This window comes from Apium graveolens, chromosome 8 (assembly GCF_009905375.1).
Source record: "Apium graveolens cultivar Ventura chromosome 8, ASM990537v1, whole genome shotgun sequence".
NCBI classification, from domain to species: Eukaryota; Viridiplantae; Streptophyta; class Magnoliopsida; order Apiales; family Apiaceae; genus Apium; species Apium graveolens.
The window spans coordinates 202,910,035-202,976,204 of record NC_133654.1 but is presented as its reverse complement, the minus strand read 5'-3'; the positions used below and the strand labels follow the sequence as shown (position 1 = coordinate 202,976,204).

The following is a 66,170-nucleotide window of genomic DNA, read 5'->3' as shown; positions in this document are numbered from 1 at the left end:
CTATATATATAATAAAATAATGATAAACATATATAAATGATTTTTATATTATAATAGTATATAATATATACATGTACACACCTACTTATCAATTAGTTGTACTTTATGACCAGAATTTTGTAGACATGACAACTAGAAGGCTTGACGACAACCTTCTAAGACGTAATGACGTGACGACATATAGGCAAGACGAGAAGATTTAGACAGGAACAAGCTGGGAAGTAGTCAACACAGCAGAGATGAGGATAAGGATTAAGAAAGGGTCAAACAACAAACACACTTGAAGAAGGAGCCTAACCCGAAGAAGTAGGAGAGCATGCAGTTGGAGTTTGAACGTGGAGCATAGAGTAAAAATAGGGATTTTAGTTGTGGATATGTATTATAAATACAAGTTAGCTGATGGATATAACACACAGAGTCCTTTTTGAATAAGATAGAAAAAACATTCTTGTACTCATAATTATTACATAGTAAAAGCTCTACATTTGGTTGGTGAAAGTCCCACCCGCGGTTTTTACTTCTTAACGGAGGTTTTCCGTGTCAACAATTCTCGTGTCTTTGCTCTTTTATTTTTGCACCATATTGTTAATCAAATAATTTTTTCTTAGAATTAAAACCCACTACTTTCTACCAAAACAGTTTAGCGCCGTCTGTGGGAATCTTTCTAAGAATTAACCCGATTAGCAGGTATGGACGACGACACCCCGCAATAGCAGAGAACAGGATCTCAACAAGGCGACAATGGTGACCTACTAGCAGCTATAAAGAAGTTACAGGCAGACATGGAGATTCTATGGTCTGAGAACGACAGTTTAAAGAAAGAGATGACTACGATCAAGTCCAACAACAAGGGCAAAACTAAACAGGCATCAAAGGTCGTTGCACGGCGATTATTCGACGATGACGGAAAGGAGAAAGAACAGCTGCACGAAAACGAGATCATTATAACGGACAAAGATGGACACGTCATAGAGACTCATGCCAACAAAGACCAACAGGGAGAAAGCACACACGATGGAACAATAGAGAAGAGTACCAGAAAGAGAAGTCACAAACACAGAAAATCCAAGTCACGTTCAAAAATTCCTGAGTCAGTAAGAAAAGAGTTACAGGAGGTAAAAGATATGATTCAACGTATCCCTGGTGTTCCAAAGCCATTGGAAAAGGCAAATCCCACAAGCTATGTTGATTCGCCCATCACTGATGACATTGCTCTAGTCGAAATCCCAAAAAGATTCTGTTGTGAATATGTTGTGCACTTGATGATTACCTAAACAAAACATCTAAGTAGATTTTACTTAGTGAAATAATGTAGCACTCGACGGATAAGAATTATAGTCCCGACGGATAACTCAGTTTGAGTACCGACGGATGAGTAATTTATTATCCATCGAGTGAGTAGCTTATATAATGATAAGTTTGTAGCACAGTATTGTATGCACCTTTGTATAGAATCTGTAGTAGCATATAAGTCATGTTGACTTTAACTAGATATGCAGAATAGGTTGATTAACTGTACATAAGCAATGTCTTGTAATTCTGTATAAGTGAAATGAAGTCAAGTGCCAAAATAGCTATCAACGGATGCTTAACAAAGCTTCGACGGATGATCAAATGACTTTCAACGGATGTTCAAAATAGCAGTCGACGGATGATCAAGTAAGTCATCGACGGATGATCTGAAAGTCGACGGATGATAATATCAAGATTCAAACATCAGTTGAACAGTGAAAGCTGACACACAGCCGTCGAGATTGGATACAAACACTGTGGAAGCCCATTAACTGGGTAATAAAGGACGAAAAGCAGCAAAGATCAAGACTGTTAGATTTTATATTTATTCAGTTCTTTTGACTTTGTAATCTTGGTAATATATATAAACCAAGAGAGTAGCAAATATAAAATAACTAAGAAAACTAAGTGAGCTTAGAAACAAACACAGAGAAATCTTTGTAAGCACTATCTTTAGCATTTCCTGTGTTCTTAGTTGTTCTATCTTGTAAAAGCAGCTGTGAGCATTTCTGCACACAGAGTTCTCTCGATATATTAATATATATCTCTGGTGGAATTGTTTAAATCCACCAGAAAGTTTTTAAAGACTCTTGTTTTTAATTACTCTTGTTTTGATTCATTAAAGTTTATATTCCGCATTCTGCTAATCAAAACAGATATATCTATAATCGAGTTGAACATTTTTATTTCAAGAAAAAGATAAAGAATTCCATTCAACCCCCCCTTCTGTAATTCTTGCTATATTGTTAAGGGACTAACAATTGGTATCAGAGCAAGCTCTTAATCTACAAAGAGTTTAAAGATCAAAACAATTCAGCAAGATGAACAAGAAAGATGTTGGAATCAAGATTCCTTTTCTGGATAAAGATAATTACCATCATTGGAAGGTAAAGATACATCTTCATATGCTTTCTCAAGATGAGGCCTATGTGAACTGCATAGAAAGAGGCCCTCATGTTCCAATGAGAGCTGCAACAGGAAATGAACCATCAGTTCCAAAGCCAAGGCATGAATGGCCTGATCCTGATCTTGAACAAGTCAGGAAAGAAAAAAAGGCCATGAACATTTTGTTCAATGGTGTTGATGCAGATATGTTTGATAACATCATCAACTACAAGACTGCCAAGGAAGTTTGGGACACAATACAGATAATCTGTGATGGTACTGAGCAAGTAAGAGAAAATAAAATGCAGCTCCTGATTCAGCAATATGAGCATTTTCACAATGAAGAAAGTGAGTCACTCACTGACATTTTTAGTAGATTCCAAAAGCTACTAAATGCTCTTAAATTGCATGGAAGAGTCTATCAGACTAAAGACTCCAATCTGAAATTTCTCAAATCTCTTCCAAAGGAATGGAAACCAATGACAGTCTCATTGAAAAACTCACAAGATTATAAGGAGTTTACTTTGGAGAGACTGTATGGCATTCTGAAGACCTATGAGCTTGAAATAGAGCAGGATGAAAGAATGGAGAGAGGAAAGAAGAAGGGAGGATCCATTGCACTAGTTGCTGAACTGGAAAAGGAGAAGGAAGTGAAGATGGAAGCTGTGGAATCAACTTCAAAGGCCTGTGAAAGCAAGGGTAAAGGGCTAGCTGCAGAAAGTGAAGATTCTTTGAGTCAAGATGACATGGAGGACATTGATGAGCACCTAGCATTCCTTTCAAGAAGATTTGCCAAGCTCAAGTTCAAGAAGAACTTTGGAGCTGCCAAACCAAATAGAAACATGGTGGATAAGTCAAAATTCAAGTGTTTCAAATATGGCTTGGCAGGGCATTTTGCAAATGAGTGTAGAAAGTCAGATTCTAGTAAGAAGAGATTTGAGTCTGTGGATTATAAGCAAAAATACTTTGATCTACTCAAACAGAAGGAAAGGGCTTTTATTACACAAGAGAATGACTGGGCAGCTGATGGTTTGGATGAAGATGAGGAGATCAGCTATGTCAATCTAGCCCTTATCGCCAAGTCTGATGAAACAGAGACAAGTTCCTCAAGCAATCAGGTAATTACTACAAACCTTGCACATTTATCTAAAGCTGAGTGTAATGATGCAATAAATGACATGTCTACAGAATTGTATCATTTGCGTGTTACACTTAAGTCTCTCACTAAAGAAAATGCTAAAATCAAAGAAAACAACTTGTTTTTGAGTGAGAGGAATAATGTGCTTGACTCTTAGTTTGTTGAGTTTGAGAAACTAAAAATTGAGTGTAGAATTGCTAAGGAGGAATTAACTGAGTCCTTGAAAAAGGAAGAAATTTTAAAGAAGCAGCTCGATCGTGAACAGGAGGTGATTAAAGTATGGAAAACATCCAGAGATGTTCATGCTCAAATCACCAAGGTTCAAGGAATTGAGTCCTTTTGTGATGAAGCCTGGAAAAAAATAAGGAGAAACTAGAACCTATTTTGGTAGATGGATTGCTGACAGATGTAGACTCGACGGATGATGAGGACTATCCGTCGGATAACAAAATGTGTTATCCGTCGAATGATAAAAATCCTCATCCGTCGGCTGTGAACAAACCCATTAGTAAAGCCAAATTAACCAAGCTAAATGAAAAGTATGGGTCTGTTTCCCAAGAACTTTGTTTCAGGGGAGTCAAGTCAAGCTAAGAAAGAGAAAAAGGCTAATGTTGGTCACATGACTGTCAAACAGTTGAGTGACAGACTTGAGAAGATAGAGGTAAAAACAGAAACTAAAAGGAAAAATAATAGGAATGGTAAAGTAGAGATTAACAAACATAACAACTACACACCTGACAAATATGCTCCTAGAAAAATATGTGTCAAATGTGGTAGTGTAAATCATTTGTCTGTTAATTGCAAATCTGCCATGCCTACTCCCATGTATGTTCAGCCTCAATTCTCTAACATGAATGCCATGCCTCCTATGCCTGTTAATGCTATGTCTACACAGAACATGAATGCACAGTTTGCTAATATGCCATTTGCACCTAATCCATATTATGCTGCATACAATATGCCTCAAATGCCATTTAGCATGCCTTACTGGAATAACATGTTTGCACCAAGCATGCCATTTCCTGTTAGCCATAACATGCATAATAATTCTGTAGCATCCAGTGGTTTCAAAGGCCCAACCCAAATGACTAAGGAAGAATCTGAAATTCCTAAGTCAAATGAGTTAAAACCTAAGAAACAGAAGAAGAAAGCTAACAAGGCAGGACCCAAGGAAACTTGGGTACCAAAATCAACTTGATTTGATTTTGATATGTGCAGGGAAACAGAAGGAATCTTTGGTACTTGGATAGTGGTTGTTCAAGACACATGACTGGTGATCCTACCCTGCTCACAGAGTTTGAAGAGAGAGCTGGCCCAAGTATCACTTTTGGAGATGACAGCAAAGGTTATACTGTGGGATATGGCTTGATTTCAAAGGACAATGTCATCATTGAAGAGGTTGCCTTAGTGGATGGTCTCAAACACAATCTGTTGAGTATCAGCCAGCTTTGTGATAAAGGCAACTCAGTAACCTTCAATAAAGAAACCTGTGTTGTGATTAATAATCAAAACAACAAAGTGGTTCTCACTGGTGTGAGAAGAGGAAATGTGTATCTAACTGACTTCAACTCAAATAAAGCAGAATCTGTAACTTGTCTTCTCAGTAAAGCAAGTCAAGATGAAAGTTGGCTATGGCACAAAAAGCTATCCCATTTGAACTTCAAGACCATGAATGAGCTGGTAAAGAAAGAGCTAGTTAGAGGCATTCCTCTGGTGGAGTTTACAAAGGATGGACTGTGTGATGCCTGCCAAAAAGGGAAGCAAATTAAAGCATCATTCAGGAAGAAACTTGATTCAGCAATTGAAGAACCTCTGCAACTGCTTCACATGGATTTGTTTGGACCAGTCAATGTTTTGTCAATCTCAAAGAAAAGATTTTGCCTAGTAATTGTAGATGATTTCTCAAAGTTCTTTTGGACCTATTTCCTAAAGTCTAAAGATGAAGCTAGTGAAATCATCATCAATCACATAAGGCAAGTTAACAATCATCCTGATTTCAAAGTTAGAAGAATCAGGAGTGACAATAGAACTGAGTTCAAGAACTATGTCATGAGAGCATTCTGTGAGGAAAATGGGATCTTATATGAGTTTTCAGCAGCAAGGACTCCACAACAGAATGGAGTAGTGGAAAGAAAGAATAGATCTCTTATTGAAGCTGCAAGGACAATTCTTGAAGAATCAAAATTACCAACATATTTCTGGGCTGAAGCTGTCAACACTGCATGCTACACTCAGAACATCTCTCTGATTAATCAAGCAAAATGCAAGACACCTTATCAATTGTTCAAGAACAAGAAGCCAACTCTGAACTTTCTTCATGTCTTTGGCTGTAAATGCTATATTCTGAGAAATCAAACTGATCAATATGGGAAGTTTGATGCTAAAGCAGATGAAGGAATTTTTGTTGGATATGCTGTTGGTAAAGCATATAGAGTCTACAATCTAAGAACCAACATTGTTGTTGAATCTATACATGTTGTGTTTGATGATAAAAAGATTGAAGGACTAAAAGATGGAGATTACCATGAGAGCCTCAAATTCGACAATGTTGAGATGGTCAGTGAAGAAAGTGATGATGAAAGTGATCAAGAAACAGTGTCTAAGGATAATGCAGATAAATTTACTACAAATGAAGCACAAAACTCAACATCCGTCGAGTTACATAATGCTTCATCCGTCGGAAGGCAATCTGTATTATCCGTCGGAAGACAACCTGCCTCATTCGTCGGTACTCAAAATTCACCATCCGTGGGGTTATCAAAAGGAGCAGGAAGTCAAGGCAGATCACCCATGGAAAGCACCCCAATTTCAAAGCAAAGATCCACAAACTCAGGGGGACTTTCTAGCAATCAAAACTCAATCACACATCAAGACAACATTGAGGTCTCTTCATCTAGGGCTAATCTACCTCAACCAAGAAAATGGACAAAAGATCACCCCTTTGAACTAATTATTGGTGATGTTTCTTCCAGAGTTCAAACCAGGAGAGCAACTCAAGAAGAATGTCTATACAGCAGCTTCCTGTCTAAGGAAGAACCAAAGAAGGTAGAAGAAGACTTATTAGATCCTGATTGGATTTTAGCTATGCAGGAGGAGCTAAACCAATTTGAAAGGAATAAAGTATGGAAGCTGGTACCCAAGCCTAAAGGAAAGAATCCAATAGACACCAAATGGGTATTCAGAAACAAGATGGATGAAAATGGCATAGTAGTAAGGAATAAAGCAAGATTGGTTGCTAAAGGCTATTGTCAGCAAGAAGGGATAGATTTTGATGAAACATTTGCTCCTGTTGCAAGACTTGAAGCCATCAGAATCTTCTTAGCCTATGCAGCCCATGCCAATTTCAAGGTCTATCAAATGGATGTCAAAAGTGCCTCTCTGAATGGAGATTTGGAGGAAGAAGTGTATGTAAGTCAACCTCCTGGCTTTGAAGATCCAAATTTCCCAGAGTATGTCTACTATCTATTGAAAGCACTTTATGGACTGAAGCAAGCACCTAGAGCCTGGTATGACACTTTATCAAAGTTCCTTTTGGAAAATCATTTCACAAGAGGTACTGTAGATAAAACTTTATTTTTCAGAAATGTGAATGGCTCTAGCATACTTGTTCAAATTTATGTAGATGATATTATTTTTGGCTCTACAGATGAAAAACTTTGTAAAAAGTTTGCCAAACTGATGCAAAGCAAGTATGAAATGAGTATGATGGGAGAACTAACTTACTTTCTTGGTTTACAAGTTAAGCAAGTTAGTGATGGAATATTCATTAGTCAAACTAAATATATTTTTGATCTTTTAAAGAAGTTTGATATGATGGATTGCACATCTGCAAAAACTCCCATGGCCACTGCAACTAAGCTTGAACTAAACACTACTGAAAAGTCTATGGATATTTCAAGTTATAGAGGCATGGTTGACTCACTTCTGTACTTAACAGCCAGTAGGCCATATATAATGTTTGCTACATGTTTGTGTGCTAGATTTCAGGCTGATCCTAGAGAGTCTCATTTGATAGCTATTAAAAGAATTTTCAGATATCTCAAAGGAACACCAAACCTTGGCATTTGGTATCCTAGAGATTCTGGTTTTGATCTAACTGGTTATTCAGATGCAGATTATGCAGGTTGCAGAATTGATAGAAAAAGCACAACAGGAACCTGTCAATTTTTAGGAAACAAGCTTGTGTCCTGGTTCAGTAAAAAGCAAAATTCAGTTTCTACTTCTACAGCTGAAGCTGAATATATTGCTGCTGGCAGTTGCTGTGCACAGATTTTATGGATGAAAAATCAATTGCTAGACTATGGTTTGCAAGTTGAAAGGATTCCTATTTTCTGTGACAACACAAGTGCAATTGCCATCACTAAAAATCCAGTGCAACATTCAAGGACAAAGCATATAGACATCAAGTACCATTTCATAAGGGAACATGTAATGAATGATACTGTAGAGTTACATTTTGTTCCAAGTGAGAAGCAACTTGCAGATATTTTTACCAAGCCACTGGATGAATCCACCTTTTCTAGGTTGGTAAGTGAGTTAGGTATGCTTAATTACTCTTGAATTTATCTGAATTATTCTTGTAAGTTGAAAAGAAGCCAGAAATTTAGTTGATTTTTAGTCTTGGATGAAATTTTGGCTGAGTCAAAATTTGTCTCTCGACGGATGACCATTATCCATCGGGTTGAGTCATCCGTCGATATACAAATTGTAAATAAAAAATCAATTACTTTTCTGGAATATTTTAAAGCTCAACGGATAACATTTTATCCTCATCCGTCGAAGTGTCTAAATCTTAACCGTTAATTCCCTGAACATTATCCATCGAGTATACTTACAGTTTATAAGCATTACACGACGGATAATGGGTGGAATTTTTAAAGTTTATTTTAAAACGGTAATTTTAGGCAGTTTCTATTGGGTAATTTATTTCTCTTTATTATTTTTATCCGTTGAGTTTGAGCAAAGTATAAAAGCCTATTTCATTCTAATCATTTTCTTTTATCATTCTCAAATTCAACTGTCTTATTTCATTCTCTCTCAAGCAAAAATCCTCTTTCTCTTCAAGCTTTTCTTCCCTAACAATGGCACCCGTAGTAAAGATCATGTCACAGACTGGGTTCATCTATGAGAAGAACAACTTCACTGCCTTGGTCAATAAGGGGATTCAGCAATCTGAAGACTATCATAAGATGATGGACTTCGTGAAGAACTACAAGTTAAGTTTTGCTATGCTGAAATCACCCACAATTTATTGTGAAGTTGTTGAGGAGATGTGGACAACAACAATCTACAACTCTACTGACAAAACCATCACTCTGACCAACAAAGGTAATGTTTTCTGTATCAATAGTGATGTCATAAAAGCATGTTTCAAGATTCCTGATAACAATGTTACTGCACCACACACTGACACTGATATTGTCAATATGCTAAATTCCATTCATTATGCACTTCCTACTGCAAAACTAAGTGAAATTAGAAGACTAGGTTTTAGGAAGGAATGAAGTTACTTGTGTGATGTAGTAACTAAGGTCTTTTCTGGAAAAATCAGTAATTTTGATTCTGTGAACATTTCCATGCTTAACATGCTATACATGCTAGTTACAGACAAATATTACAACTTAAGTGATCTGGTTGTGTATGAGTTAGGTTATAAACTAGGTGACTCAGCCAAAAGAGGAAAGAATATTTACTATGCTAGATTTCTTATGCTTTTGGCTAACCATCTTTGTGAAGATATTGTACTTGAGAACCCAACCAACAAATTAGCGTGTTGGGTTCAAGAGAGAAGAATCATTGCAGATCTGAACAGAGCCAACCATCACAAGGATGTGCCAATGTTCTATTTTCCTGTAATGCTGGCACCTCAGGTAAGTGAGGTAAGTTCATCTACACTCTCAACTATTCCAAACCCTTCTATTTCTTTGACTTCAGGCATAGCTATGGCAACTGTGACAATGACCAAACAGTTGCCTACCAAAGCTGCCAAAACAACTGCAATTCTTAAATCCAAATCAAAGAAAACCCCCTCTGGTATCTCTCAAAAGGTACCAGTTGAAAATTCTACCAAACACAAAGATGGGAGTGTGAAGGAGGGTAAGATAGGTGAGGGAAGGGGTGAACATCAAAGAAACCCCAAAGATAAGGTTGGAGAGATAAGTGAATCCCAGCCTAGCCACACTGCAGTTTCCCAATAAACTGCAGTGCTTAAAAAGGACAGAAGCTCACTTCTAGCTGCATCCTCCCAAAAGGATGTGGCTATTGAACAAAGCTCTCATCCAAGAGCACAGGCCAAGAGGGTTAGGGACACAAGCCTACACCAAACTTACACTAGAAAGAAGAAATCCAAAACAACTGGGGATGCACAGGACACACACTTAGTGCAAACTGGTGCTAAAGACACAGTCCCTGCACCTTCTCAAATTCAGATTGATGTGGCTCCAATAAATGTGGAGTCACAACCAAAATCTCTCTTGATAGAAGCCACTGAAACACAATACTCACCAACCAACTCACTGGAAGTGGACATGATAAACACTTCAATTCCTGATTCCCCTTCTTTAACTCTGTTGGGGAAGCCAAAATCTAGTGCAAGTAAGCATCATCTTTTAGATGATTTGTTGGCTCACTTGCCAATTCTTTCTGATTCTATTGTGACATCTGTGCCTCAAATAACTTCAATCAACACAGAGTCAACAATAGTTTCTCTTCCCACCTCATTCATTTCTACTCTCTCGATGGATATTGCTCATCCGTCGAGTAGTGATTGTATCCCAACGGATAAGCTTAACAGCAGTTATCCGTCGGATAGCTTTACCACTCACCCGACGGATATCATTTATCCGTCGAGTGTCTCTGCACAACTTCAAACTTCAATAATTTCAAGTGCAGAAGATTTGGTGGTAATACAATCACTCTTAGGACTGAGAGAGGAGAGTGTATTGAGTGAGAGGCTGGGTTGCTCCCAGGAAAAAGGAGAGGAAAAAAGTGAATCTCAGCAATCCATTCATTCAGGATTGGCAAAAGTGAGTGAGAGGAGTCCCACCTTAGTAGGTGAAGGTGAGGGTGTGAGGGTGGGGAGCCAGGGTGAGACCCTGATGTAACAAAAGAGAGAACATGAGAGAAAAGCAGGTACTGGAGCAATAAGGATGGAGCCAGCCATTGCTAGTGAGTCAATGATTATGGATGATGCTGAAAAGGAAAGACAATTTCAGCAACATTACAAAGCTGTAATTGATAACATTTCCTTGGATGCTGACACTTTTACTCACCCTGTTTCAGCCTATCAACTGTTGGCTGCTCAGGGCAATGTGGAGGCAGAGCAGACTTTACACTTAGTGCACACCACAGAATCTCTTCAGAGAGATAAAGCTGCTGTCAACAGGATGCCTCCTCAAGCTGGAGAGCCATCTGAAGAATTTGGAGTAAATTCTGATGATGATGACTCTAGTTCTTTGAATGGAAGCATGAACTTAGGGGGAGCTGAAGGCCAAAGTTCTGCTTTAAGTTTACCTGAATGGGCATGGGCAAAGGACTTTACACCAGGACAATTTGAGGTGTCTTTGGTAAGACAAGTAACAGCTATTCAGCAAGCCCTTCAGGAAGTTTCAGATGCTGGTACCAAGGCTGTTCTTAAAGCTCATCTAGACTCCTTGCACTTAATGAAGATCCAACACTCCAGACAGAATATCAGTTTGGATGAATTGAAAAAGGAGATAGCTGACTTAAAGACATACAACTCTGAGAAACTGGATTCACTAATGCCATATGGTACCATGCATGATTTATTACAAAGGTTGAGAAGAGAATCAGATTCTGAAAAGAAGATAGCCAAGCTGGAGACCAGAGTTCAAGTTATTGAGAATTCAGTGGTCCTACTTCTTCAAAATCAACAGACTCAGACAAATCTTCTCATGCAACTGGCTAAAGCACAAGGCCTAACTCCTTCACATGATGATAACAAAAAGGGGGAGAGAGAATCAAGTAAGGGGGAGAAAGGACCAACTATGGGGGAGAACATTGTAGTTCAAATCAGTAAAGTAATTGTACCTTCAGTTACTATCTCCAAGCCACCAGTTGCAGATGGTATAGATCTTATAAATGCAGCAGCAGCAAGTTTGAAAGATGCTGATAAAGAAGAGTTGACTCTGATCAACTGGAAAAAGATTGATGAGGAAATACATAGATAGTTTCAATTAGTCAAGGAACCAGATCAGTCAGCAATCCATCACTCTCATGTCAAGCCAATCAATGTGAATGAGATGAGCATGAACTATCTGGAGAAAGGACAATCTTCCTGCATCAAGACTACAAAGGCTGAGATGATTATTAAACCAAGGGCAAACTATCCAAAGTCATCTTTGAAGAACCCTATGGATACTGTGTATGAGACACCCAAGCCTGATGAAAAGAAGCTTCTGTCAAGATCTATTCTTCTCTACAAAGATCCAGCTGATTCAGCCTCAAGAGAGAGAATTGCAAAGATATTCAGAAATGGGAAGGAAATTTGTGTGGTAGCTGGATATCCACAATTTGCTCAAGCAAAGGAAGAAGAAAAAGCCAGATTGAAGCAGGAAAAGAGGCAAGCTGCTCTAGATGCAAAGAAGTCTAAACAGAAGAAAGAACAGTTTGCTATCTTGACCAAGCTACAGGCTGTGAACTCTTCTCAATAAATTCCCTCTCAACCAACTCAAGCTACTGGATCAAAGAAGAAGATTGAAGAACAGAAGAAATCTCCAAGAAAGAAAGAATTGGCTAAAAGAACAAAAAGAAAGTTGGATATTGTTAACAAGGAATTGGAAGATCAATTTCCAATGGAATCCACTAAAGATGAAACTCAAGCATCAAAGCCCTCTGTGGTATTTGAAGACATAAGGGTGGTAGACCCCTACAGGAACATACATGGAGAGCCTATTGTGCCAAAGGGTGAGCCAATAGAGTGGGATAAATTACCAATTCCTGACTTCAACTTGCCAATTCTCACCAAGCCAAGAAATACAAAATCAAGGGCAGTCAAGAAAGTGAAGCTGTCACCTCTCAAATCCAAGGCAGTAGTCAAAGCTCAACCCAAGATCAACAAGGAAGACTACTTATACTTGTGTGACATCAAGGAATTTTCAGACCTAAACCTTTATCTGGAGGAGCTGGATGAGGTAAGGGCAATTGATGCATACAAAAACCTACCTGAAAGGTTGGTATTCAAGTACAAAGGAGGAAGGGAGATTCAGTGGCCTCTTCACAGGATACTTCAAGAAAGCCAAGCTGTGTTGATCAAAGTCTATTCATCCTTCAAGAAAAACTTTGGGTTTAATGTAACTGCAAGAAGATTAGTATTGAAGAAGATTGAAGAGCTAAGGAGTGTTAGAGCCAAAGATGCACTACCCAAAACTCTTATCATCCCATACATAGGGAGAAGAGTGCATCTAAGGCCCTACTGGCTGATGGAATTCATGGATGACAAGGGTGTGAGAAGATTCTTCAGACTAGAAGACCAATTGAGTATCTCTAGCAATGAGACTCTTTTGGAAATGCAAGAAATGTTAGATCTCTCAGAATCTGATGAATTAGAATTCCACAGACAGCTCCAGAATCAAATTGAAGAAAACAACAGAAAGCTTGGAAGAAGATCCAGACCTTCAAGAAACTAGAAAAATCGGCTCAGGCTAGAGGAGCATCTTGAATTGACTGTGAGCCAAACCTTGTATACCTTGTTTAAATTGAAGCACTTTCAGTTTTATCTACTTATCTTTAAAGATATATGTTTAGGATGTTTTGTTATCATCAAGTGTCTTTTAATTTATGGCTACAATTCTAGTAGACATAAATTGGGGGAGATTGTTGTGAATATGTTGTGTACTTGATGATTACCTAAACAAAACATCTAAGTAGATTTTACTTAGTGAAATAATGTAGCACTCGACGGATAAGAATTATAGTCCCGACGGATAACTCAGTTTGAGTACCGACGGATGAGTAATTTATTATCCATCGAGTGAGTAGCTTATATAATGATAAGTTTGTAGCACAGTGTTGTATGCACCTTTGTATAGAATCTGTAGTAGCATATAAGTCATGTTGACTTTAACTAGATATGCAGAATAGGTTGATTAACTGTACATAAGCAATGTCTTGTAATTCTGTATAAGTGAAATGAAGTCAAGTGCCAAAATAGCTATCAACAGATGCTTAACAAAGCTTCAACGGATGATCAAATGACTTTCAACGGATGTTCAAAATAGCAGTCGACGGATGATCAAGTAAGTCATCGGCGGATGATCTGAAAGTCGACGGATGATAATATCAAGATTCAAACATCAGTTGAACAGTGAAAGCTGACACACAGCCGTCGAGATTGGATACAAACACTGTGGAAGCCCATTAACTGGGTAATAAAGGACGAAAAGCAGCAAAGATCAAGAATGTTAGATTTTATATTTATTCAGTTCTTTTGACTTTGTAATCTTGGTAATATATATAAACCAAGAGAGTAGCAAATATAAAATAACTAAGAAAACTAAGTGAGCTTAGAAACAAACACAGAGAAATCTTTGTAAGCACTATCTTTAGCATTTCCTGTGTTCTTAGTTGTTTTATCTTGTAAAAGCAGCTGTGAGCATTTCTGCACATAGAGTTCTCTCGATATATTAATATATATCTCTGGTGGAATTGTTTAAATCCACCAGAAAGTTTTTAAAGACTTTTGTTTTTAATTACTCTTGTTTTGATTCATTAAAGTTTATATTCCGCATTGTGCTAATCAAAACAGATATATCTATAATCGAGTTGAACATTTTTATTTCAAGAAAAAGATAAAGAATTCCATTCAACCCCCCCTTCTGTAATTCTTGCTATATTGTTAAGGGACTAACAGATTCACTGTACCACAAATGAAGCAATACGACGGATCGTCTGATCCACAAGAACACATTGCTCAGTACAAACAACGAATGTTTACGGTGCCAATTCCAAGGAAATATCGAGAGCCTTGCATGTGTAAGGGATTTGGATCAACCCTAATAGGACCTGCTCTACAGTGGTTCGTAGGTCTACCAAATGGGAGTATATCCACGTTTGCGGACTTGGTCGACACGTTCAATCTACAATTTGCCAGCAGCCGACAGTTTGAAAAGACCACGAGTGATATCTACAAGGTATATCAGAAGTATCGAGTACCATTACGAGATTACCTGACCAGATTCAACAGAGAGAAGGTTACAATCACAAACTGTGACATCCCAACCACAATAGAAGCATTTAGAAGAGGATTGGAAAAGGATTCGCCGCTTTATGATGAATTGACAAAGTATCCGTGCAAAACAATGGACGACGTGCAGGCCAAGGCAATGGCTCAAATACGTTTGGAAGAGGACAAAAGAGAAGACGATGATAAATATTATCGGCCAAACAGGAAAATCGCGTCAGCAAGAAATAAAGACTACAAGAACGAAAACAAGCCATACATCAGGACGATAAGAGATGAACAGCATGTCAACTCATCACAAGTTCGTCCAGATTGGAGAAGAGACCCAAATCTACCCCCAACGTTCGACAGCTATGGGTTTAGTGTAACCCCTACGGTTCTTGTTAAGGAATTTGCTAAGATAGGCGATGTGGTAAAATGGCCAGCCAAAACTAACAAGCCAAAGTCGAATCCAGATTCAAAGTTATGGTGCGAGTTCCACGGGGATTATGGTCATAAAGCTATTGATTGCGTGGCTTTGAGAAGGGAAATTGAAGCTTTGGTTAGAAGGGGATACTTGACGGAGTACATGTCGTCGCATAGAAGTAATCATGTCCGAACAGAAAAGACACCTGCAAACATACCTCCTCCTCCACCTCATCACAAAGTCATAAACTTTATTGCTGGAGGATCAGAAATATGTGGAGAAACGTACTCACAAGCCAAAAGATGAGCTAGGGGAAAGGGAATACAAGTTGCACATGCTGAGGTTGCGACAAACGACTCTTCAGTATTATAATTCGACGCATCCGACATGGAACATGTCCAGTCACCACAGCAAGATGGACTGGTAATATCTTTATCAATTGGAAATTGTCTGATAAAGAGAATTTTGGTGGATAATGGAAGTGCTGCGAACATAACGATGTTCAATACATTACAGTAAATGGGATTATCGGAAGCTGACATAGAGAAACGATATACGACGTTGGTGGGTTTTAGTGGTGAAACAAAAAGGACTGTTGGAGAAATCCACCTACCCACATATGCTGGTGGAATCAATTTGCTTCAAAAATTCTTAGTCATCGACGCAGGCTCAACCTACAACATAATTCTGGGATGAGCTTGGATACACGACATGAGGGCTATACCTTCAACTGTTCACCAAGTCGTCAAATTATCAACACCTTGGGGGACACAACAGATTAGAGGTGACCAAGTCATGGCCAGAGAATGTTACAAAACATGCTTAAAGCCAACAGTATGACACGAACAAAAGTAAGCAGCAACTATAACAATGAAAGGTCCGGAAGCTCTCAAGGAAGTAACAATTACAGAAGGAGAAAAGAAAGTATTGATTGGAGAAGACATCCCAGTTGATATAGAAACCAACTTGGTGGAATTCTTGACTACACGACTAGACACGTTCGCTTGGGAAAAAGAAGACATCACAGGGATAGATCCTGACGTCATCACACACAATTTGAACGTGGACCCCAATCACATTCCAGTCCAACAGAAAAGGCAAAAGTTTGGAGCTGAAAGAAACAACATAATCAATGAAGAAGTAAACAAGTTGCTGAAAAACGGTATGATTCGAGAAGTAGACTATCCTCAATGGTTGGCGAATGTCGTGATTGTCCAAAAGAAGAACGGAAAGTGGCGTGTGTGCGTAGATTACACCGATTTAAATAAGGCTTGTCCAAAAGACCCCTATCCTCTCCCATATATTGACACCATGGTTGACTCAAGAACATGACATGAGCTGCTAACTTTCCTTGACGCGTCGAGTGGTTTCAATCAAATACAAATGGAACCATCTGATGCATAAAAAACAGCGTTCATAACAGATAGAGGAATCTTTTGCTACTTGGCAATGCCTTTTGGTCTGAAAAAATCCAGGGGCAACGTTCCAACGGTTAGTCAATAAGATGTTCGAAAAACAAATAGGACGCACGATGGAAGTATACATCGACGACATGGTTGTAAAGTCAAAAAATGCAGAAGATTATGTCAAAGATCTAGAGGAGGTGTTCAACATCTTACGTGTGTACAACATGAAACTAAATCCATCTAAATGCAATTTCGCCGTATCTTCAGGAATTGTTTTGGGACATATGGTGACAAGAAGAGGAATAGAGGCAAGTCCAGAACAAATAAAGGCCATCTACGAGATTATAAGTCCGATAAATGTCAAAGACGTACAAAAACTAACAGGGGGAGTAGCAGCCCTGAACAGGTTCATCTCACGCTCATCTGATAGATGTCAACCATTTTATGATGTCTTGAGAAAAAATAAAAAATTCGAATGGACTGAGAAACACGAGAAAGCCCTTGATGACTTGAAGAAGTACTTGTCCTCTGCACCGTTATTATCAAAACCAGGAGATGGAGAAACACTCTACGTCTACCTGTCCGTCTCAAATCATGTTGTTAGCGGAGTCTTGACACGAGAAGAAGATGGGTCTCAACTCCCCATCTATTACATAAGCAGAAATCTACTCGACGCTGAGACAAGGTACGCGTCAATGAAAAAACTAGTATTGGCATTATCCATGACCTCTGTAAAACTTCGACACTACTTTGAATCGCACAAGGTCTGTGTAAGGACGAATTATCCATTGCGAAAAGTACTTAGTAGGCCAGAGTTGATGGGTAGAATGGCAAAATGGTCAATTAGATTGAGCATGTACGACATCATTTACGAATCACGAACAACCATCAAATCACAAGTCTTAGCCGATTTTGTGGCTGACTTTAGTCCCAACTTACTGTGTGAAGCAGATGAAGAACTTCAACAAATCCTTTCTACCTGAAAAATGGAGTCGTGGTCGTTGTACACTGACGGAGCCTCAAATTTGAATGGTATAGGTTTGGTACTAAAGTCGCCACAGGGGGACACCTTAGCCTATTCCATTTGTTGCGAATTTAAAGCTACTAACAACGAATCTGAATACGAGGCCTTGATTGTTGGATTAACTACGGCTGTGGACATGAAGATCGCACATATAAATATAAACTACGACTCTTTGCTTATTGTCAATCACGTAAAAGGGGAATATGAAGCAAAAGATTGCAAGATGTCGGCTTATCTAGAAATTGTTAAAGAACTACAAGGCAAGTTCGACTCGTTCAGTATCCAACAAATACCCAGAGAACAGAATTCTCAGGCTGATGCCTTAACAGGTTTGGGTGCTGTCCTAAAAAAGGAAAATGTACTCACAATCCCAGTAATTCATGTCCTAGAGCCTGCCACGATTAGAGCTAAGAAGGAAAGAGATGTCACAATAATGGTTGTCGACAATCATGAAGAACGTGGAAGTTGGACTCAGAAATATAAAGACTACATCACAAAAGGCGAATTACCAAAGGACAACGAGGCAAAATCGTTAAAGATAAAGGCTACGAGATTCACGATCATTGATGGCATATTGTTCAAAAAATCTGTTACGGGATTACTTCAAAGTTGTCTTGAAGAATCAGAAGCCAACGATGTCTTACGGGATATACATGAAGGCGATTGTGGTAATCATTCGGGTGGAAGAAGCTTGTCATGTAGAGTACTTCGTATGGGGTATTACTGGCCCACTCTGAAACAAGACGCAATTGATTATATCAAGAAGTGTGACGCATGTCAAAGACATGCCCCAATCATACATCAAGCTTCGGAAGTACTACACCCGTTCATTCCTTTATGGCCATTCATGAAATGGGGAATGGACATTGTGGGAAAAATGCCTCCAGCCCCTGGACAAAAGGTGTTTATGCTAGCTATGACGAATTATTTCTCGAAGTGGATAGAAGCTGAAGCATTTCGACAAGTCAAGTCTAAAGAAGTGATTTCATTTATAGAAAGGAATGTCATCTGTAAATTTAGAGTACCATCAGAGATTGTTTGCGACAATGGCTTACAATTTATAAGTGACAAGACAAAAGCCTTTTGTAGATGATGGAACATCACTTTGGTCAAGTCTACTCCACGTTATCCACAAGCTAATGGACAAGCAGAATCCAGCAACAAGATAATCATCAACAACTTAAAGAAGAGGTTGACAACGCATAAAGGGAGATGGGCTGAACAACTACCTTGGGTTCTTTGGTCTGATAGGACGACACCCAAGACGTCACTGGACATACTCATTTCTGTTTAGTCTACGGCACAGAAGCCGTCCTGCTAACTGAGATCATTTCCCCAACTGCAAGGTATGGTCTAGCAACTACGGAAACAAATTATGTTGAACGAGCACATGACTTAGATATAATAGATGAAGTACGTGACATGGCAAAGCTACGAATGACATCACATCAACAAGCAGTGGCTAGAAGTTACAACAAAAACGTGCATATTAGGACACTTGCCATAGGTGACCTAGTATTGAGAAAGGTGTTTCAAAACACTAGGGACACGACGGCTGGAAAGTTGGGCGACACATGGGAAGGACCTTATCTGATCGACGACATAGTTGGACGTGGAGCATACAAACTCTCCACCCTAGACGGAATTCAAGTCCCAAGAAGCTGGAACATATTACACCTCAAAAAGTATCACATATAATCATCTTACTTTTCATTAAGATCCTCGATTTTTAGGTTTGCTTTGAATAAGTCGATAGGACATTTGTTTTATTCCTAGTCAGTAAGCGTCCATTAGCAGTAAAGAATGTTTGTGTTCAATTTGCCACTTATCTGCGTCCTTTTTGAGTACGAATAAAAGTTACATGTGGTATCAAATCTTAAGCCTGTGCATTTTTTTTACATACATTTACTTCCACATAAATATCTTACTATTATTGTTAGAACTACACTATTAGCTTTACAGTAAAATGCTTGACACAAGTGACAAGAAATTACAATAGACGAGAGGCTTAGTTTCTCAACTCTATTACTACAAAGGGCTGATCACCCATTAATGTCACGACGTGAACAAATACCATCTTTCACGATTACAAGAAAATATAACTGACAAGACGGGAAAGGGACATAAAACCCACAACACCTGTCAACATACGAATCTTACTTTATTATTTCTAGAGGGAAAGGCCTCTTAATAATCACTCATAATTAATCGTCTACGACCAACAAAGTGATTCAGTAATAATTATTGACGAATGATGCAAACAAAACATATACGAACAATTCAAACTACGAGTTTAAATTAAATCACGACAATAACGATGTCCAAAACACATTAACACTCCCCGTCTCCATGAGACGAAACAGGAGTTTAGCCAACAAAAATAGTCTTGAGATTAAAAGATTCAAACAACTAAGCAAATTAAAAGGTAAAGAAGCTATTTTCCAGTGACGTCCAAGTCCTTTGCAGACTTGTCGCCTCCTTCTTCGACGGCGACCTCATCAGGTGCGGGGACAGGAAAAGCATCATCAGGATACTTATCATTATAAATTTTGACAGTCTCGTCGATATCCCAATTCTGCTATTCCCCTCTGCTATACTCAAGCATCATTTCTACTCGAGACTTCATGATATGTTAAGTGACGACTTTGTCCGCTTCTTCCTTCATTTCAGTTTGTAGCGATTGAACTTTTGTAGCAAACTCGTCAAACTCCTCTTGAATAACAGTAGCAGTCTTCATGTTCTCGGAGGCCCGATCCATAACAGCCTTCAATTTAGTAGGACACTCCTTGTGCTCCTCCTCGAGTGCTTTAAACCTCTTGGCCTCAGCAGTATACACCTCATATGCAACTAATGCATTTTGAAAAGCCTACAAGATTACAAAGAAAACAAGTCACAAACATAGCATGACACGAACAATTATGAAGACTATTGAAACTATAGCTTACGTGAAAAATATGTCCCTTCGTGTCGTCCAGGATGCTCTCCAACGGCTTGGAACTCTGCCCTTCCATGGACTGGGGCAACAACATATCTTCTAATAAGTGTGCAAACGAAGAAGGCTTGGCTTCCTGACTATAATAATGGGCTACCAAGGGCATGAAGTAGTTAACATCACCAAATGTAGACACACTGGAAGGTTCTGTCCTGATCTTTTTGGTCAAAGGGCTAGCAGTAGGACTAGCTATCACAGGGGATTTCGAGTGTTCGGTTTCTGTGGACTTATCCTCACGAGCTCTTTTAAACAAATCTTTACTAGATATTAACAATGGCTTGATTATTGGAGGCTTAAACTCTACAATAAGGAAGAATGGATCAATTGAACATAAAAGAATCAGCACAGAACTACTCAATAAAAGAAGACATACAAGTTGTAAAGCATGCGACCAATACCTTTAGCATATTTGCGTCCAGAGCTCATCTCAATATCTTTCAAAGGTTTGGGACTTTCTCTAGATTCTGAGGAAATACTTTGAATGGACAAAGAAGGCTTAGGAGCGATAAACTTACTTCGGGTTCTAGAAGAAGCACCCTTTGCTGTAGTAGTAACCGATGGGGGAACAATATCTCCTTTAGAAGCAGTTTTCTTCATCGAAGCAGTGAGTTCACTCGTGTCAATTGCTGAAGCATTCCTAATTGAACGATTAAGGCAATTCGGCCATACTCTATCGGCTACAGGGAGATACATGATTTTCTTCGTAATTTCCCTGGCCCCTATATCGTCTTCTTTAGCCTCGAATTCAATGCCTATGACATGGATGAAGAGAAAAATATAAGGGAAGTGCATCATGACAGTGCTTACTTTAAAAGAAATATATGACATATGGTCAACAAATTAAATACAAAAAATGCAATAAATAGAGAAGTTACCATCCACGTTCCATTTCTCCAACAAATAGTCCACATCATCCCCCAGAGTCGACTTCTCCGCATAGAAATATTCACCTTTCCATCCATGGTCGTTCACCGTCTCGTTGTTCGGTATCAGGGGGTTGTTCTTGTCCTTATTAACAAGACTAAAATGACAAGTACTGAATTTCTTGAGGGAATAGGAGTATTTTACCACATCCACATTAATGCCCAACTTGTGTTTTGCCTCAATTGCATCAAGACAGGCTAGGGTTCTCCAAGAAGATGGCATCAATTACCCAGGTGAAACATGCAAAGCCGTGATAACACCCTTAATCAAATCAGAATACGGTAGCATAAGCTCGACGCTAAAAGGATAGAAATAGAAACAAATCCATCCATCTCGATACCAGTCAGCAAGCTCGTCGGAAGAAGGAAGCACCAAGTTAAACTTGTCCTTGAACAAGGTCATGGCTTCAGCAATTCGATCGTCTTTCCGGTTTTGTTTACCATTATCTCGAGGGTCGAGTATGTTGGTAGGAGCCCATTCGCTTTTTTCACTTGAATCGGCCATGGTTTTGAGAAAAGCTTGTTTCGGTTTCTTTTTGGGCATGAATAAATAACGAAAGAGGGTTGAGTGAAGGGTTAATTATGGATCTGGGAGGATAAGTATTAATGGACCGGATTACGAGGAACATGAATCTAGAAGTAGAGTATTAGAAGGGGTGTGTCTTATCGTTTCATCATTGAAGTCTAGTTTTACACGCTACAGATGAATTAAAATGCTAAGTATACTTTTATCATTTTAATTGGGGCAATTGTTATGACCAGAATTTTGTAGACATGACGACAACTAGAAGGCTTGACGACAACCTTCTAAGACGTAATGACGTGACGACATATAGGGAAGACGGGAAGATTTAGGCAGGAACAAGCTGGGAAGTAGTCAACACAGCAGAGATGAGGATAAGGATTAAGAAAGGGTCAAACAACAAACACACTTGAAGAAGGAGCCTAACCCGAAGAAGTAGGAGAGCATGCAGTTGGAGTTTGAACGTGAAGCATAGAGTAAAAAGAGGAATTTTAGTTGTGGATATGTATTATAAATACAAGTTAGCTGATGGATGTAACACACATAGTCCATTCTGAATAAGATAGAAAAAACATTCTTGTACTCATAATTATTACATAGTAAAAGCTCTACATTTGGTTGGGGAAAGTCCCACCCGCGGTTTTTACTTCTTAACGGAGGTTTTCCGTGTCAATAATTCTCGTGTCTTTGCTCTTTTATATTTGCACCATATTGTTAATCAATAAATTTTTTCTTAGAATTAAAACCCACTATTTTCTACCAAAACATGTACAAACCTATTTTCACACATTACATAAAAATAAAATTAATAATACATAAAGACATGGTTAATGAAAAAAGAGTTATAGACTAGGGTTTGAGAAAATTAAGAAAAAATAAGGAAAATAACGTGGAATAATATAGAGAAAGGGAAGAGGATTAACAAATAGAAGACCAAAATACAATAGCTATAATTTTACCTAACAGGTGACTACCATTGAACTGGCCTAAAATTAAGACAATAGCTAAAATAGATGCCACATTGACAAATATACCTAATAGGTGGGTGTGGTTGGGGATGCTCTAACTTATTTTAATATTAAATTATACCAGGGTCGAGTAGACCTGAATTTGTAAATTTCTTATAATTTCTTCTCCTCTTATTTGTCATCTGTTTATATTTTCAACATTATTTATGAAAATACTTTATCAAACTATAATTGTCTAAGGAGTAAGGATGGAGTAATTGTAAATTGTAATTGTTGTCGGCTAATTAAAAGATAAATATAAAAACACAAAATATTTATGTAAGAATAGTGCTAATGCAGAGTTAGTGAGCGGTGTAATAGGCGACTATATAACGAATTGGTTACTAAAATTTATCCAGAACAATATAAAGCAACATATAACATGTTCTAATTTCGTGCGCACATAGATATAGATATGCACAAAAAATTTGGGTCCGAAAATCTGACCCAACCCGATTTGGTCAAAACCCGGTTAAGCCTGGTCTGGTCCCGGTCCGGGCATAAGGCCTTGACGGATCGTATATTTTTAGACAAAGCCCGGTCCAGCCCGACCCGGTTAAAAGTCCGGGTTTCGGCCCGACCCTGCCTGATTAAAAGCCCAGTTAAAATCTGATTATTATAATATATTTTTTTATATATTTATGAATTCACATTTACTGTAAATATAAATAATACTTTAAACACATATATTTATAAATTTGTGATTAATAATATTATTTATATACTTCATTGCATAAATAATGAAAGAAGATATAGTAAATACACTATATATATTTTGATAACAATGATAAAACATATTATTTTACAAATATGTTTATTTTTTTCCGCACTTAAATGTTTTCATAAAATATTCCATGTAAACTAATACATTTTTACGATGATCTAGTTGCTAATATATGTAGTTTTCGAAATCTCTAATAAAACTCGATTCAATTTGAATTAGAAAAAAGCCCGACCAGATCCGGTCCGAAAAAAAGCCCGATTATGGCCGTCTCGAGGTCCCAACAGGCTCTGATATTTTTGGAAAGTCCGGCCCGGACCGGGCATATGACAGCCTCAACCCCGAGGTCAGGAGTTGACGTCACTAACAACAATACTAATAAACAAAATAACCCAAATTATTAATTATACATAATCTCGACCCCCTTTACCAAGACCTTTTCCAGGTTTAAGTATGACTTAGGTTACAACCATCAAAAAAACCAACTTACTAAAGACAATCCAAACAATACTATCTTTATTCAGCAACTCAACAGACCTGGTTGGGTCCAACACAACTACCTCAGAGCATGACACGGAAGGAACTGGAACTCTGCCCCGACTACCACTGAAGAATCTCCTAGGTATCTGCAATACAAATATAAAACATTTTGCAAGGGTGAGCAATCAATTGCTCAGCAGTACCACTATATGAATAATAATCAAAAACAGTTTATGATAAATAATTATAGGAACAAAAATCATAACTTGCTAGAAAATAAGTAAAACATGTGTGAACTGGATATCAAAACTAGCATGCTCTGTAAAACCAAATCATTAGTTGTGTGTTGTGCATAAATATCAATTTCTATTTTAGCATGCTTCTTTCATTTTAAAATCTTCCGTCCCATCGCAGGACCCATAAACCATTTGTCCCATTACGGGGACCCAAAATCATTTGTTCCGTTACGGGAACCATAAAACTTATCCCATCACAGGATCTATAAAACTCGTCCCATCACAGGACCTATAAAACTTGTCCCATCACAGGACCTATACAATTTGTTCCTCTCCGGGAACCTCAAAATCACTTGCTCAGATATAAAAGTATTGGATGATCCCTGGCGAGACAGCTGATCAGGCTATCCTATGAAACTTGTTCCGGAACTCAGAGACTAGCTAGGTCCCTGTGATGCTGGGTTGGTGGTTATAATAGGGTGTGCAACCACTTCGCCTCTTACGCTATCTTACAGGCCGTTACGGGCCTTCTATGCACACTCATCCAATTATCTGATCATTTTTATCCAGTTTTCCAAATCACTTACCTATCTCTTGTCAAAACAATTATAACACAGCACATTTTCCAAAATATTTTCATTTTATTCAAAACTTAGAGATAGGTATTTTCAGAAGTTACTTTCCCCCAAAACACAAGTTAGTAAAACAATTTGAAACCCAAGGGCTACGTAACTTAAATCATTCTGTTCCACTATGAGAATAAAACAACATTATATTCATATATGCTGAACCATAAAGATATGGTCAGGGGTACTTGCCTTGGAGAGCTTTACAAATAGTATCGATTGACCTTGAGCTGACACAGACGCTCAGGCTTTAACGTCTGACCACTAGATTACCCTGGATTCGACTTTAACACTCAGGTCCTTCGATTGGAACCTTACTGAGCTCGTCGACTGTCCACTAGACTATCCGATGCCAACTCTTGGGCCTTCCGACTAGAACCTACAAAGTCGAAATGCCCTAATTTAGACCTTCGATTATGCTTGACATATCCTCGCTAGCAATCTACCCGAACGTTAACAAAACCCGACTCGTAACATATTCAATATTATAATACATGTATCAATTAGGGTTCACATCTTCGAAAGTCGGTTCAGTGTTCATTTTCAGAAAATAGGTATATTTATCCTTTTATGAAATTAGGGTTATCGATTTTCGTAAAGTATTTCATCACAACACATAATCAGATTTCGTACAAAATAGTTACATATAATCGATCGAAGTTCTGATAGCCATTGGGTACGGCCTCGTATTTCCGTAATTAAATTTTCCAAAAATCGGACAGCACCTCCTTTGATTATCCGCTAACCCATCGAACATCCCGACGTCAAACCGAATCACAATAACTACAACGACCACCCAATCACTGATTCAACCACAACAACAACAATCCACAAATTCCCAAACACCAACTAAATACAATTATTAATTATTATTCGAGTTTTATGCTTTAATTCATATTTTATAGTTTTATTTTTATTTGTATTTTATATTAGGACTCAGAACTACGTCATCACAGTCCACAGTCGGCTCGACGAAGTTCATCGCCGACGGCGGCAAAAATTTGCGGGTACCCGTATAATCGGGTTTCCAACGCGAACCTTCACCGATTAAACTAATATTTCTCGCACATAATTTATTTTATTTCACGGTAATTCATCTAATAATTCCCTGCAGAAAATTATCCAATTAATTCAAATTATAATCTGGCAACTCGGAACTGCAATCAGAAAAACACCAAACCGGAAGCAAATCGGAAATATGCAACACAATCACCACACCAACTGAACTCACACACAACCACAGTAACACACGCAACACAGCACCCCCCCTCCGGTCACCTTGCCGGAAAAATGAAAACGGCGGCAACCGAGGGAAGTATCAGGCGGCACACAACCAGAAATACAGCAACACACAAGACTGGACGGATTACACATATACATACATATATATGTGTGTAACAACCACAAAACCCGAAGCAATTGAACCGAGAAACAGAAGCAGTGGCCGGAAAAATCAAGGCGGCCGGTGAACTTACCTGAAACAGGGAGAATCGGGAAAACAAAAGGGAAAAACGGATAGATTAGAGAGGGAAAGGAGATTCGGGAGAGAGGAGATAAGAGACAGAGATCGATTGAGAGATGGAGGAGAAGAAATATGTACTGGAAGGAAGAAGGAGAGAAAAAAAGAAACGGGTTGAACCTAATTAACATCCCCCTGCCCCCTTTTTTTGTATAATTCCCGCAACAAAAGTATTATCTGACCCGAATTTTAATTTTAACGATACAATGCACGGTCATATAAATTGAAATAACTCCCAACTAGACTTCAAAATTTCCGAATCAAATAAAGCTAACCAAATTAAATTTTCGTAAGTTTTAAAATAATTTCTAAAACGGAATTTTTTCACGTGTTTATCTATTAAACGAACCGATGCACCGTCCAATAAATCCCGAAAATCTCCGAACAAATTTTAAAATTCTAGGAATATTTCAAACTAAATAAAAATATGAATTTCGTAATTTTTGAATAACTCAAGAATTAAATACTGATTTTACAATTAAATGTAATCAGAAAATAAAAAATAAATAAATAATCAATAAATTATTGATGTCAAAATTTTATAAACTCCTATAAATAATTAATAAAATTATGAATCCATAAAAATGATTTTAGAGATAATCCCCATATTTATGAAAATAAATCTCGAATAGAATCACCTTTTAAAAAAACAAAACAAAATAACACAGCTTCACAACTACTTACACAAATCATCCTCGAACACCAATAATCACATATAAGTAATAATAATTTAATATCCAGCTGACTGAACCCATACACATATTTTATTTATGTAATTACTTAATAATTGCACATTAAAATAATATAAAAATATACGAGTCATTATAATCTTCCCCTCTTAAAAAGATTATGTCCTCAGAATCTGAATTTTAACCAAACAAGTGAGGATATTTGTCAAGCATATCTGACTCAAATTCCCAAGTAGACCCTTCTACTCGAGGATTCATCAAAGCATACTCACTATAGATATAAATTCATTCCTAAGGTCTTGCTTATAATGACCTAGGTTTCAGGTCGATTATTCCACGCAGAACAATTTGGTTGAGAGCCCATTGGCCCCTACCTCACGGCTTAGTTCGAATCAAGAACATATCGCTTTAACAATGACATGCAAGACACGCTATAAATTGCTGCAATTGTAATGGCAGTGCTAACTCATGAGTACTTCATCTATCTTCCTCGATACCTCCAACAGTTACATATATTTAGGGTTGAACTCGCCCCTTCTAACTAAACATAACCAATTCCTTTCAAGGTGAAATTTTATCAATACCCATGATCCTATTTTTATATCCATACTCTTTCAACGCAAATCCGTCTTCTTTCTTTGTCCATCCCAGGCTGCGTCAACCCTTTTTCGACTCAACACCACTACGTCCGTGGTGCGTTGAATTTACTCAGGATCTAACAACATTTCTACTCCCACTTTCTCTCAATAAAGGGAAACTCATTCTTATTCGTCGTTTTGTTAAACTCCCGATAATCATTACATACTCTCATAATTTCATTCTTCTTTTTAGCAACATCCCTGGTGTAAACCAAGGGACTATATCCGGTATGCTCATTTTCCTAACTAATATCTTTTACATTTATCGAACTAATTATTTCGCCCCACTGGCCTTCAAAGAGATTCCAAGGCAATTATATATTACTCAACTTCCTCTAGCTTAAGTGTTTTCTTCTTCGAATCTTTACACAAGGTGGATCTACTTTATCTCTTTAGCTTATTAACTCATTTCTTCACACGATTGGAAGAGTTTCTTATCTTGCTCCTTCCCTTAGAAACTCATCCTACTACTGGCTTCCATACACTTTACTATTCGCTTCTCCTAAATTAATCTTTGTCTTATGAAAGAACAACCAATTCGTTGCTAAAATCATGCCAAAATCCTCTAGCTCAAAGAGTGTCAGATCAGCTACACTATGTCTGAATTCTAAACACTTGATCTTTTGGTCACTCTGGAAGTTCTGCCTCTAACTATGCTGGATATTGGCCCTTGGGATATAATACCTTGAGTAACCGTTCCACAACTCCTTGCAATATGTCCAACCTTCCCACATTTGTAACAAGTAACTTTTGGATTTTCTGGATTGCACTCCGACGAAAAATGACCTTTATGACCACATGTGACACATCGAACGTTCTTTGTTTCCAGGTCTGAAAATCACGTCAGAAATTGACTTACTTTAATTGGAACCGACTTCTATCTAACTGAACATTAGTTGGTAAAATTAACCAACTCTTTCTTTTAATTGATCAATTAGAGTATCAACAGAAACATCAGTAACACATCATAGTATACGTTGTAGCTTTAAAAGTAGGGTATTTTCCAAAAATTTGGGCAGCATTTCCTCTATATTATTGACTACCAGTCGGACTGAAGCCGAAACCAACCATCAACCAATAACCATATCAACCCATCAACATCAACCAAACCACCAACAAGTATACTAACCCTCTTCCACCTCTCCACTCCACGGTTCACAATACTATGACACATAACATATTAATAACCATATGTATCACTAACCAACTAATAAAACGGGGTTGGCTATTTCCGCCACAATTACCAACAAACAACCTCGCAAACTAGGTCAACTTAAGGACCTCTGATAGGTCTACTAGTCCAAGTTTTAGCCAAACATTCTTCTAAAGGCGGTTCCCTATCATTTGCCATAGACTCGCGTACCATTGAATTAACTTCTCTAAGACGAAAACCTTCACCAATGGATTTCCAATCCTTTCTACTGTCGTTATAGCAACCGGATACAGAACTTTTATTTCTCTAAACGGTCAATTCTTCGTTTACTTTCCATAACTAGGACGGTCTGATCATAGTGGTTACCGAAGGAAAGTTCTTGCCATAAAATACCAAATAAAATTCCGAAATCAAGATGATTCATTCTAAAAGAAATGTGAAGGAAATGCGGATATGACTGGGAGCAACCATACAAGTACATAAGATAGCCAATCTTAGTACCATACAGTTTACAACACATAATTCGGTGGCGTCCCACCAGACCCTTTGTCACACAGACAAATAGTCACATCATATGTATTGTTTGCCCCAATCAATTGATAGAACCTCTGAGGAAAGAAATATAAAGGTTCAAGGTATAAACCCCAGTACTGATCCATATTCACTATAAGACTCGGCTGTCATGGCAGCCACTGACTATTACCCTTCCACCTGAACTTTCACGGTCAGATTCGCTTGCTCGAGAAAAAGAAACTAGAAACCTCAACTAGATCTTGCCAATGATACCTATATATAAGGAAACTTACTAAATTCTAGGGCAGTTCCAGCCAATCCCCAACAAACATCAGGGTTATGCCTTCAAACCCTTGACTAAACTCACAGACTCGCTCCTCTAGTTGAGTTGCTGACTCATATCTATCTTACACTCTTCTGACTCTATTTCTAACCTAAATCAGGGACTCAAACATGTAGCTCTGATACCAACTGTGACAGCCTCAACCCGGGGTCAGGAGTTGACGTCACCAACAACAATACTAATAAACAATATAACCCAAATTATTAATTATACATAATCTCGACCCCCTTTACCAAGACCTTTTCCAGGTTTAAGTATGACTTAGGTTACAACCATAAAAAAAACCAACTTACTAAAGACAATCCAAACAATACTATCTTTATTCAGCAACTCAACAGACCCGCTTGGGTCCAACACAACTACCTCAGAGGAGCCTGACACGGAAGGAACTGGAACTCTGCCCCGACTACCACTGAAGAATCTCCTAGGTATCTGCAATACATATATAAAACATTTTGCAAGGGTGAGCAATCAATTGCTCAGCAGTACCACTATATGAATAATAATCAAAAACAATTTATGATAAACAATTATAGGAACAGAAATCATAACTTGCTAGAAAACAAGTAAAATATGTGTGAACTGGATATCAAAACTAGCATGCTCTGTAAAACCAAATCATTAGTTGTGTGTTGTGCATAAATATCAATTTCTATTTTAGCATGCTTCTTTCATTTTAAAATCTTCCATCCCATCGCAGGACCCATAAACCATTTGTCCCATTACGGGGACCCAAAATCATTTGTTCCGTTACGGGAACCATAAAATTTATCCCATCACAGGATCTATAAAACTCGTCCCATCACAGGACCTATAAAACTTGTCCCATCACAGGACCTATACAATTTGTTCCTCTCCGGGAACCTCAAAATCACTTGCTCAGATATAAAAGTATTGGATGATCCCTGGCGAGACAGCTGATCAGGCTATCCTATGAAACTTCTTCCGGAACTCAGAGACTAGCTAGGTCCCTGTCACGCTGGGCTGGTGGTTATAATAGGGTGCGCAACCACTTCGCCTCTTACGCTATCTTACAGGCCGTTACGGGCCTTCTGTGCAAACTCATCCAATTATCTGATCATTTTTATCCAATTTTCCAAATCACTTACCTATCTCTTGTCAAAACAATCATAACACAACACATTTTCCAAAACATTTTCATTTTATTCAAAACTTAGAGATAGGTATTTTCAGAAGTTACTTTCCCCCCAAAACACAAGTTAGTAAAATAATTTGAAACCCAGGGGATAAGTAAATTAAATCATTCTGTTCCACTATGAGAATAAAATAACATTATATTCATATATGCTGAACCATAAAGATATGGTCAGGGGTACTTGCCTTGCAGAGCTTTACAAATAGTATCGATTAACCTTGAGCTGACACGGACGCTCAGGCTTTAACGTCTAACCACTAGATTACCCTGGATTCGACTTTAACACTCAGGTCCTTCGATTGGAACCTTACTGAGCTCGTCGACTGTCCACTAGACTATCCGATGCCAACTCTTGGGCATTCCGACTAGAACCTACAAAGTCGAAATACCCTAATTTAGACCTTCGATTATGCTTGACATATCCTCGCTAGCAATCTACCCGAACGTTAACAAAACCCGACTCGTAACATATTCAATATTATAATACACGTATCAATTAGGGTTCACATCTTTGAAAGTCGGTTCGGTGTTCGTTTTCAGAAAATAGGTATATTTATCCTTTTATGAAATTAGGGTTATCGATTTTCGTAAAGTATTTCATCACAACACATAATCAGATTTCGTACAAAATAGTTACATATAATCGTTCGACGTTCCGATAGCCATTGGGTATGGCCTCGTATTTCCGTAATTAAATTTTCCGGAAATCGGGCAGCACTTCCTTTGATTATCCGCTAACCCGTCGAACATTCCGACGTCAAACCAAATCACAATAACTACAACGACCACCCAATCACCGATTCAACCACAACAACAACAATCCACAAATTCCCAAACACCATCTAAATACAATTATTAATTATTATTCGTGTTTTATGCTTTAATTCGTATTTTATAATTTTATTTTTATTTGTATTTTATATTATGACTCAGAACTACGTCATCACAGTCCACCATCGGCTCGCTGAAGCTCATCGCCGACGGCGGCAAAAATTCGCGGGTACCCGTATAATCGGGTTTCCAACGCGAACCTTCACCGATTAAACTAATATTTCTCGCACATAATTTGTTTTATTTCACGGAAATTCATCAAATAATTCCCTGCAGAAAATCATCCAATTAATTCAAATTATAATCTGGCAACTCGGAATTGCAATCGGAAAAATACCAAATCGGAAGCAAATCGGAAATATGCAACACAATCACTACACCAACTAAACTCACACACACAACCACAGTAACACACGCAACACAGCACCCCCCCTCCGGTCACCTTGCCGGAAAAATGAAAACGACGGCAACCGGGGGAAGTATCAGGCGGCACTCAACCAGGAACACAGCAACACATAAGACTGGACGTACACATATACATACATATATATGTGTGTAACAACCACAAAACCCGAAGCAATTGAATCGAGAAACAGAAGCAGTGGCCGGAAAAATCAAGGCGGCCGGCGAACTTACCTGAAACAGGGAGAATCGGAAAAACAAAAGGGAAAAACGGATAGATTAGAGAGGGAAAGGAGATTCGGGAGAGAGGAGATAAGAGACAGAGATCGATTGAGAGATGGAGGAGAAGAATTATGTACTGGAAGGAAGAAGGAGAGAAAAAAAGAAACGGGTTGAACCTAATTAACATCCCCCTGCCCCCCTTTTTTGTATAATTCCGGCAACAAAAGTATTATTTGACCCGAATTTTAATTTTAACTATACAATGCACGGTCATATAAATTGAAATAACTCCCAACTAGACTTCAAAATTTCCGAATCAAATAAAGCTAACCAAATTAAATTTTCGTAAGTTTTAAAATAATTTCTAAAACGGAATTTATTCCCGCGTTAATCTATTAAACGAACCGATGCACCGTCCAATAAATCCCGAAAATCTCCGAACAAATTTTAAAATTCTAGGAATATTTCAAACTAAATAAAAATATGAATTTCGTAATTTTTGAATAACTCAGGAATTAAATACTGATTTTACAATTAAATATAATCAGAAAATCAAAAATAAATAAATAATCAATAAATTATTGATGTCAAAATTTTATAAACTCCTAAAAATAATGAATAAAATTATGAAGCCATTAAAATGATTTTAGAGATAATTCCCATATTTATGAAAATAAATCTCGAATAGAATCACCTTTTAAAAAACAAAACAAAATAACACAGCTTCACAACTACTTACACAAATCATTCTCGAACACCAATAATGACATATAAATAATAATAATTTAATATGCAGCTGACTAAACCCATACACATATTTTATTTATGTAATTATTTAATAATTACACATTAAAACAATATAAAACATACGAGTCGTTATAGGGCAGGTGAAAGTTAAAGGCCGAAAAGTTCGCCCGCGCCGGCCCGGCCCTTGTGTGCTCTATGTGCACCTTATAAATACCAAATTAACTATTATACTTTCTCCTAAGTACATGGCACGGTTTTGGGAGGCAAATCCGTTATTTTCATTTATAAAATACACCAAATCTTAAATCTTTTCCGCTTTCAAGTTGTTGAATCTATTATTTGAAGATGCAGGTATGCATGTCTTCTTCTCTAGCCGTAGATCCAGTTTTGTATAAATTGTTATTATATAGTATAATTGTTCAGTTATATATTGTTCATGAAATCATGTGTTTATTGGTTTCCGAGAATCTGTGTCTCTCTGTAGCTTTAACTAGGAAGCCCTAATAATTTTGTAATAACATATGTAGTCTATTCCTTTGCAATGTATGTATGTGTCTGTTTAATTAAATTGTTTTTCTTGAGTAGGGTGTTTCACAACAACAACTTGATGTTCTCTTTTGCCTTTTAATTATTTTAGGGTTCGGGTTTTATGGAACTGCCAATTTTGCCGTTCATTGTTGCTTTGTGTTAGGGTTGTGGCGGGGATGGAGTTGGGTATTTTGCTGTTGCAAATTTCTTGACCAATAAAATAGCTTCCGAAACTAGTAATGTTCTCATGTTTGTCTGCATAAATTAGGGGTGCCAATTTTGGATTTAGGTGGCTGTACCTGGTCCTACTTTTTAGGCCGGACCCGAACTGGGTTGAAAATTCAAACCTGAAATCAACCACTAATTTTTAGGTGATGTTACGAATTCCGAACTTTAAGACGGATAACTTGAATTTTATACGAGGACTAAGGACTAAGGAGATGACCACATCAAAGGTAATGTTGAGGTGAAAAGAGTTGATTTGTACTTTAGGAGGGAGGGAGAGGGATATCAGGGGAGGAAATAAGAAAACAAGTGGTAATGAAATTGGGTACACCGTAGGATATACTTATATATGAATAGAGAGGTGGCTAATTTTATGGTATTTGACCATCAGCTCTTCTAAGAAAAACTGAATATGGATCGGAGACGCCTGGCATATGTCAAGACTAAAGTACGCTGGACTAACATCCCATTACATGATAAATTATGTGATACCTTAATTGCAGGTCATTTTGGGGTTATTTTAGGTTGACCCGAACTTGACCCCAATTTTCCAGATTAATTTTAAATCAACCAAACCTGAATCGAAACTCAAAACTATCAACCCGATTTTATATTTTTCAGTTCCGGGTTTCGGGTGGTGTCGAATTTTTCCACCCCTAGTGTGAATTACAAAAAGTTGGTCATATGAGAAAATGTAAGTTGCACTTGATAGGGAAACAAAATAGATGATAATATTTCGATCTTTTATTTAGAAAATATATAACTTTTGGTCATTGTAACATGGAACTATTTGAGCTTATATTTGTTTCTCGTTTCGATGACGCGTTTAAATGGGTCCAACCATAATTTTATCTTAAAATTATAAAACAATATTATCTGTTCCCTATACTGTTAGGTGATTCTATGTTCTTATAGGTTCTTGGTTTTCTCTCGTTTTTGCTAATATACCACAGAATACAGATACGAAAAATATTAGTTGTCATGTATGCTGCAACTATGATCATTCTAGATTTTTTCTTTTTCTTCCAACTTGATATACATAGAGCTAAGCTGTTTAATTATGGAAGTTGGTATATGGTGTACATCTATAATGCTGGTTAAGTTAACATTTGTTTGCTTTCATATTTGCAGGCCAGTGACAGGTTCAATATCAATTCTCAGCTTGAACATTTACAAGCTAAATATGTGGGAACTGGGCATGCAGACATGAACAGAGATTGTAAGCAACCTTTTACTAAAAATAAATAAATATCCAACAGGATATGTTGGTAATGTGTTAAATGTCAAACAAAAGAATGTATGGTCTTTTAATTTATATTTCTAAAAGATGTTGGATGTTAATTTTGCAGTGATTGGGCAGTAAATATTCAACGTGGCAGCTATGCATCTTATGTTGGTCATCACCCCATACTATCATATTTTGCCATTGCTGAAAATGAATCAGTTGGAAGAGAGCGCTACAACTTTATGCAGGTATGACCTGTTTCAAGCCTCCTTATATAATATCTCTCATAGTGTAAGGGGCCATTTGTTCCCTGAATGATGCTGAATGAGGAAAATTTTTATTCCTCATATATATGATCATTTGCTTTCAAAGTTGTTTTACCTGAACGAGTCAAATTTGTCATAATCGATAAGTAGAGTACATGTATGAGTGCGACTAAAACTAAGCAAACTAGCATTTTTTGCACCCACACATATGTTAATTTATATTAAATTAACATTGAAAATTTAACATTTTTCCCGTCTCTTAACACACATATGTGTAACTACTTTTAATAATAATAATAATAATAATAATAATAATAACAACAACACATACATATGTAACTACCTTAATCATAATAGTAGAGAGAGACTGGCAGAAGAAGATATGATTTAGAGAGAGAATCAGTTATAGAGAGCGAAAGTGGCAGAAATTATTCCTTTTCATAAGTTAAACATAATAATCAATTATAGAGAGTCTGTAGTGTTATTTTCCTTCTATGTTAAATATATGAAAATGTATGATATCCACCACTCTGTCTGTGTATAAGAGTATCGTGCGGGGAGGGGTCCTAAAATTTATGCTGCATTTATGACACTCTTGGTGCCTTGGAGTTACAAGGCTGTTTAAAGAGTGGCAAGAGAAGTTGCCAACTTTTGACACACTTCCCCTTTTAAATGGAAAAATCCCAAACACATGCCAATACCATGGTTGTTTAGCGCGACATTATATACTGCTAACAATCGTTTGCACTTGATCATCACCCATTATTCATGCCTATTATATTATATTTAGTTTTTCTATTATTTGTTTGGGACCATCTAGGCAGGCACCTTAAATGGACTGTTTAGCTATTAGAGTTTGTAGTTGGTAAATATGACATGGATGTACAAAATAAATAAAAAAATTATTATTTATAATGAGTTGGACATATTTAACACTTTAACACCCCTAAAGGCGCTCTACTAGAGATGCTCTAACTGATTCTCTCTCTTTAGGGTTTTTCTCTCTGAATTCTATCTTTTCCTGCAAGTTTCTATTTGTTCTCTGTCTAATTTTGACATTTTTGTCTCTTATCTCTCTGATTTTACCTCTATTTTTGTCTAATCTCTCTGCTTCTCCGTGATCTTAAAATACAAAATACAAAAAATAGCTTTAAAACTTGTCGTGAACTCACCAATCCCTCCCTGACAAATGAGCTGTTGATTTAGATGTAATTTTGATGTTAATTTTGATAAGCCACTGTTTCAACAGTGTCTGCTAGTGAAAACAAGTCGAGTGGTCGTAGAACTTCAGTAATCGCAATTATAGAACTCGAGTTATGGCTGAAACAAGTCAAGTGCTCTGTTTTGTACTTGTTCTTTACATATCTTTAGACGTAGTTTTTAGCTCTATTGATTTCCTTTGATTTGTGTTGGTATCTTTATCGTTTCAGTAAGTAATTTAGCTAATTTTGTGCATTCTATATTGAATAATCACAAAAATAGGTAGATTTCTTTTCCTGGGCGACTCGGTAGTTTGGGGTGTTAACTCGGTAGTAGTGTGAGATGCTTATATAATTGATACTTGTAGTGTGTGTATCTGTTGAAGTACGGTGCAACTGATTTTGTTGTGTTAATGGGTAAGTAATTATGGTTGGTAATTGTGATTGTAAGGAAAACTTGTTCTTGACTCAAAAGGTAGTGAGTTGAACTCAGTGATATGTGGTTTGTTGTACTGATTCTGAAGTTAGTAAGGAAATTGTTGAGAGCGATGACTTACAATACGAAAAGTGCTATACAAGCTGAGACTTCTCAACACGGGTAATTGAGAATGATGCAACATGCCTTCCATGGTATGGAAGTTTCAGATGAGAATTTTGGGAAATTGCAAGAGCAAATTGGGAAGTTATTGAGTTGAAATATTATGGTGTTTAATATTTCAACTTCTTCTTTTTTCAATTTTTCATTTTCTACATTAGCAAAAACTAACATCCACTAGTCAAATTTAGGTGAGGGACTACTCTGAAAATTTTGGAAAGCATGTATAGAAATAGTAATCTAGGACATGGACCTCAACCAAAAATAACCTATAGTTGGAGGAATGAACTAATTTTCCCTTTTATGTAATAATTCCTTTCTTTGTTTTTCTTTTTATATTTATTTATTCTTTAAATAATATTTTTTGTTTTATTTAATATTAGATATTCTTGTATGTTGATCATCTTAGGTGATTTGTATTTTGGATTTTAAATTAATGACTATGTATATATATGTTAAACTGTTGTGATTGAATGCATTTTAGTTTTAACTTGTATTGAATAAAGTATTTTTTGTTATTCTTTTTATCATAATTCATTTTAGTACTTTTATCACCATAATATTTTTTTGTTCTATACACTCGTTAACTACAAACATATTAACTCATTTACGCGGACTATATGATGACTATGAAGAATATAATACCATTTAAACTCCTAATTATGTACTAATGTATACATAATTTATATTTTACTGGCTGTCGGTGATGAAATGCTATTTTGCAAGAAATTAAACAAATTTTAAAAAGCTAATATTTTTGTCGATAATTAAACTTTAATAATTGTGTGACCAGTTAATAATTAATTCAAAATATAAGAGTATTACTAATACTATGAATTATATGTGGCATGCTACAAAATTATTTTAAATCATTCAGAAAAATAATTATCAAACAGTTTCATTTTTTCAACGTTTTAATTATCATTCAGGGATTTGATTTATTCAGAATTGATGTCCACATTTAACAGATGAGCTCTTACAGGACTGATTTTAGTCAACCAACAACTTGTAAAGCTAGCACTAAGAGTTCCAGTTCAACTGTGAACAATAATTCTGTTTGGATAAATACAACAAAAAGTGCTGAGGTTGTTAGTACGAGACCTAGGCCTTTGACTTATGCCAAAAAGGAGAAAGGAGATTGAAGGCTTCATATCTGTTGTGTTGACAAATTTTTAAAAAGCAGAAAGGAGATCGACGGGGCTTCATTTCTATTGTGTTGACTAATTTTTGAAGGGTCATCAGAGTAAGAAACCACAATATTTGTTGATAATTGCAAAAGACAAGGTGACTGAAGAGTATGAAGGTACTGTCATCTTTGATGAGGACTCAAATGAAGAGGGGCGTGACATGGCATATCAAAAGATTAGAAGGTCATATTGTCACGATTACAGATTCAAGAGGTGCAAACTCTAGGTCCATTGGAAAGACAAGCAATTTGAGATTCTCGTAGATGGTGGAAGTAGTTTGATTCTCATCTTTACAAGTTTGTATGAGGAGTTGGGATTACAAGAACAGGTACAATCACTTGTATTTTTAAATTTACCTAATGAAACTACCCTCATTAGTTCTTCTCATTGCTGATTGCCCTAACTTCACAAAACTGAAATTGAGGTCAATACTATGTGGTGAATATCCAGGAGTGGCACTTGATTCGAGGTGTAGAACGCTTATCCGAACTGGGAGATTTTAAATGCAATTATAAAAAATGACACTGCAATTCACTTGGAATGGTGTTGAATTTATGATGCCCTGTTTCCGAGTGGAGTTTAGAGGGTTTTGTGCTCAACTTACCTAAGGCTACAGTGGACAAATCCGGACCTTAGGAGTACTACAGAGACAGTATTTGTTTAAGAACCTGTAGGAGACAGGTTTTTGATGAGTTGTACTATCATTAACAAGAAATGGATTACAAGTTGGTCTACTTTAAATTAAAGTGAAAGATTTAGATAAAATATTAGTTAAATTTGGAATTATTTTGTTCCAATTTGCAGCTACCATTCGAGTGCAAGTTCCATTTATCACCAAAAATCACTCTGGTGCTAAATTATAATAATGACTATAGCTATTTTGCATTTAGCACCGGACTTGCTCTTATAAAGTTGCAGGTCTTGCTTTCTATATATATAATTTTATTATCTTGCTAAACAAATTAGAATTTAAACGAATAGAATTAATATGATGAACCTATAGTAATATTGTCCACTTCCATGTGGGGTTATACTAGGTACATAGGACTCCGACTAAATGAAAGATCGCCAAGGAATAATTTTTCTATCAACATAGTAACATGTTCATCTCTCAATTGGCTACAATAAGTTTACTGATGTTTTTAGATATAGAAATTACTATTCAGTTGTGTAAAACTCTGATTTTCTAAAATACAATTTTTGTGTTGTCCAAAGCTAAGTAAACAAATTGTATAATCTTAAATATAACAATAATGTTATATCTTTTGAGTGAATAGTGTAAGTAGTAGATTAAATTTGTTAATGTTAATTCTAATTTTGGTGCTTTACTCTCATTGTTTTTCGACACAAAAACCTGGTCAAAGTATATGATAGAACTGTTTGCAGGTCACAATAATAAATTGCAAGCTACTCTAGACTTCCAATCATACGTAGTAGATAAAATTTGGAATTGTGATAAAGGCTCGTAACTCATATCATATCCCTTAGATTATTTTATTATGTTTTCAAGACAATTTCTATTCTAGATTGGGATGGATAGGTTGTAGGTATCTTATCCATCTAGCCTTAATAGTCAGCATTGGTGATCCCTAAAGGCAGGAAATGCATGTCATTGGTTAAGGTTAAGGTTGGTCAAAGTCCAAGGTGGGAGAGTCAAGTAATTTCCCTCAATCCCATGATATTTGGCACTTTAAACCATTAATTATATTTTAGTATATCTCTACGTTTTTATACATCGTGGCCAATATTTTTATACTAAAACCGGAAAATTATGTATTATGTCATAATCTTTTTGCCTGGTTTGTAGTGCATGATATATCCGGTGTTAAAAGACCGGATCTTTTATAACATAGACCTATAGAAGGGAACATGATGTGTGTTCACTTGTTATCTATATTTTCTTCCTCTGAACCATGCAAATTTTACTCTCATACTCATACTCATTCATCATATGATAGTCTTTCATTTGCCCTTGTGTATTCTGTTACAGAAAATGCTATTGCCCTGTGGGCTTCCACCAGAAAGAGAAGACGACTAAGAGGTTATTCTGTGAAGGCAATGGTATCTTCCTAATTCAGCATCTCTATAAATTCCAGGGTTCCTGTTCTTTGTAGGCTTTGGATTGTGATTTGGACTCTCTTGGAATTGAAAACTCAGAAATGTATGCATGCTGTTTGTTTAAGTACACCCTTGCCTGATTTATGTTTGGTGTACCTTCAGTTCGAAGTTTTTTTTAAAAAAGATCAAACTGAGGTATCAATGTCATGCACAGCAATGTATCACAAAGTTTAACTCTATTCTAGTTGTGCTCCTTTGGCCAAACAAAAATTACAAGAGGTTCTTCCCTGCGCAAGAAATTATATGAAAATTTTTAGATGCCCATGGAGACTCACGTATATTCATTGGCATGGATCTTGTTATGAGTCCGTGAGTAGGATCTCGTCGCAGGTAACCCTCATGGTTTCATTGTCTTCCTGTTTTTAACTATTATTGAAACAATGATTTGTAGAGTGATCACCAACTCTCCTTTGACATTATCTTATTGAAATCTGAATGAATTTTTATTCCCTCAATTCTTTTCTTTAGATACAAGTACGTAAGATACTAATTCCTAAACAATAAGATCAAAGATATTACTTACTAAAGTTTAGCCAAGAGATCTATGATACCTAAGTTGTTTCCTAAAGGTTTAGCAAAGGAAACATGTAGTTTCAGATAGTGACAAGCCAGTAACAGTGCTGTTTAGCCGAACCCATAATGTGTTCAGGAATAACTTTCTTATCTTGCAGCAGTGGCAAGGTTGGAACACTTGTAGGAACACCTTTAAATTCCTTAGCAATTACTAAATGTTAAGATCGCCATAAATCTATTGAGCCATCGAATTCACTAACCAATTTAATAGTGCTCACAAATGTTGGTGGGTAGTTTGTTTAGTGAGTCGAATAGGCCAGGCCCAATATGTTTAAGCGTATGTTGGGCAAATGGATTGTTGTCAAGTGGTTTTGGGCTGTCCAGTCCAAGATAGTTGTATTTTTGCTTGAAATTCTACTAAAGTTTTATTTCGATCAAAAACAAAAATAAGCAATTAAATTCCTTGGTACAGTTTCAAACTTAAAAAACAAGTTAGTAATTAAAATTAAAATTCGGGCAAAAAAAAAAAAAATATTAAGATAATTTTGTTTAAAATCATATGTTAGTAAAAATGGTTTAAAATCCACACTGATAAATTGTTCTTTTATCTATTTTTTAGATAATACTCATTATTTCTTTTTGATTTTGGGATAAACTTTATATAGTTTTTTCATTTTTAGTAATGGGATGTAAATAATAGATCGAGTCGTGCTATGAAAAACTATATATTATCAATTTAATTTTTTTATTAAACTTTGGGGAAATTATATAAAATAAATAAATTTGATTTGCTCCTCGGCTCCATACTGCTCCAGGCGCTGTTTTATTCAATGTTTGTTCAATTACTCTTGTACCCGTAAAACAGACATTGGGTTCGACAATAAATTGTTATATATTAAACCAAATTTAATTATTTACATTTTTCTTAAAGAGTTAAATTTATTTGTAGCTCTCCCAAACTTTTACATAAATTTTATGAAGTAAAATATGAAACCAAAATTAATAATTTACCATTTTTTTTAAAAACAATTAGAATTGAATTTTGACTAATTTTTGTTTTAGTTATTTATTTTTTACGGTGAGATTATAAGATTGTGCTATTGTAAATTAGCATCCATGCGTCAATAACTTTGAAAACAATCAATTTTTAAAAAATAATTTTTCAAAAAGTTGGTCGTTGCAAGAGCAAAGACAATAATTTGTTTTTATGTCAAATTTTATGAAATAATTTTATAATTTATGTAGTATGTCAAATAATAATCAAACCTACAAATATATGAAATATTTTTATAAATTTTTTAACATGTCAAATAATATTCAAACTTACAAAACTAAAATTGTAAAAACAAATGATTTAATAGTTAATACACAATATTAATATCAATAATAATTTAGAAGATAAACCCGGGTACAGCTCGTAGGTAGAGCCACAATCCTATATGGTAGTACAAGGAAAGAAATGACAGCCGTTGGATAACAAAGATTAAACGTGGGGAACAAGACACAACCATAAATCTTATTTCTACTATGAAAAGGAACACTTGCAGAATCCTATATATTCATGGTATGTTCCTCCTGGTTAGAACACACATTAGCACTCTGTCCTCTGAAGTCTCCGTATTTTCAAATTCTTACCAACAAACATAATAGTGATATCAAATACACAAATTTGTAAATGATGGATGAGAGTATCAAAGTACCTACAGGATTTCATAAGTCTCTACTTGAAGCCAAAAGTTTTGGGACAAAAGCTCCCTTGCAATATAGTGGAGGAGATACAACTTTATGGTCCTGATGCCAATCCATGGCAACTTTTCCACCCCGAAAACCATTCATGGCTTTTCTCCGAGGTTACTCCCGGGAAGTTTGAAAAGGTTACCTATGTTTTCGTTAATTTAAGCAAGAGGGCCACTGGTGAGGAAAAAAAGAAGAGCAAAAGAGACTACTACACTAAAAAAGCTGGTTGTGGAACTTGGGACGGGCAAACAAAGCGCACTCCCATCAGGGATTGTAATGGTGATCTTATTGGGGAGAGAAGAATGCTAGTTTTCGAAATCAACTCTGATTCTGATCAAGATTTAGATTTGAGTAAGGTAGGTTATTGGAAGATGCATGAGTATCATTTGTGTGGGATTAATGACGAGATTAGTAATCCTGGCGATACTGTTCTATGCAAGATAACCTTTGACTGTTCCAAAAAGCCTCCCGTGAAATCGTGTTCTAAAGGTAATCAAGATTATCCGATGAAGAGTGGCAGTAAACCTCAGAAGAAGAACACTAATGTGGATATTATGATTTCACCATTAAGAGTGAATAGTGGTTGTGTTAAATGTAATCAAGGGGTCTCAGAAAATTCTGAAGGAGCTATTACTACTCAGACACGTCATAATGTTTTAGTAGTAGTGTCCGACAGTTACAAAGTTAAAGAGAAAGAAGGGTGTTCTGGGACTGAAAATGCTGAAACAAGTGATGGAGTGGAATGTGTTAATAGCTGTTATGTTGAAGACGATATAGCTGTAAGTGCGAGTTCACCTTCAGAACAAGTTAAAACTGGTTTTCTAAATCCATCAATCCATGATTTTCACTGGCCTGCAAAAAAGATTAAAGTGGAAGGTTGTAGAGGGGATATGCATTTTGACATGACTGAGGTTCAGTTTCGAGAGATCCAAAGCCCGAAGAAGAGCAGCCAGTTGAATACAAACTTACAGCTGAGACTTCCTACACACAATTATGACTAAAAAGTTGTGTTCAATTTACCAACTCCTTACTGCCACAAGTGTTAAGCATTAGATTTTGTCTGAATGAGATTGAGAACTGAGTAGTAATTTCATAAATTTGCTTTAAGAGTATCATTTATATATCAAGTTTAGTTTACCCAGTTTGTGTACTAATTTGTTGTTTGTCTACAAATACAATGATGAGGTGTACTGCAGTTTGTTTTCATTTTCTATCTGGGCACAATATAAAATAATTTTTTTATGTCATTGATTAAATAAATTAAAATGGCAACAGGCACAAAATTAAAATTTTGATATTGAACTCTTGAATTTTCATACTTTCAAATGCAAAATCATATCCGATAAAAATAAACAAAATTAAAAATTTGATATTGAACTCTTAAACACTTTTAAATATCACTCAATTTTTTTTAAAGCCCTAGCCTGATTTTGACGGTCAGATTTAAGTTTTTTTGAATTTCATTTGTTTTTATTTCGGTCCTTGACTTATATTTATTTTCAGGTTACTATTTGTTTTTTACTTCTTCATTGTAAGCGGGGTGTTTATTTGGTGATAAAATTTTGTATGCAATCGCAAGTTGTGATCGATAATTCAAACAATACTCTATCGAAATATAATGAAAAAGGTAAGAGTAATTCACCGAGAATGTATGAAGTGTACTTGTATTTGTATATACATTATTTTTAAGATATCGTTCAAATGTCTTTTAATAAGAATTACAATTTAATGTATTATTGAATTAACACCTTGTTCTTCGAAAAAGAAAAATATCACTCATTTTTAATTATAATTTACTCCTTCGTGGTTTTCTTGAACTTTTATCATGCTCAACCTCTGTAACGTTATCGAACAACCTTTTCCTAATATAATATATAACATTAATTTATATTTATATCTTATTAATGATATCTTAATTAATAAAGTGAAAATAATATCTTGAAAATACAAATTCATATAGTAATTGCTATATATATTTATAGTATTTGGTTCAAAATTTTGAAAAAAAGGAGTAAACTAAATTACAAAAATATTTGGTTTTAAAATAAACTAAAAATTGAGTAAATATGCTCACATTGAATATTTCATTATAGCAAGGATAATTAAAGATCAAAATTAATCTTTAATAACGTATTTGTCACATTCTTTGCCAAACAATTTACATTAGATATTAGAATATCTCTAGCATTTTTTTAAAAAAAACAATATTTTAATATTCTTTGGTGAAATAAAAATTAAATATATAAATTACTTATTTCAATTTTATGATAAATTATATTTAATATTCTAGAATCTATTAAAAAATTTCATATTTTTTATAAAGTGGGGGCATAACATATAAAACTATTTGAACTCCAATTACATTTTTATGTTGTTTTTGAAATATGGGCATAATACTTATATCTCATTAATAATAGGAGATGCATAAAATCCTATCCTAATTAGAAGATGAAAAGAAAAATTCAAAGATTGGTTTTCTTAATTCCAAAGTAAGAAGAAAAGTCATGACAGCCGTTGGATTAAACGTATGGCCCAAGACAAAACTACAAATCCTTTTCCTACTATGAGAAGGAAAACATCTTGTTATATCTTATTTATACCCGGTCTCATAGGTTTCTGGTTAGAAAACATACAAACAATCACCTTGTCATCATCCATATATACAAGTTCTCATATACAACAAATACACAAATTTGTGCAAGATGGATGAGGGTATTAAGGTACCTGCAGGATTTCATTTTTTCCCTTTCGAAGAAGAACTCATAAGTCTCTACTTGAAGCCAAAGATTTTGGGACAAAAACTTCCTAGCAATATGGTAGAGGACAGACAATTGTATGGTCCTGATGCCAATCCATGGCAACTTTTCGACCCCGAAAACCATTCATGGCTCCTCTCGGAAATCACTCCAGGAAAATTCGAAAAAATTACCTATGTTTTTGTGAATTTGATTAAGAAGGGCATTGCCAAGGAAACAACAAAGAAGGGTAAAAGAGAGAACTACAACAAAAAAGCCGGTTGTGGCACGTGGGACGGGCAAACAAAGCGCACCGAGATCAGGGATTGTAACGGTGATCTTATTGGGGAAAGAAGAATGTTAAGTTTCGAGATCAACGAGGTTCCTGATGAAGATTTGAGTAAGGTAGGTTATTGGAGGATGCACGAGTATCATTTGTCCGGGATTAATAAGGATATTAGTAATCCCGGTAATACTGTTCTTTGCAAGATAACCTTAGATCATTCCAAGATCCCTCCTGTTAAATTGCGTCCGATTAAAATTAGTAATAAACCCGAGACGAAGAATACTAATGTGAATGTTGTGAGTTCACCGTCAACAGCCAATAGTTGTGCTGTTGAAGGTAATCAGGGGGTCTCTGGAAATTCTCAAGGGGCTATTACTAGTCACACACGTCGCGGTGATTCGATAGTGTCTGACAGTTACAGGGTTAAAGACAAGGAATGTGTTAATAGTAGTTATGTTGAAGGGGATACAGGGGTAATTGCGACTTCACCTTCAAAACAAGTGAAAACTGGTTTACTAAATCCGTCAATCTCCGATTTTCACTGGCCTGCTAAAAAAGACAAGGATTGTAAAAAAATTAAATTGGAAGGCGGAGGAGGAGGAGGAGGGGATTTGCAATTTGACATGATGAAGCTCAAGTTTTCGGAAGAAGAGCAGGCAGTTGAAGACACAAGTACGAGCCTGGGTAAACGGAAACTTAGACCTCAGACTTCATACACAATGACTAAGAAGTTGTGTCCCTGATGCTAACTTAAAACGCCTTGCTGCTTTGAGTGTTAGGCATTAGGTCTTGTATGTAGTAATTTATAAATTTGTTTTGAAAGTTTGAGATATTTGTATGTAAATCAAGTTCAGTTTGCCCTCTTTATAAAAAAAGTTTAGTTTACCCTGCTATGATTTAGTATAAACGTAGGCAAAACAAAAAATTGCCAGTCATCTGTTTGATATCTCTCCCGAGAGAAGCAACTACTACATGTTTCTCCAGCATTGTTTGCAGTTTGTTGAGTTCGTGAACTATGATGACAAATTTTTTAAAAATTGCAATTTAAACTTTAGCTACCTGTATGAGAATATAGCTAGTACATTGGAGATGCTATCTTGGCACAAATTTTTGTTGATATGTATGCTTATAAAGTTTTTCCCTGACTTAAAGATTAACAGAAAATTTGCTGTTCAGAGAACTTTAAGGTTTTTGCGGAAAGTGGAAACAGCTCCCTGCTTAATCTGCACACTTATCACCCGATGCGTGCCTCTTACATTCCTAGACCTTATTTTTTCTGCACACATTTCACTCCTCCATGCCATTGTTTTTTAGTAGAACACAGGTTATGTTGGGTTGGTTATGTTCTGTGTTGCGGTACCCATTTCATACATCCAGTCAAAGCTATGCGCCTGATCTCACTCCCAACTGGTAATGCTACTTTGTCCATTCTTTACATCTTCTTCTTTTAGCCTACTTACTAACCATTTTTCATCACATTCAACCTATATTTGGATCAAGATCCTTATACAAAAAGGCTTGTTGTTACAAATATCAATGGATAAAATCATACCCTATAGTATCTGCATGATACATGCACATTAGGCTGGATATACAAAGACAAAATCACCAGTAAACAATTACAATATAAAAATAACCCAAATTTTCGGAGTTCAGGCAACAATAACTAATTGACAATCTATACTCACCATTTCCATGGTTCCCAATTGCTTAGTTGAGAAAGCATATTCTTATTTTCAGCATAGAGTTGGGTGAAACTATTACGGCTATATTTTGTTTGGTTATTCCTGTTTATCAATTCCTACTAATTTGACATCAATACTGAATTTTATACTAGGTTCTTGCAAGCATAGTTATAACTTCGGTGAGCGGGGCGGCTCCTTTCGACGCCGTGCCTAGACCTTCCTTCTGAGAGCAGGGTGTAGCTAATGTTGGGTATCTGCAAAACAACACCGGAGGGGGGTTTGGTCCCCGCGGCGCCTCCGGTGTAAGAATAAGAGTCTGGTTGGGGAAGATGAAGATAGAGAGGATAAGGGTGGCTGTGTGTGTAAGCTGTGTATATAAGAGTGTGCGTAATGAAATGTGTCTAACCCCTAAACCCTTCATCTTTGGGGGTATATATAGCCCAAAGATAGGGTTTAGGGGTTGGTACCTCTAGATCAGGATCGTTGGTTGCTGGAGGCGGAGGATGCCTAACTTGGGCATATTGCATACACGTGTCCAAGGGATGACCACCGTCAAGGTGTCCTAACAGTACTCTGACACGCGCCGCGTTTGTCTGATACGTTAGTTGTTGATAGTTGTCATCGTCACATGCCCAAGTACCCCTCCTTGGCGGGTTGTGGAGTGCGCATGTGCTTGTTGGGACCCCCCCCCCCTCGGGGTGATCCCGGTTCCGGGATGGATCCTGATAGGCAGGTGATTCGGATCATGAGTTGGACCCTGGCTAGGAGACGATCCAGGTCATGGGTTGGATCCTGGCTGGGAGATGACTCAGGTCCTGGGTTGGACCTGAGCCTGGGTCTCTCCACCTGATTGCACTGGGTGAGGGGGGTCTTGATCCATCAATTGAGCCTGCTATCCCCTAGATCCAGGTTGGGCTCTAGCCAGGTTGCTTATATCCTATCATTTGCCCCCACTCCCTTATGCAGATTTTCTAGATGAGGGAGTATTGTAGTTTCACCTAGCTATTGTCTTGGGAAATATTTATGTTTATTTCTTGGCCCCCAATCCGGGTCTGGTGTTGAAGAGATCAATCCGAATTTAGGTAGAGGAAAATGGTTGCCTTTGGAAAAATTTTGCTTCTTTATTGCCCCCCAATCCGGGTCTGGTGTAGTAGAGATAGATCCGGATTAAGGTAGATGAACTTTGCCGTTTTTAAAAAATTTATGCTCCCTCGTTGTCCCCCAATCCGGATCTGGTGTAGTAGATACCAATCCGGATTAAGGTAGAAGAGTTTTTTGCTGTTTTAGAAAAATTTCTGCTCCCTGGTTGCCCCCAATCTGGATCTGGTGTAGTAGATGCCAATCCGGATTAGGGTAGAAGAGTTTTGCTTAGAAAAATTCATGCTCCCTGGTTACCCCCCCAATCCGGATCTGTTGTAGTTGATACAGATCTGGATTAAGGTAGAAGAGTTTTGCTGCTTTAGAAAAATTTCTGCTCCCTGGTTGCTCTCCAATCCAGATCTGGTGTAGTAGATACAGATCCGGATTAAGGTAGATGACCTTGGTTGCCTTAGAAGAATTTCTGCTCCCTGGTTGCCCCCAAATCTGGATTTGGTGTAGTGGATACAGATCTGGATTAAGGTAAAAGAGCTTTTCTGCTTTTAAGAAATTTGTGCTCTTTGAGGACCACTGATCCAGGTTCACCAGGTTCTGGGTAGGGGTAACTGATCCGGGTTGAGTACTTTGGATTCTTGAGAATGGGGAATTTGTAACGCCTTTTCAGTTTTCCCCCACGATTTTGAATAGTGGGGCAGTTGATTTCCTTGAAAATCCCCCTCTAATTATTATGGGGCTTCAATGCGTCTTTATACGTATATGTAAGCATATATATATATTGTAACTGCTTGGATGGCCAACCACACCCTGCCACGTGGCAGGGGCTGTTCATTTCCACAGGCCTATAAAAGGCTGCCTTCTCCATTCTCTTCCATTTTTATCTCTCACAAAAATAAAAATCCAACAGTCATTCTCTCCTTTGCTTTTTTCAATATTTTTCGAGGGGTTGCATTTTGGGTTGGATTTCTCCGCCGCTGTGTCGCCGTGTTCTCTCCGTTTGCTTGAGATTTGTAAGTCCCCTTCTCTCTTTCATTTTTTCTTTTTCGAACTCTTGTACTTTATTTTCGAGTTTTGCATGCCTCGATTTGGTTGTAGATTCTCCATATTTTGGCTTGTTTTTGTAGTGGATTTGTTCGTTTCTCACTTAGACTTGTTTAGATATGTAACTTTTGGATTTTTTGGGCTTGATTTTGGTTGTTTTTGTGTTAATTTTCTGGGTTTTGCAAAGCTGTTCTTCGTGTTCTTAAAAGGAAAAATCGTGTGTATATGTAAAGGTTCTATGCTTTGCTTTTTGATTCTCAAAGTGGTTGTTTGTGGGTGAGGGTTTTATTTTGATCCGGGTAGGGGGTGCAAGATCCGGATCCAGGGTAGTTTATTAGAGTAGAATTGCATGTCTTGGGATGTTAAATTTGTTTTTGGTTGCTCTGGATCCGGATCTAGGTGTTTGATCCAGATCCGGGTTCATGACTGTTATATTTTATAGGTTTGTATTGAATCTGGAACCAGGAACGTGTTTAGGTGATTGTTTTTGTGTTCGTAGTTTACATGATCCGGGTTGTTGATGTTTTTCTGGGTTGGACTTGCATTAGCGGTCCAGGTCATTAGGTTATGGAAGGATTATCATAACGTCCTTGATCCGGACCGCTTAGCAAAAAACTTAAAAATTGTAGGAATCCAGACTAACTCACCTTGATTTTAATAGGTTTATGGTCCGGATCAAGAAGCTTTCTAGAAGAGTTTTTAACTGTTGCCCAGGCTTTTCCAGTGACGAGAGTAGTCCAGATTCATCTGAGAGAACACATATCCGGGTCGAAATGGTTAAGAAGGGTTCTAGATCAGCTGAGATAATTACCAATTTCTGGTACAAGAAGCTTCCGAAAAACTTGGTTCTTTTTACGCCCGAGGGCCATTGGACCAATGTCAAATATCACTTTGTCAGAAAACCCATTGAGTTTGAGAACAACATCTATTATGACCGGGTTAGGTATGAGAAGCAGGAGGATGGTCATCCTGGGGTATATGACCAGGGGGCTATAGAGGACGCTTTTTCCACGTTCCCCATTAGCCGGGACCACTATCAGCTGAAGGACTTTTATGCGGAGGTTGACCCGGGTGATATGGACATGGCAATCCGTGCCACGTTTCAGCTAACCCCTAATATTGCTTGGAGGTGGTCGGAACCCCGCGAGAGGATTTACCACCGTTCCTCTGATGGTTTCATCCCGGTATGGCTAGAGCACTTGAGATCCGGGTGGAGTCCCCGCTGCCACATATTTATCAAACACCTTTGTAAACATGTTTTCAAGATTTTCCCGATGCAGATCACCCCGAACGGTATTAAGTCAATGACCTGGTTTATAGCCTGTTGTAATAAGTCTGAACTCCTGCCCACCTTTAAACTCTTCCACCAAATATTTTACCTCTCCAAATCAAGCCAGAAACCCTTCTACGAGCTTAGATTTCGGGCTTCAGAGTGTGGTTATGGCCCGGGTGTAGCCAAACCGGTTATGCACCAGACTTCCTTGAAGCACTGGAATGGGCAGTTGATAATTTTGAAGGGATTTGATCTCACTTTCTTGCCTTACTTTACCCTGGGAGGTGTGCAAACCAAGCTCAACCCTGCAATCTTATAGGGGGATGTTGTGAACCAGATTAAGAAATTATGCGGTTATCTCGGGTTCCAGCCAACTCGGGATACGTTCATGAACCACAAGCTGTTATTCGAACTCGACTGTAAGTTTCATGTCATTCCGGATTTCCTTCTTCCTTTTGTTTGCCTTTAGTTTTGGGGATCTGGATCCTTTGCCTTGCACTCTGTGGGTTTTCCCAGGGATAGAAGTTGCTTTAGGTTTACCCAGATTGCCCACCATACCTGGTGATCCGGATTATTTCTCTTTTTATTTATCTCAGATTATTTGTTGTTCATCCGGGTCCGGGTTGCTCAACCTTTTTAGTAACCCGGGCAGGGTTATTTATTTGCTTTTGCATTTATATTTATCTGCTTTCTGATCCGAATTGTTGGTTGCATCGGGGGACCCGAGGCTCTTTACTTTGAGAACTCGTATATCTTATTTGCTTATGGGAACTGCCCTTAATCTTAATTTTGGCTACTTAGTCCGGATTACTTGGTAACTTGATTTTGACTTGTTCTTTTTCCCTCTTCTGCAGGTCTGCCGCATTACAATCCTTCCTTTGAGGCGATAATGTCTTCCTCTGCCTATGCTGCTACTTTTAACACCTTGGGTCTGGCTTTCAAGACCTCAAAGGGAGCTCCCAGACCTGGAACCAGTTCTGCGGACGCTGAGGGGGGTACCGAGTCTTCTTCCCCCCAGAATATGGTTGATCCGGGCAAGGCGCCCCTGAATGATAATCCGGAGATCCAGGAGATTTTCGGGGATGAGGACCCTCCAACGAAGAAGAGGAAGTTAGTCTCGTCCAAGCCTCCCCGGGGTAAGGCTGCTATCTCCAGCCGGGTCATCTGCGACTTAGAAGGAAGAAGTCTGGACGGGGGTCCGGTGAAGGTTGGGACCAAGTCCCTGGTGGATCTGGCCGGGTTCATGTTAAACATCCCTTCCGAGGAGGATTGGGATGAAGTAGAGGGTTCCAGTATGGCTGCTGCCTTCGAGAGGGTAACCGGGCAATGTGGACAGGTAAACTTTAAGCAGTTTTTTGTTTTTCATCCGGATTGCCTTCCTTTCCTGAATTATATTCCTTTTTCCTCCTTCAGGTGGGGAGTTCCATATCCATTTGTTATGATATTGCCTTTACCGAAGTCCGGGAGGCTAACAACAGGACCAGGGCTGAAAAGATCCAGGCGGATAATCTGAAAGATGAACTGGATGAGGCCCGGAAGAACTTCCAGACTGTGGAGTCCGGGCTGCAGAACCAGCTTGTGGATGAGAAGGTCCGGGCTGATGGTCTTGCTAAAGAAGTGGAGAAGCTAAAGGCTGACCTGGCTGCGAAGGAGAACTTAGATAATGAGGCTATCATCGCTGAGTTCAAAGCCAGCGATGTTTATGACTTCGAGGTCGCTCAATCTGGGGTGCCTGAGGTTCGCAGGTCCTGGGTCGTTGCTGAGAGGCATATCAAAACCGATCCCCTAGCTTCCTGGGAGAGCTTCATCCAAGAGTTCCTAGCGGCCAAGGCAGCTGTTGAATAGGGCAAGGGGGAGCTAGAGCCCTATAATGGTCCCAGCCCCAGTTTCCTTTAGATTTGCTTTAGCTTTGTTAAGCTTCTCGGGCCTTGCCCATGTAATTCTCTGCTTTCTAGTGTTTTTGCTTTCCGTACTTTAGTTCTGAATAATTTTTAATATTTGGATTTGTCCGGATTGGTGTCAATCCGGACTGATGTTTTTAATTTGATTGTTGCTCTGATGACTTTCTTGTTTATAAAATATTGTATTTGTTTAAGCTCTTGATCCGGGTAAGAGGGCCTCCCCGGGTGCGTTTGCTTTTTGGCTTGATCCGGATCATGGCTTGGATTTTAACCGGAGTTGAGCATATTTAGTGCACAAAATGATTTTAATCCGGGCTGTGGCTGTGGTCCCCCAACCTGGGTTGGGTTTATAGCCGGTGTGGTTCTGGGTATGAAGCCTCGCCAGGTTGGCATAGTTTTCCTTTGTACAAAGTGGTTGCTTTGGATCCAGATTTTTGAGCCTATCCGGAATATTGTTTGCTTTTGATGTTGGCTTTCAATCCGAGTATGACACCATATCTGGATTGATGTTTACTTTTGCTCTTTTATTTACTTAGAGATTAGTCCAAGTAAATAGTAAATGCTTTCAATCCAGATTAGGTATCCTATCGGGTTGATGTTTGCTTTTAATATTGGCTTTCAATCCGGATATGACACCATATTCGGATTGATATTTGCTTTTGCTGCTTTATGTACTTAGAGAATAATCTAAGTACATAATAGCTGTTTTCAACCCGGATTTGGCTGCTTATCCGGGTTGATTTTTGCTTCTTATTATTGGTTTTTAATCCGGGTATGACGCCATATCCGGATTAATGTTTTCTTTTGCTTCTTTCTGTACTTAGAGAATAATCTAAGTACATAAAAGTTATTTTCAACCCGGATTTTGATGCTTATCCGGGTTAATTTTTGGTTTAAATGTTGGTTTTCGATCCGGGTATGACACCATATCCGGATTGATGATTGCTTTATTTGCTCTAGGTACTTAGAAAATTAGTCTAAGTAAATAGTGGTTGTTGTTAACCCGGATCTGGATATTTATCCGGGTTGTTTGCTTTTACTTTTGGCTTCTAATCCGGGTATGGCACCATAGCCGGATTGGTTTTTGTTTGCTTTGCTTTTAAGTTAAAATGATAAATTGATGAAAAATAAAAATTCTTTTCATTGACTTGAAGTTTTCTTCATACAAAATATTGGATCATAGATTGGTTGCTTGCCATAGGCTACAAGTTTTTTGGTTGCTTTTGGTTGCTTTTTCTACTGATAAAATTTTCTGAGCCTGAGTCCATGCCAGGTGTTTGGGATCTCGGATTCATCCGTGTTCATCAGCTTATATGTGTCTGGCCTTAACACTTCCTTGATTTTGTAAGGGCCTTCCCACCTTGGCATTAGCTTCCCAGTGTTGGTTGGATCTGAAGCTTCTGTGTCTCGAAGTACCAGGTCTCCAACTTGAAAGTTCTTGACCCGGGACTTCTTGCTGAAGTGCTCTTTAGTTTTTTCCTTGTACTTCTCAATTCTTACAACAGCCTGGTCTCGGACCTCGTCAATTAGCTCGATGTTTGTCCTGAGCCCCTCCTCGTTGGCTACCTCATCGAAGTTAATTGCCCGGTGAAAAGGGGATCCTACCTCGATGGGCAGCATTGCTTCTGTTCCATAAGCCAGTTTGAAGGGTGTTTCTCATGTGCTTGTTCTGGGGCTTGTTCTGTAGGCCCATAATACATTTGGCAATTTTTCCGGCCATTTGCTTTTACTTTCTTTGAGCCTCTTCTCAATTCCATGGAGAAGGATACGGTTGATTACTTCTACCTGGCCATTTCCTTGAGGGTAGGCTACAGATGATTTCTTGTGCCGGATGCCCCGCTCTTGGAGGTGGGATTCAAACTCTGATCCAACGAACTGTGGCCCATTATCCGAGACCAGTACTCTTGGGATCCCGAACCTCATTAGGATGTTGTCCATGAACTTGATACAATCTTACTGGTTTATGGTTCTCATCACCTTCGCCTCAACCCAGTTGGTCATGTAATCAATTTATACTAACAAGTACCTGAGGTCTCCTCTGGCCCTGAGAAACGGTCTCATAATGTCAATACCCCAGACATCAAAGGGGATTGGTGATAGGACTGAGGAGGGTAGGATTGGGCTCATCCGGGGCACGTTGCTGAAGAGTTGGCATTCCTTGCATTTTTCACGAACTCTATTGCATCATGGTGAATAGTTGGCCGATAGTACCCTTGTATTATGATCTTATAAGCTAGGGCCTTTGCGGACATGTGATCCCCGCATATCCCTTCATAAACTTCCATCAGACAATACTCTGCCTCCCCTGGGCCAATGCACTTCAGGATGGGTGATGAGAAAGTCTGGCGATAGAGTATCCCCTCTTCAATGAAGAATTTCGTTGCTTTGACTTTCAACCTTTGAGCCTACCCTTTGTCTTCAGGGAGTTCTCCCTTCTCCAAGTAGTTGATAAATAGAGTCATCCAATTCGGGCTGGTATCTATCTCCATGACTTCTTCGGATTCTATGCTTGGCTTCCGTAGTTCTTCGAAGTAGACAGAACAATCCAGGTCTGATGAATTCTGGACCAATTTGGATAGTATATCGGCTTTCGAATTTTCGCCTCAGGAGATTTGTAGAACTTAGCTTCTTGGTATTAAGGAAAGGTAGCTTTGGACCAGGGCCTGGTACTTGGCTAAGACCGGATCTTGGCTATATACTCGTCGTTTGTTTGCTTTACTACGATCTGGGAGTCGCTGTAGATTTTAAGGTCCTGGATCCTGAGGGTCTTTACTAGCTTCAATTATGCTATCAGTGCTTCGTATTCTGCCTGGTTGTTGGTTGCTGCAAAGCCAAAGAAGATGGCGGTTTGAATTGTGAACCCTTCTGGGCTCTTTAAAATGAGCCCTGCTCCTGACTTTTCATTTGTTGAGGATCCATCAACTTTGAGAGTCCACGCTCCCGGGTTATTATCATTGCTGCTCTCTAGGTCAATGTTCATGGGCCTAGGCTCGTCTTCCGGGAAGTTGCACTCTATTATGAAGTCAACCAACGCTTGGGCTTTGATTGTTGTTCTTGGGATGAAACTCTAGTTGAATTGGCTTAGCTCAACTGCCCAATTTACCAACCTTCCTGAGATATCTGGCTTGTGTATTATCTTCCTTAAGGGCTGGTTAGTTACAACCCGGATCTCTCTTTCCTGGAAGTAGTGTATGAGCTTCCTGGATGCTGTGACCAAGGAAAAAGCAAACTTTTCTAGCCTTGGGTATCGGGTCTCCGCATCTTTTAGTACTTGGCTCATATAGTAAACTGGTTGTTATTTACCATTAGCTTCCCTGATCAGTGCTGCTTCAACTGCCAGGGCTCCTACTGATAGGTAGAAGAATAGGGGCTCCCCGGGTTGGGCTTTGGTTAATACAGGAGGCTGGGATAGGTACCTTTTAATTTCTTCAAATGCGCTTTGGCATTTCGGGCTCCAATTAACTTCTCTCTTATTGGTTTCCCCTTTCAATAGATCAAAGAAGGGTAGGCATCTCTCAGCTAACATTGAGATGAATCTTCTAAGTGCTGCCGGTGACCCTGCTAGCTTCTGCACATCCTTTTGGGTCCTAGAAGGCTTCATCTCCTGAATCGCCTTTATCTTTTCTGGTTTGGCTTCAATTCCCCGGTTGCTGATCATGAATCCAAGAAACTTTCCTGCCCCTATTCCGAATGTGCATTTTTCTAGATTGAGCTTGAGTGAGTATTTCCTCAAGTTGTCAGAGCATTCTCTTAGGTCTCCTATGTGATCGTGGATGCTTGTGGACTTTGAAATCATGTCGTCAACGTAGGATTTTAGGTTCCTTCCAAGTTGGTCTTTGAAGATTTTATTCATTGCTCTCTGGTAGGTTGTTCCTGCATTAGTCAATCCGAAAGGCGGCATTACATAGGCATAGATTGCCCTGTGGGTGATAAAGGATGTCTTCAGGATATCTTTCAGATTTATTTTGATCTGGTTGTACCCCGAGTAGGCATCCATGAAACTCAACATGACGTGCCCGGATGTGGCGTCAATCAATTGATCAATATTTGGCAAGGGATAAGGATCTTTGGGGCATGCACTATTCAAGTCGGTGTAGTCGACACACATTCTCCATTTCCCGTTTGCCTTTTTCACCATCACAATATTTGACAACCATTTCGGGTACTTAACCTCACATATGATCTTAGCTTTTAGTAGTTTCTCAACCTCTTCGTTTATTGCTTTCTGCCTCTCTAGGGCACAATTTCTTCTTTTTTGCTTAACTGGTTTCCTCTCTGGGTTGACATCCAAGCTATAGACTGCTATGGATTCGTCCAATCCGGGCATGTCTCTTGGGCTCCAGGAAAATATGTCAGAGTATCCTCGGAGCAACGACACCAGGTCTTCTCTGAAAGCAGTTTCGAGTCCGGATCCTATTTTTACCTTCCTGGAAGGATTGCTTTCATCAATCATAATTGTTTCTATTTCCACTGCAGGCTCAATCTTGGCTTGATCCATGTTTGATACCAATTATTGGATCCGGGCGTCCGTATTCTTCTTTATATAGATCTGACCCTGGGCTGCCATTTCTTTTTTGGTTGTTTTCCCCTACTTCACTTGTTTCAGGGTTGGTTGCTTGCACAATAGGATTGCCCTTACTGAGGCGTGGGCTCAATTCGATCTCTGCTGTGACTTGGTTGCTTTTTTGCTCTTTCGAGCTTGGTTTGGTTGCTTTTGGATCTGGGATGGATTCTATAATCTGGACTTTTTTCTCGCATCATCTCTTGAGTGAGGGCGATATTTCTTAATGCTTTGCTGTTTGCGAAGGACTACGACCTTCCTCTTGTTGTCTTGGTGAGTTTCAGCCATGACCAGGGCCTGGATATAGCATCTTTCAGCGAACTCATAGTCTCCCTTAACTTCTCATATCCCCGTTGGAGTTGGGAATTTGATTTTCAAGTGTGATATGGAGGTGATTGCTTGTATCCTGGTCAGAGATGAGCGTCCAATTATTTCATTGTAGGATGAGGGAGTGTTGATCACGTAGAATTTTATGACATGAGTGACTTGGTTTGGGGCCGATACAAATATCATTGGCAAGTATAAGGTTCCCTGGATCGGGACCAAGTTATTCCCGAACCCAAGTTATGATATGGAGGTGATTGCTCGTTCTTATTTTGCTGAACCTATACTCTTGTGTTAACTTTGTTTGATTATTTGTTATAAAGACTACGTTTATTATACCATGCTTTCATCGGAACCCACGTTGATGATGAATCCGGTTATGGGCTAATCATTATCGTGGGGTTCTAGCGGATTTATTTATGGATTTCTTTAACTGAATTGTTCGATTCCTTAGTGTGTGGTGATTGTATGATAACCTAGTATTGGTTGTGCGTATTCGTCTTAGAGCGTCGCGAACTTATGAGGTAGTGTGTTAATTCTTAATGAAATGAAAGTGAATTTAAGGATGTAGAACTTGCCATGCTAGCACTGGTTCATGTATTTGTTATGCATGATTAGTGTGTAATTTTAACCATCTTACTTGCCCTATGTAATCAAGATAGATAACTTGTGCTTAAACCATTATGTTGTTAAATTATATAGACATATAGGGTCTCAATATAATTGGTGTCTATTCAGCTTCTATCTCTTTTGTGGATGTCTCGTAGTATGGTATTCGTGCAACGAAAGTTGGCGTTTATCAGTTTCGTGTTATCTGATTAGTGTCATCACCATTACATGCTAAGGTTAAGAACGAAAAGGCTATTGAATGAAGTATTTAATAAAGTTAGAATCCCATGTTTGTCATATATATTAATTCAATCAATCTTATTCCCTTGGTTATAATTGTTAGTTAATTCTTAGTTATAAACAACCTCAATTTGTTATCGTCTTAGCATTGAATAATAACCATACATTGTTGCTTAAGTGCATAAATTAATTAGTTAACCAAGCCAGTCTCTGTGGGAACGAATCTGATTAACATCTTATACTACTTGCGAACACGTATACTTGCGTGTATTATTAGCGCGTGTTTAGCGACTAACAGTGACTTGGTTGCTTTCTTGCTCTTGCGAGCCTGGCTTGGTTGCTTTTGGATCCGGGATGGATTCTATAACCTGGACTTCTATTCTCGCATCATCTCTTGAGTGGGGGCGGTGTTTCTTAATGCTTTGCTGTTTGTGAAGGACTATGGCCTTTCTCTTGTTGTCTTGGTGAGTTTCAGCCATGACCGGGGCTTGGCTATAGCATCTTTCAGCGACCTCATAGTCTCCCTTAACCTCTCCAATCCCCGTTGGAGTTGGGAATTTGATTTCAAGTGTGATATGGAGGTGATTGCTTGTATCCTAGTTAGAACTGAGCGGCCAGTTATGCCATTGTAGGATGAGGGAGTGTTGATCACGTAGAATTTTATCACATGGGTGACTTGGTTTGGAGCTGACCCAAATATCAATGGCAAGTATAAGGTTCCCTAGATCGGGACCAAGTTATTCCCGAACCCATAGAGGAGATCTTCTCGGCATTCATTTGAGCGCATGCTCCCTAGCTTCATCCTGTCCATAATATGCTTGAAGAGTATGTTTACTGAAGAGCCATTGTCTATCAGCATTCTCCTTACTTCATTATCAAAAATATCAAGTGTTACCACCAAAGCTTCATTGTGATTCGGGTTGACCCCTTCATAATCCTTGCTGCTGAATGAGATTACCATCTCCGGGTAGGATTGGATGGAGAATACTTCATCTCCTGAGCCTGGCTCCTAGGGGGAGTGGGACCCCCACATTCACTACATTCTCTCCTCTCCTTGGTTTGTCTTCCTTCTGATTTGTATCCCGGGAGATGTACTGATTCAGGTTACCCTTCTTGACTTGGTTTTCAATGAAGTATTTGAGAGAGAGACAATTTTCAGTTTTGTGCCCATGGGTTTCATGATAGTCGCATTGTCTGTTATAAGGCCTGCTCTCTGGGGGAGTGTACATGGGCTTCAGTGGGTAATAAAATGGCTTTCCCTTGATCTTCTTTAGTATATCTTCCCGGGTTCTATTCAGTGGTGTCCAGTCTGGCTCTTGCCTAAGCTCTCTGGCTTGCCTAGGTGGACCAGGGTCGCTTTTAGATTCTGTCTTAGGACCCAGTCTTTGAAATATTGGAGTGTTTTACACCACATTGGTCTGCTGGGCTTGTTAGCTTTGCTTGAACTTCTTTTCCTGATGGTAACCCCCTTTCGGTCGGTCATCAGGGGTTTTGTTCCTGGATCCTCCATTCTGGGTCATCCTCATTACTTGGAGGACATCCGTTTCCTTTATGAATCTGGCTGCCATAGAGTAGGCAACAGCTAGGCTTTGTGGCTCTTTATTTATCAACTCTACAATGTACCTCTCGTTGTGTTCCGGATCCAGGTTCTTTCGAAATATGCTCAGAGCCTCCCGCTCATCAAGATTCGAGACTTTGTTGATTGCTTCCTGGAATCTCCGCATATAGGTTGAGAGTGCTTCGTTGTCGTATTGGCGGATTGTTTCCAGGTGACACATGTCCATTTCATGTGACTTATTGGCTCTGAATCTTCTAAGGAAGGCTCCCCCGAACTCTTTCCAGGAGTGGATGCTTCGTGAGGGGATCCTACTGAACCATCTTTGAGCCCTCCCTTTGAGGGTCGAGGCGAAGAACCTGGACTTTGTTAAGTCATTTTAGTAATATATTTGAGTTATTTGTTCGAAATAATTTAGGTGCTCTTCCGGATCCCCCAACCCATCAAAAGAATCAAAGTTATAATATTTGAGATTTTTCTGTCGAGGGATGGCTTCTAGGGAGTGACTGAAGGGTGTCAGAGTCTCCTCAACTTTCAATCCAGAATATTTTTCCATCTTTCGTTGGAGCTCATAAATCATATCTTCCAGATCCTTCTGGCCCTCCTCATCATCATCAGAAATGACCTCGGGGGTGGGGTCCCTCCGGGCCCTTTTGCCTTTGGTCTTAGCTATGAGCCTCTCCTCTTCCTGCTGCATTCTATTCTGAATCTTTAGCTCAAGCTTTACTTCTTCTTCTCTTTTTATTTGCTCCCTCATCTCTTCCAACTTTTTCTTCCTGGTTGCTTTTGTCTCCTTCTTACTAGGCTTTTTTTGATTCTTTTTTGCCTTAGCTCTGATTCGGTCGAAGAAAGATCTCCTAGATTGTTAAGAGTCCCCGGACTCTTCTTGATCATCCTCTTGCTCATATTCTATCTGAGCCCGGGCTTGTTCATCTCTGTAGAGCCTGATTGCTTCAGCTAATTCATGGCTTGTTAAGTTGGCCATATGCTTCTCTGCCACTGGAACATTAGTATACTTATACTGATTGAGCTCGATGATGTTCCCGGCATCCCGGGGTGTTACTATCCTTTCCAGGACCGGGGTATGCTGTGTTAATGGTTGCTCCTGGAGGGTCTCTCGGTCTCCCCCAGGTTCTTGAGCCTGAGAGTGGTCCTCATCCTGGACTGGGTACTGGCGGAGGGCCTACCAACCGTACTCTTTCATGCTCTTGCCATTACCACAAATGTACAAACAACTGACCAAGATTTGAGGCTAAAAATATGGATCTAAGGTTGCTTTTTTGAAGATAGCAAAAAATTTCCAGAATAACACCAAACAAACTTTCTGGGTTTTGCTAACAATATTACTGAACAAGAATAGCAGGCTCTAGAACACAAAGACAGTATGCAAACTAAAGTAGATCTGGGTTTTAAAACAATCAAAACTATCAAACCCCAAACAATCAAAACTAAAAAACGAGAACGGGCTCACACGAACGTGGCCTAACGTAATGAGCTCACACAAACATGGCTTAAATGAACAACATTCATATTCAAGAGAGGGTATGGTTGCTTGTGTTCTTACAGGTTTAAGATTTGGACACTCTTAGGAGTTTGCTGATGAAGGTGAATCCAGGGGCACCGAGACCCAAGAATGGAGCGCCCATCCTTCTAGCGCCAAATGATAACTCCGGTGAGCGGGGCGGCTCCTTCCGACGCCGTGCCCAGACCTTCCTTCTGAGAGCGGGGTGTAGCTGCTGTTGGGTATCTGCAAAACAACACCGGATGAGGGTTTTGTCCCCGCGGCGCCTTCAGTGTAAGAATAAGGGTCTGGTTGGGGAAGATGAAGATAGAGGGGACAAAGGTGGTTGTGTGTGTGTAAGATGTGTATATGAGAGTGTGCGTAATGAAATGTGTCTAACCCCTAAACCCTTCATCTTTGGGGGTATATATAGCCCAAATGTAGGGTTTAGGGGTTTGTACCTCTAGATCAGGGTCGTTGGTTGCTGGAGGCGGAGGACGCCTGGCTTGGGCAGATTGTATACACATGTCCAGGGGAGGACCACCTTCATGGTGTCCTAACGGTACTCTGACACGCGCCGCGTTTTTCTGATATGTTAGTTGTTGATAGCTGTTATAGTCACGTGCCCACGTACCCCTCCTTGGCGGGTTGTGGAGTGCGCATGTGCTTGTTGGGATCCCCCTCAGGGTGATCCCGGTTCTGGGCTGGATCCTGGTAGGCAGGTGACCCGGGTCATGAGTTGGACCCTGGCTAGGAGACGATCCAGGTCATGGGTTGTATCCTGGCTGGAAGATGACCCAGGTCCTGGATTGGACCTGAGTCTGGGTCTCTCCACCTGATTGCACTGTGTGAGGGGGTCTTGGTCCATCAGTTGAGCTTGCTATCCCCTAGATCCAGGTTGATCTCTATCCAGATTGCTTATATCGTATCAAAAGTGATGGGCTTAAAACTGCTTATGCCAGCAATATTGCTTCTCTAATCAAAATTGGTGATCTTAAAACTGAAACTGGACTAAATCGGAAGTGTAACTGTAATTTGTAACGACCTGGTGACACTTGTTGTAGTTCTCACATCAAATATATCTCCAGTTTGATAAAATTTCATAATGCCACAAGTATCACTTTCAGTAGATTTGTTGAAGAAGGAAACACTCCTTCTCAACGAGGAGAAGCACATTCACTTCTTGAGGCCATGAATTCTTTTGAAATTTATCTCTAAGGAAGGATATCATGGTGATATCTAAAAGAACAAAGAGCGTTTCTTTGATTTATCTGTAAATTATTTTAAATTTTGATTTCTATGTCAATATATAATCTTTAGTTTGAATTGGCCTCTACCGAGGTTGTGGTCTGGCTTCGTCCTGGTGTCCCTGATCATAAATCAAGTTTACTTGCTGTTTTTTTAACAACTTGTGTTGTTTGTATACAATGATGTGTTTATACAATTATGCAAAAATTTTGTTGACTTGTATGCTTTTAGAGTTTGCCCTAAATTTAATGTGACTGTGTCAAGGTAGTTTCTTCTGGAGGTCACCTCCATTCAGCAAGTATTACCCTTTCGATCATGCCCGTCCGTTCCAGAATTTTTGTATTCTAACCAAAAAGGACCACACATTCATAAATTCTCTTGGCTGGTTGTTGAAATCTTGTAACTAGTACCATATTTAAGCTAGTTAGGAGTTGCTCAATGACATATTGATTTACACAGAGTAAACACTGCAATGAGAATTACAAGAACTGCATTGCGTAGAGAGAATGAATTATAATCACTGATCAAGGAACTTAATACGAGTCACAAACAGTATGCTTCTAACAGCCCTCCATCAGCAAATAACAGTTATTGACTGTCATGAGTGCTTAGTTTATTTGGCAGACCTGTAATCTCGGGTGGTTCCTGTTCTACAAACATTTTGGATTGTGAATTAGATTGTCTCGTAGACTTGGAAGTCACAAATGTATGGATGATCCTAAGGAATTGAGAAGCAATCCGTTTTTAATTTCTTTTTCATTAAATAGGATTTATTATGATAAATGTTTAAGTAAACCTGTGCCTGAATCCTGATTTAGAAAGATCAAACTGAAGTATCATGCACAGCACTATGTCACAAAATTTGAATCTCTATTCAAGTTGTGCTACCTTGGCAAAACAATGAATACGAGGTCCTGCTCTGGCTTTTGATTCCATGGCAAAACAATATAGATTCATTGACATGGATCTTCCTTGAACTTTTCTTAATCTAAATATAAATGCAACATCTACTTCAGTGTTCGGGATTGTAAGAACATTCATATATTGTTTTGAACACTTTCAGCTTTTCCGGGAAACAGCTCCCTGCTCAATCTGCGGAACTATAAGTCTATGAGCCAATATCTGCATCTTACATTCCGAGACCTTGCATGTTTCTGCATACATTTTGTGAAAACAATCTGCGATTAATACAAATAATCAAACAAGTGTGTGCGTGAGTAAACGAAATCAAACGGAGGAAGAAAAGATATAAACAGAAGAGAGATCCTCGAGTCCAGTTGAAACTGTCTCCTTAAAGCTATTTCGCCTCTCACCGTATGTGCGAGTCGATAGCCTCCCAGGATAAAACGAGGTAGCGGCGGCGTTACGGATAACGAGCACCTTCAGCGAGCTTGAACGGACACGAAACTATCACCGAGAGAGAGATTTGTGTTTAGAGGCGAATATGTTTTTGGTGTGTCTAACCCTAACGCCTTAGAGGTGTTTATATAGGTGTAGATAGACTTGTGCGCTACTCTTTTCCATAATTAAATATCATTAATTATGGAATCGGTGTAATACTTGCAAGCTACTCTATTCCATAAATAATCTGAAACAGAATCAGATTGAATATATCAAGACATACACCATATCAATTAATCTGAAACAAAATCAAATTAATTTATGCCATAATATTTGAGCCAAATTCTAATGGAAAATAATAATTTTCATTATTAAGAGAATATCATCATATCTCACACATCTTTTAGTCATAATGCTCAAAAATATGACTTACCAATATGGGACTTATACCCATATTTTCCAACAATCCCCCACATGGGTGAGATTGGTAATCTTAGTAGCACACACCAGACAGACAGACAGACAGACACGGAGTTTGACTTGGTGATAGTTTCTTCGATCAGATATAGCATACGATAGGTAGAGAATGCTCCTTGAACCTTCGCTCGAGTAAGCATACCGACTTTACTGGTAGACAGTAGACGTGCTTGTCCTTGAACTGTTCGACCGTTTATGTAAACGATGATATACTTATCACTATATCGTTTCTGACTCGTTCAGCTCTCATGAGTATGTCCATTTTGGCCATGGAACATCGTCCTGGTTCTGCAGAAGTTTCTAAAGAATTGTGCCTCGCAATTCTCCTTTGAAGCGGCCCCACTTCTCTCCCACATAGGTGATCTTTATCTTATAGAGTAACCCGCGTTTACTCAACTGAATTTCATGCGTTCACTCCTGAGCTCCACGTATTCATCAAAGATCATTAAAGGCTCAAAGCTTAACCTCGTACCTTACGGGTCTCACTGTTTCCTCATCATAGGAACAGGCCAGGGGTTACCCCCACAGTGATTTGGTCATCATGATTTAGTTGTCCCATTGAACCAAGTTCTTGGGATCTCCAGTCAGCAATGGTTGGGTGTCCACCATGATGCCGTTAAGCAATAGGCTTAAGGCCCATCCCTCTCGATGATTTCTCAACCACTTCTCTTGATAACCCTTTGGTTAGTGGATCCGCGATATTATCCTTTGACGGTATATAGTCAATAGTGATAATTCCGGTTGAGATCAATTGTCTAATGGAACTGTGTCGTCGTCGTATATGACGAGACTTTCCATTATACATCGTGCTCTGTGCTCTGCCAATAGCGGATTGACTATCACAGTGAATCCCTATTGCAGTTACAGGCTTTGGCCATCTTGGAATATCCTCCAGAAACTGACGTAGATATTCAGCCTCTTCGGCGCATTTATCTAGTGCCACAAACTCAGCTTCCATCGTGGAATGAGTTATCACCGTTTGTTTTGAGGATTTCCATGATATTGCCGCTCCAGCTAATGTAAACACATAGCCACTCGTAGACTTAAGTGCTTTCTTGCTAGATATCCAATTTGCGTCAGTATATCCTTCTAATACTGCTGGGTATCTGCCATAGTGCAGTCCATAGTCTCGAGTTCCCCTCAAGTACCTTAGTACCCTTATAATCGCTTTCCAGTGATCAGCTCCCGGATTACTCGTAAACCTACTCAACTTGCTAATTGAGTATGCAATGTCTGGTCTTGTACAACTCATGAGGTACATCAGACTACCAATTATCCTCGAGTATTCCAATTGGGAAACAGCTACACCTTTGTTCTTGGATAGGTGCAAAGTCATATCTACAGGTGTCCTAGCTTTCTCAAAGTCATCCTTAAGAAACTTCTCAAGGATCTTGTCAACATAATGTGGTTGAC

General features: G+C 38.3%; 1 protein-coding gene and 1 long non-coding RNA gene across 2 annotated transcripts; both read left to right on the top strand.

Moving 5' to 3' along the window:
• The first annotated feature begins 14,421 nt into the window (after positions 1–14,421).
• On the top strand, positions 14,422–15,447 carry LOC141680260 (uncharacterized). The gene has a single exon (XM_074486534.1). The coding sequence runs from the start codon at positions 14,422–14,424 to the stop codon at positions 15,445–15,447; it is 1,026 nt and encodes a 341-aa protein (XP_074342635.1).
• Positions 15,448–33,518: 18,071 nt separating this feature from the next.
• LOC141676962 (uncharacterized) lies at positions 33,519–41,090 on the top strand. The gene is made up of 4 exons (XR_012557258.1): positions 33,519–33,643; positions 35,177–35,264; positions 35,395–35,518; positions 40,508–41,090. It is a non-coding gene; the product is annotated as an uncharacterized LOC141676962 (long non-coding RNA).
• Positions 41,091–66,170: the final 25,080 nt, after the last annotated feature.

What these genes read in the sequence shown, in the direction of transcription:
- LOC141680260 (XM_074486534.1), top strand. Translation starts at nt 14,422, where the DNA reads ATGAAGCAATACGACGGATCGTCTGATCCACAAGAACACATTGCTCAG.